General features: G+C 44.6%; 4 protein-coding genes and 1 long non-coding RNA gene across 5 annotated transcripts; 3 read left to right on the top strand and 2 right to left on the bottom strand.

Moving 5' to 3' along the window:
- Positions 1-7,508: 7,508 nt before the first annotated feature.
- tmem17 (transmembrane protein 17) lies at positions 7,509-12,403 on the bottom strand. The gene is made up of 5 exons (XM_084169464.1): positions 10,397-12,403; positions 10,068-10,171; positions 9,857-9,970; positions 8,358-8,501; positions 7,509-7,853 (listed from the first exon to the last, which is right to left on the bottom strand). The coding sequence occupies exons 1-5, from the start codon at positions 10,506-10,508 to the stop codon at positions 7,752-7,754; spliced, it is 576 nt and encodes a 191-aa protein (XP_084025590.1). The 5' UTR covers positions 10,509-12,403; the 3' UTR covers positions 7,509-7,751.
- A 900-nt stretch (positions 12,404-13,303) lies between these two features.
- On the top strand, positions 13,304-24,300 carry LOC311135473 (tripartite motif-containing protein 16-like). The gene is made up of 7 exons (XM_084169446.1): positions 13,304-13,890; positions 14,014-14,729; positions 18,267-18,362; positions 18,655-18,888; positions 18,998-19,157; positions 19,248-19,307; positions 21,194-24,300. The coding sequence occupies exons 2-7, from the start codon at positions 14,145-14,147 to the stop codon at positions 21,727-21,729; spliced, it is 1,671 nt and encodes a 556-aa protein (XP_084025572.1). The 5' UTR covers positions 13,304-13,890; positions 14,014-14,144; the 3' UTR covers positions 21,730-24,300.
- A 979-nt stretch (positions 24,301-25,279) lies between these two features.
- On the top strand, positions 25,280-47,156 carry cfap44 (cilia and flagella associated protein 44; the record flags this gene model as incomplete). Its single annotated transcript, XM_084169441.1, has 34 exons — positions 25,280-25,377; positions 27,189-27,372; positions 27,501-27,663; positions 27,748-27,850; positions 27,978-28,194; positions 28,390-28,504; positions 28,636-28,800; positions 28,942-29,097; positions 29,271-29,318; positions 29,417-29,516; positions 29,631-29,725; positions 31,426-31,635; positions 31,796-31,906; positions 32,025-32,177; positions 32,470-32,697; positions 34,582-34,724; positions 34,870-35,149; positions 35,274-35,329; positions 35,478-35,640; positions 35,814-35,944; positions 36,039-36,241; positions 36,316-36,481; positions 36,587-36,764; positions 36,998-37,239; positions 37,526-37,739; positions 37,951-38,154; positions 38,304-38,499; positions 38,596-38,709; positions 38,842-38,972; positions 39,319-39,435; positions 39,732-39,933; positions 40,101-40,261; positions 40,373-40,507; positions 46,884-47,156. Exons 2-34 carry the CDS (start codon positions 27,269-27,271, stop codon positions 47,154-47,156), a joined length of 5,277 nt encoding a protein of 1,758 aa, XP_084025567.1. The 5' UTR covers positions 25,280-25,377; positions 27,189-27,268.
- Positions 47,157-55,611: 8,455 nt separating this feature from the next.
- Positions 55,612-58,690, top strand: LOC311135483 (PCNA-associated factor-like). The gene is made up of 4 exons (XM_084169466.1): positions 55,612-55,744; positions 56,386-56,469; positions 56,706-56,880; positions 57,365-58,690. Exons 1-4 carry the CDS (start codon positions 55,699-55,701, stop codon positions 57,408-57,410), a joined length of 351 nt encoding a protein of 116 aa, XP_084025592.1. The 5' UTR covers positions 55,612-55,698; the 3' UTR covers positions 57,411-58,690.
- Positions 58,691-58,786: 96 nt separating this feature from the next.
- LOC311135484 lies at positions 58,787-60,214 on the bottom strand. The gene is made up of 2 exons (XR_014613769.1): positions 59,887-60,214; positions 58,787-59,501 (listed from the first exon to the last, which is right to left on the bottom strand). It is a non-coding gene; the product is annotated as an uncharacterized lncRNA (long non-coding RNA).
- Between the last annotated feature and the right edge of the window lie 10,418 nt (positions 60,215-70,632).

The raw sequence follows: 70,632 nt of genomic DNA, 5'->3' as shown, positions 1-70,632 counted from the left end.
ATAATGACAAAGCAAAAACAGGTTTTTTGACTTTTTAGCAAATTTATTTTAAAAAACAGAAATATTTTATTTACATACAGTGAGGGAAAAAAGTATTTGATCCCCTGCTGATTTTGTACGTTTGCCCACTGACAAAGACATGATCAGTCTAAGTAAAAGGCACATGACAGCCCGCTTGAAGTTTGCCAAAAGGCACCTAAAAGACTCAGACCATGAGAAACAAGATTTTCTGGTCTGATTAAACCAAGATTGAACTCTTAGGCCTGAATGCCAAGCATCATGTCTGGAGGAAACCAGACACCGCTCATCACATGGCCAATACCATCCCTACAGTGAAGCATGGTAGTGGCAGCATCATGCGGTGGTGATGTTTTTCAGCGGCAGGGACTGGGAGACTAGTCAGGATCGAGGGAAAGATGAACAGAGCAAAGTAAAGAGAGATCATTGATGAAAACCTGCTCCAGAGCGCTCAGGACCTCAGACTGGGGCGAAGGTTCACCTTCCAACAGGACAACGACCCTATGCACACAGCCAAGACAACGCAGGAGTGGCTTCGGGACAAGTCTCTGAATGTCCTTGAGTGGCCCAGCCAGAGCCTGGACTTGAACCCGATCGAACATCTCTGGAGAGACCTGAAAATAGCTGTGCAGCGATGCTCCCCATCCAACCTGACAGAGATTGAGAGGATCTGCAGAGAAGAATGGGAGAAACTCCCCAAATACAGACTCAAGGCTGTAATCGCTGCCAAAGGTGCTTCAACAAAGTAATCAGTAAAGAAGTGTCTGAATAATTATGTAAATGTTATATATATATATATACATACATACCAGTTTTTCATTTTTTATAAATTAGCAAAAAAAATCTAAAAACCTGTTTTTGCTTTTTTTTGCTTTGTCATTATGGTGTATTGTGTGTAGATTGATGAGGCAAAAATTGAAAAAATATATATATTTTAGAATAAGGCTGTAACGTAACAAAATGTGGAAGAAGTGAAGAGGTCTGAATACTTTCGGAATGCACTATAGAAACGTTGATGTTCTGATCAATACATTGTTTAAGGTAGTGCAAAATATTTCCTATCGATGGCAGCATAAAAGCACAAATGAAATTTTAGAAGATTCGTTTTCTACCTGGATACACTGCAATCTATTCGAAATATTTTGCACTACCTTAAACAAAGTATTGATCAGAACATCAACGTTTCTACAGTGCATTCGGAAAGTTTACTGAGTACTTTGTTGAAGCACCTTTGGTGCTTAGAGGTGAGAAAAACATATTTTTTTTCCTCAGTCACCTCTGGTCGAGAAAAACATATTTTCCTAGATCATTCATTGTCAAATTCATCAACCTGCATCGAGCCGCTCGACCTAAGTAACCAGCTCAACAAGCACACAAACTTGTGCCGGCAGCGACTGCTTTCTCGTGCAAGCGAGGAACATGTTGAGGTAATTTGCGAATCGAGAGTGTTGCATGACGTAATCTCTTGGCGGGCTGTGAAAGATGAACCCTTTGGTCTTTTCTTCTCCAAGGCTGGTCACAAGGCTCGCAGTGTCATGAGATATTAAAATGTATTGAAATGAACCCGTACTAGAGTTGAGGTTAACGCATCTAACTAGTAATTATTTGGCCGGGGATCAAGACCAGCTATAGTTATATACTTTTGCTCTCCCAAAAGAACAGAGGCCTAATACGGTATATATTTAAGCATTAAGCAATACAGTGAGGGACAAAAGTATTTGATCCCCTGCTGATTTTGTATGTTTGCCCACTGACAAAGACATGATCAGTCTATAATTTTAATGGTAGGTTTATTTGAACAGTGAGAGACAGAATGACAACAAAGAAATCCAGAAAAACGCATGTCAAAAATGTTAAAAATTGATTTGCATTTTAATGAGGGAAATAAGTATTTGACCCCTCTGCAAAACATGACTTAGTACTTGGTGGCAAAACCCTTGTTGGCAATCACAGAGGTCAGACATTTCTTGTAGTTGGCCACCAGGTTTGCACACATCTCAGGAGGGATTTTGTTCCACTCCTCTTTGCAGATCTTCTCCAAGTCATTAAGGTTTTGAGGCTGACGTTTGGCAACTCGAATCTTCAGCTCCCTCCACAGATTTTCTATGGGATTAAGGTCTGGAGACTGGCTAGGCCACTCCAGGAACTTAATGTGCTTCTTCTTGAGCCACTCCTTTGTTGCCTTGGCCGTGTGTTTTGGGTCATTGTCATGCTGGAATACCCATCCACGACCCATTTTCAATGCCCTGGCTGAGGGAAGGAGGTTCTCACCCAAGATTTGACGGTACATGGCCCTGTCCATCGTCCCTTTGATGCGGTGAAGTTGTCCTGTCCCCTTAGCAGAAAAACACCCCCAATGCATAATGTTTCCACCTCCATGTTTGACGGTGGGGATGGTGTTCTTGGGGTCATAGGCAGCATTCCTCCTCCTCCAAACACGGCAAGTTGAGTGGATGCCAAAGAGCTCGATTTTGGTCTCATCTGACCACAACACTTTCACCCAGTTCTCCTCTGAATCATTCAGATGTTCATTGGCAAACTTCAGACGGCCCTGTATATGTGCTTTCTTGAGCAGGTGGACCTTGCGGGCGCTGCATGATTTCAGTCCTTCACGGCGTAGTGTGTTACCAATTGTTTTCTTGGTGACTAAGGTCCCAGCTGCCTTGAGATCATTGACAAGTTCCTTCCGTGTAGTTCTGGGCTGATTCCTCACCGTTCTTATGACCATTGCAACTCCACGAGGTGAGATCTTGCATGGAGCCCCAGGCCGAGGGAGATTGACAGGTCTTATGTGTTTCTTCCATTTGCGAATAATCACACCAACTGTTGTCACCTTCTCACCAAGCTGCTTGGCGATGGTCTTGTAGCCCATTCCAGCCTTGTGTAGGTCTACAATCTTGTCCCTGACATCCTTGGAGAGCTCTTTGGTCTTGGCCATGGTGGAGAGTTTGGAATCTGATTGATTGATTGCTTCTGTGGACAGGTGTCTTTTATACAGGTAACAAGCTGAGATTAGGAGCACTCCCTTTAAGAGTGTGCTCCTAATCTCAGCTCGTTACCTGTATAAAAGACACCTGGGAACCAGAAATCTTTCTGATTGAGAGGGGGTCAAATACTTATTACCCTCATTAAAATGCATATCAATTCTTAACATTTTTGACATGCGTTTTTCTGGATTTTTTTGTTGTTATTCTGTCTCTCACTGTTCAAATAAACCTACCATTAAAATTATAGACTGATCATTCTTTGTCAGTGGGGAAAACGTACAAAATCAGCAGAGGATCAAATACTTTTTTCCCTCACTGTATGTTTCTTTGTATTCTATATCTGGCAATGACTCCAGATATACAGTACCAGTCAAAAGTTTGGACACACCTACTCATTCAAGGGTTTTTCTTTATTTTTACTATTTTCTACATTGTAGAATAATAGTGAAGACATCAAAACTATTAAATAACACATATGGAATCATGTAGTAACCAAAAAAGTGTTAAACAAATCAAAATATATGTTATATTTTAGATTCTTCAAAGTAGCCACCCTTTGCCTTGATGACAGCTTTGCACATTTTTGGCATTCTCTCAACCAGCTTCATGAGGTAGTCACATGGAATGCTTTTCCAACAGTCTTGAAGGAGTTCCCACATATGCTGAGCACTTGTTGGCTGCTTTTCCTTCACTCTGCGATCCAACTCATCCCAAACCATCTCAATTGGGTTGAGGTCAGGTGATTGTGGAGGGAGGCCAGTTCATCTGATAGAGCACTCCATCACTCTCCTTCTTGGTCAAATAGCCCTTACACAGCCTGGAGGTGTATTTTGGGTCATTGTCCGGTTGAAAAATGATAGTCCCACTAAGCGCAAACCAGATGGGATGGCGTATCGCTGCAGAATGCTGTGGTAGCCATGCTGGTTAAGTGTGCCTTGAATTCTAAATAAATCACTGGCAGTGTCACCAGCAAAGCACCCCCACACCATCACACCTCCTCCATGCTTCATGGTGGGAACCACACATGCGGAGATAATCCGTTCACCTACTCTGCGTCTCACAAAGACACAGCGGTTGGAACCAAAAATGCCGATTTCTGAGGCTGGTAACTCTAATGAACTTATCCTCTGCAGCAGGGGTAACTCCGGGTCTTCCTTTCCTGTGGCGGTCCTCATAAGAGCCAGTTTCATCATAGCGCTTGATGGTTTTTGCGACTGCACTTGAAGAAACTTTCGAAGTTCTTGAAATGTTCCGGATTGACTTACCTTCATGTCTTAAAGTAATGATGGACTGTCATTTCTCTTTGCTTATTTGAGCTGTTCTTGCCATAATATGGACTTGGTATTTTACCAAATAGGGCTATCTTCTGTATACCAACCCAACTTGTCACAACACAACTGATTGGCTCAAATGCATTAAGAAGGAAAGAAATTCCACAAATTAACAAGGCACACCTGTTAATTGAAATGCATTCCAGGTGACTACCTCATGAAGCTGGTTGAGAGAATGCCAAGAGTGTGCAAAGCTGTCATCAAGGCAAAGGGTGGCTACTTTGAAGAATCTCAAATATAAAATATATTTTCATTTGTTTAACACTTTTTTGGTTACTACATGATTCCATGTGTTATTTCATAGTTTTGATGTCTTCACTATTATTCTACAATGTAGAAAATTGTAAAAATGAAGAAAAACCCTGGAATGAGTAGGTGAGTCCAAACTTTTGACTGGTATTGTATATATCTCTCACCCGCTGTTGTCCTGCCCCAGTTATATCCCCTTTTCCCTCCCTCTCTTCTCTGTAGCCATAACTGTCCATGGGGGGACCAGACAGGGGCTGGAGTACAGAGGCAGGGCCCCGCAGAGAGAGCCGCTGAGGGGGGGAGCAGGCAGGCGTGTGTCTGGTGGAGACGCAGCAGCAGCAGCAGCAGCAGCAGCGAGTGTGAACAACAACCACAGGTACTAAAAGGGTATGCCACCCCTTGGGTTATACCAGTTTTACATTGTTCTTTGTATTAGCAGCTAGTACTTCTAAAAACTACATTCAAAGCTAATTTTGGAATGTGTCTACCGTATTTTCCGCACTATAAGGCGCACCGGATTATAAGGCGCACCTTCAATGAATGGCCTATTTTAGAACTGTTTTCATATATAGGGCGCACCGGATTATAAAGCGCATTGAATAGAAGATACTGAAGTCAAACGTTTGACTGGGGTTGCGTTATGCATCCACTAGATGGAGCTGTGCTAAAGGGAATGTCAACAAAACAGTCAGATAAAGTCAAACTTTATTAAGCGTTCTGACAACTCCGTTCACTCCCATGGTAACGTTGTTCAAACGTTAATGTGCATATTAACAATATCTCCTGCCTTGCTAACTCTTCTCCCAAACGTGGAGGGGAACTTTTCCCTGATTCAGTAAACACGTAGTAAAAGAAACAGTCTGATACCACTAAATCAAACGTTAGTGCATAACTCAACATTGTTCAGTTACGTATAACACGTAAAGCTTTCCCCGTCCACGAATCCCTCGAATTCTTCTTCTTCAGTGTCCGAATTGAACGGAAACTCTGTTTAGTGTTCTTTACTTGGCGCAGGTCATCTTCTTGCTTCCTCCACTTCCGTACCATTGATTCATTAATGTTGAATTCTCTCGCTGCTGCTCTATTCCCATATTCTACTGCGTGACCGACAGCCTTGAGCTTGAACTCTGCGTCGTAAGCGTGTCTCTTGAAAGGTGCCATTTTGGGGTCTTTATACACACACAAGTGGTGTGGGACTGTGAGTAAGCACAGTACCGGTGTTTACTGACTACGGTAGCCGTAATGCTGCAAGCGGTGCGGCTTTGTAGTTTACCAGTCGTACTGAAACATTTCATTTTTATTAAATTGGTTTTATTGGTTTTTCATACTGAAACATTTTGACAGAGCGCCTTGAGCGCCGTGTACAACCAGTATGGATCAACCAATTAACCAATTGATCCATATATAAGGCGCTCCGGATTATAAGGCGCACTGTCGTTTTTTGAGAAAATGAAAGGCTTTTAAGTGCGCCTTATAGTGCGGAAAATACGGTACTCTGAATGGTACTATTCTTCTCCTCAGGTTGGACCAGCAGACCTTGAAAGAGGAGGATGAAGAGGAAATGGGCGTTTTACCACAGATGTCCTCGACCACCCACTCCCAGATAGATCATCGGCCCCCAAAGCGAGACAGTCTACGTAGGCTCCAGAATCTCAGCCAATGGGAGAGGGGTCCGAGGCAGGGACAGGGGCAGATCTGGAGGAGAGGATGGTCGCCAGACTGTCAAGGTCTGCCCCTCCTCGCTCGCAGTAAAGCACCTTTTGAGCTGAGAACCAGGCAGGGACACACATTGGCAAATGTATCAGACAGACTGCTGATATGAACCCTTGAAGATGGATGGAGACTAGAGGGAGTTTCTGCAACTATTTTGACCATGGGACAATAAAGGCCTTTTCACACTGCATTGTTCTTAGCCCCGGGCTAGCTTAGCCCCAGGCTAGACTGGCCCTGGAATAGCTTAGCCTGTGTTGAAGCATTTGTTAACCCTGGGCTAAGCTTTAGCCCTGGGCTAAGGATTCACACTTGTATTCCAAAACCCTGGCTAACGGACAAACACAACATGCGACCAACATTCTCTGACACGCGACCAATGTTATAATCAATTAGACATCTATTAACATTATTTCCTCTTGCTTCTACTAGCCTTGCATTTCCAACAGTGATGGTTTGTATATCTGCCTATCCGACACGGGTCACAATGTTAAACTTTTGAAATTCGATCTTGCCCCTGTACAGAGATTGCTGTGAACGAACGAGACATCAAGTTTTCTGATCCTGGCGAAAACATACAACAATATTATTATCATGGATATATCCAATTAAATGTGAGCTCCTGCAAGTCAAGCACTGCTCTTAGCCCTGGTCTAAGGTGCAGTGTGAATGTGCTTTAACATGTACAGCACATTGCCTTTCAGGTGGATATAGAAATTACATTTATTTTTGTCTTGATTGTGTGCCTTTCTTAGTCTTCACGTCGTTGTAAACCTAATTTAACTTTTTATAATATTTTGTATACATTTTTCATAGTGTCAATTATTTATTTTCCGTTTATCGATTGAAGGCATAATCAGATTGAGTCACTATCTATGCAGTAAATTATTTATGTTAATCAAGAGTCAACTCATTGATCAAAGTATCATGTCCACATCATAAAATAACACCAGTCCAGAAAATACTGTCCCATTAAAGATAGAATAAGTGATATGATGTAGATGCAGAAAGTAAACAGCATAGTGGGAACATTTCCTGAACAACTGTAAACAGCGTGAAGAGAACCTGTGCACATGCGCAGATACTGTGTGTGACGGTGTGAGAGCAAAGTCTTGCATCTCACTCATCTCAATATCTGCGGTGTTGCTCGTAGCAACGTCATATTCAGACCTGATATTATTGTAGCATAAACATTGTGAAACAGATACGTGTCTAAAAACCCAAACCTTTATTGTCTTCACATCAATACAAAAATAAAAATAATCACTCAAGGCACAAACATCAATAAAATACATCTGTGTAAATGGCTGAACATGGTCCACTGATAAAACACAGAGCTGAATTCTAACTTGAGATACACTTAAGCAACTCAAATTTCTCCTTAATGATAATCAACATCAAATGGGAGATTTACACCTGAGTACCTCTATCTCTGCGTGTCAGCTCAGCAGAGCAGTCAGGCTGCCCTCAGGTCCTGAACCCCATCAAACTGTCTGAGGTGGAAGTGGCTCTCTGTGTGTCTGACCATCCCACGCAGAGCCACAAAGCCAGAGAGGGCCTGAGAGAGAAAAGGACTGTGTTAGAACAGACACACAACCGTTTAAAAAAAAAACATTTTCTCCCCAATTTCGTGATATCCAATTGGTAGCTACAGTCTTGTCCCATCGCTGCAACTCCCGTACGGACTTGGGGGAAGCGAAGGTCGAGAGCCATGCGTCCTCTAAAACACAACCCCACTGCTTCTTGACACACTGCTCGCTTAACCCAAGGACATCTCGGCCGGCCAAACCCTCCCCTAACCCGGACGACGCAGGGCCAATTGTGCGCCGCCTCATGGGTCTCCCGGTCGCGGCCGGCTGCGACACAGCCTAGGATCGAAACCGGGTCTGTAGTGACGCCTCAAGACCGCTGCGCCACTCGGGAGACCCCAGACACACAACCTTTATACACGACAGAGAGAATAAACCAGGGTTTCTGGTTTGAACAGGGTTTAAATTACCCCAATGTCGTCAAATTGGACAGTAATCTAGTTACCATGGTAGGAACAGGCATGCAACCTCACCTGTGTGAGTATGAACAGGGCCAGAATGATGTGAACCCCTCTCTCCAGAGGTTGGATCAGAATGGCTTGGTTGAAGAGCTGAAACAGAATCAAAGGAAACTGCAGCAGGAGACTCAGGAGCCAGAAACCAGCCAGCTCAGGAACCTGTCATGAGAGAGAGACCGTAAACAATCACCCAAGACCAGTTCTCTGTGAGGTGTTTTCCAACCATGGGCCAACCCCAGAGGTGGCCTATGGCTTAAAGAGCAACTGCCCATAAAAACCAACTTCTCATTTAGAAAACAGCCTGTGGCATTGATATAGGTCAGAAATATTTATTATACTGTCAAAATGAGTGGCGCAGTGGTCTAAGGCACTGCATCGCACTGCTAGCTGTGCCACTAGAGATCCTGGTTCAAATCCAGGCTCTGTCGTAGCCGGCCGCGACCGGGAGACCCATGGGGCGGCGCGCAATTGGCCCAGCGTCGTCCAGGGTAGGGGAGGGAATGACCGGCAGGGATGTAGCTCAGTTGATAGAGCAATGTATGCACTCACTAACTGTAAGTCGCTCTGGATAAGAGCGTCTGCTAAATGACTAAAATGTAAATGTAAATAAATACGATAATTTTGGCCATAAAGTCAGTCTCGTCTAAAACAGAGTAAATGAAAGTTGGGTTTGTTTCAAACCTGCTCACAGCTGTCAGCACACAAGTAATCGTCAATTTGAAGTGCAGCGACCCAATCGTAATGCCTGTGGTAAATTTGGGTTGACGTTAGATATACCTATGGGGCTACATTTACATTTACATTTTAGTCATTTAGCAGACGCTCTTATCCAGAGCGACTTACAGTTAGCGCATACATTATTTTATCGAACCCACAACCCTGGCGTTGCAAACGCCATGCTCTACCAACTGAGCTACATCCCCTGCCGGCCATTCCCTCCCCTATGGGTCTCCCGGTCGCGGCCGGCTACGACAGAGCCTGGATTCGAACCAGGATCTCTAGGGGCACAGCTAGCACTGCGATGCAGTGCCTTAGACCTAGTTAGGGACCATCTGTAAATTACACAATGTACATGGGATAATATGTTAAAATTCCAATAGCTCCAAATTTCAATGACTTAAAAACCTCAAACCAACTATAAATTGTAGAAATTCATATACAAATATTGAAAGCATTTAATGAGAAAACTAAAAGGTGTGCAACATGAAAATATTGTCTCATTTACATTAGTAATATATTGACGGTCCCCAACTAGCCCCAGAAATAGGCTATCCAAACCAATTTTGCCAGGGTTGCACACCAGTCGGATGAAGCTAATTGGCTTAATCATTTGGATAACTCTTCCCACCTGCAAACACACACGAGACACCCATATCAAACCATACCCTGAAACCAACTCACTTTTGAATTCAGTCATGGCCACTAGAATTTCTTAATGAACCAAATCTAAAATGAGGCCAAATCAGGAAGTACAGTCGCCCTTTAAGAATTAAGGAGACAGTGAAAGTGTGTACCTTCTCTTGCAAATTTCCTGCATAGCCTAGGTAGAGTCTGATAGCCTCTATGAGAGTCATCAGAATGAGAATGGTGATGAGGATGAACTTATAGTAGTCAGGAAGGGCTGGATACTGAAACAAGAAAAAAAAGGCAAAGGGGTTTATTTAGATACTGGTTACATTTAGGTACATAGAGTATGAGTGCATCTAAATTCTAGAGGTGAGTTACCTTGAGGTGCAGCATCACCACCTCGCTGATCCACCACAGTGGGAAAAAACACATGTTGAAGAACAGTGACATCTGGAGAGGCAGGCTGGAGACAACCTCACTGTCTGGGAACGTAAAACAATAGGATTCACGTTATCTTTCCGTATCCTACTTGCTAGTAAGCTAGTTAGTAGATAACCTATACACGACCGGCCCAACAGATGTAAATAATATCTGCCTGGTACCTATGGATAATGGGTTGGTAATGGCTTGTTTAGCTAGCTACAGTACTAGTTGAGACAAGCGCTAGCTAGCGTTTCAGCTACCAATCCATCCAAGTGTCCACTCACTGTGCCCCAAAAACGTGACATCTTCGGGAGATGGTTGAGTATGACTCTGATCAACAAACACAGTTCTGGAAAAGTCTCCTAAACGTCTTCTGATCGGCTCTGGAAGCTCCATGCGAATTGCAAATATGCTCACGTGCTAGCTAGCGAGATAGTGGTTTAGAAAGTCATGCCAGCCAGCAACAAAACACGGTTCCCTTGGTCACATGGGAAATCTCGCGTTCTGCCCAAAATCCCGCGACCCCAATTTTCCTCCTTTCCTCTCCTTCATGGACAGTGGTCATACATTCATATCAGAATGATGACTGATTCAGCAGACCTCCACAATTTCCCAAATCTACTTATCAAGACAGTCCTTTCATTTTCAAATCCAACCTTTTCCCAACTTTCAATTTAGCCTGGTCCCAGATTGGTTTGTACTTTTGCCTAATCAAATTTTTTTTGCCGAGTTCAAAACAACAAGAAAAAGAGTTTCAATCATGACGTCAGTGATCTTCATGGTAGGGAGAAGGGGAGATGGCGGAAGCAGAAGTGTCGTTTGAAACTGAAAGGACGTCGAGTACAGTTAGCGAGAAAGATAACTGGACAACAGTGAAGTCCAAGAATGGAACAAAAAGGGCAAAAAAATATGTGGAAAATGAGTCTGATGAATCGCTGCTTGTTGGAGTACGTTTTTTGGATAAGGATGTTTATTTGGGAAACCCTTTTGAAGTCACGAGGATGGTGAAGAAGGCGTTGGGGAAAGTAGATGCAGTCAAAGTAACCAGGAGTGGTATGGTGTTGATATCGTGTGTATCTAAAGAGCAAAAGGAGTGTGCATTGTGGCTCGCGGAATTATCGATGCATGAAGTGAACAGCTTTGATTTTCGGAGCAGGGCACCGGTAAAATATGTTATCTCTGGCGTCCCTTTGGACATTGATAATCAATATCTTAGGCTAAAAATTCCAGGAGTAGTTAATGCACGTCGCTTGACCCGTATGGAGAATGGGGAAAAGGAGCAACGTTTCTGTATTATTGATGGTTGAGTGTTTACCACCCTATGTAAAGTTGGGATATATATAAGATACGCCGTAAGAACGTTCGTGTAAGAAGTTTGGCCATGTGTAAAGTGTTTGCAGACGGAATGAATATGTTATTGAAGAGTGTGAATGTAAAATGTTGCAACTGTGGTGGGGATCATATTTCCGAATTCCTTGAGTGCCCTGTTAGGGTGAAAGAGGTTGAGGTGTCAAGGATCAGGGCTGTACAGCAAATGTCCTATGTGGAGGCGGTAAAGGGAGTTGAAGGGGCAAGTGTCCACAGTTTTGAAGAAGATATGGCGGTGGATGCACCACAACCAGTTGCTAATGTTATACGTCAATAAAGTCATCTGGATACAGGTGGATTTTGTAGCATTTATAGCCACAGTTATTAATTGTACTGCACAAGTGTCCAAGAAGCTGGACATCATTATATCTGCAGCCGATAAGTTTTTGGGCCTCAAGACTTAACGGCAGAAGCACTGCAATGACTACTGTCGCCAGGAAATGTCCCGCCATCACAGGATCCTTCTGAGCCTGTGTAGGGACCTGATTAAAACAGAAAACCATGCTGATTTACTTTAATTAACATTTTGTTACTGATAGTTTGTATGGAATTTATTTATTTATTTCCTTTTTGGATTCTTATTATCCATCTGTACAGTAGGTGGTGGAATGCACATATAATTGTTGCGAACGCCATTATACCAAAGAAGAAGAAGTGATTTTCAGGACATAAAGTCGGAGCTTTAGAAAGAGGCCAGAGTTCCCGAGTTGGGTGACTGTTCAAATCGATTTTTCCCAGTCGGAGCTCGTTCTTTTTCGGAGTTCCCAGCTGTTTTGAACGTGGCAATAGTCCGCCACGGTGGACATATCATAATACCCATTAAACCTACCGGTCAAACACGGAAATGGTTCCAACCTCTTTCCACCATTAATTTTTCACATACTTAATTTGAAGTGTTTGTAAAATTCACTATGTGTTTGGTGTAAACTTACCTTGGTGTTTTGATAACCATGTAATTTTCTCTCGGACAAGGTGAGTTTTATCAATATATTCGCCTCAATTTACAAAACGCTCATTAGCAACAGAGAAGATCTCAGCAAGACTACAAATTCCTAAAGGAAGCTCCTGCAAGTCATCGCTAGCTGACACTGTCAGCTAACGTTCACCAGCGCGATCTGAGAGACCTGTACCCAATCCATGATGAATCCATGTGCTGTATTGAAATGAATTGAATAAAGTGTTGAACTTCTTCTGTCCCCTTTCTCTGGCTTAGCTAGCCGCTGACTACGATTCAACTAGTTAGCAGAGCAGTATATCAACACTTCATTTTGTATTACTAAGCCAAGATAATTGTTTGTACAGTATGTTGACTTTGGTGTCTATTTCAGACCTTATGGCATTTTTCAGGGATGAAAATAAGAGCATTAAAAGGGGAGAAGACTATACATCTGGCAATGTGGAGAAGTGCAGCTATACTGAGGGGCAATTTACCGGTTTGGTCAGGGCCAGCATGAAGGATAAAGTTTATCCTGTGTTGGTGTAGCTATTAAGCTAAATTTGAGCATTTTAGCAATACAATGTGTTCTATACAGCTGTCAACATTCTACAAGGAAAGAGCCACTTAATCATATAATCATTAACCAGATTACCCCGGATACCAGACTTCGATGAGTGATAACTCAATTCTAGCATGTTGTCATTGATGAGAATGAATCTAAAAATCTATTGATATTCAGAATTGACTTTGTTTAGACATCCAGCCTGTATTGTAGTTGCATAACCAGAAAAAAATATTCAAAGGCACAGTATTTGTTTATTCAGAGTGATACATGGGGTTCACACAGCCGCAGGCTATGCACACTGCGTTCCGCCCACAACAAACTACTGCAACCTGATCGTCTGAACATCAGGAAGTAGCATTAGCCACTCTATTATGGTGGTGGAAAATCTTCCCCTTTTTTTTGTGGTGGCTCACCATTAAAGTTAGTTAAGGAGGAAACCGACGCCCTTGCAGACTGAATGGAGGATGTTTTATGTATGAGCCGGTCACCGGGGGACACAAGTATATAGCCAGCTGTATACGTTTCAGTTGGACGCTGAGTTAGATAGAGGACTCATCATGGATATAACCAGTTTTAGCATGGATATTGCCATCGAGGGCTTCCACCATTTAAAAGTAGTCAACTGGGTGGGGATTCCTAGGAGTTGGGAGCAATCAGCCAATGAATAAGAAAACATTTGACTACTTTAAAATGCCGTTGCCCATGATGGCACCGACGCAATAATGGCACAGACACAAATATTAGTATATATAGACGCAGATGACGACGTAAAAGGAATAATAGCGACCGGTTGGGCTAAACAATTCCATATAAGGAGTTGACAAGAGACCAGAAACAGACTGCCACCTAGGCTCACTTGTCTCCTCAATAAAACATGAAACAAAAACAAATGATGTATGGTCATACTGGTAATGTATTTATTTAAAACATATCTATGGAAAGGCTACAGTTCTTTACCTGGAACTTTGAAATCTCTTTCTGTTAAAATATCAGTAATCTTTTTGTGATTTCTCATTCTGGCCTTTATTCAGGACCAAAATCCCCTTCAGATTCTGAGCACACAAACAGCGCCATAAATGTTGCCACTCCCACCTCTCAATTCAAGGAAAACGAAAGTGATCTCAGATAGCATGCTGCTCAGGCTGTGTCTGCATGCAACAAAATGGCAGAGGCCATTTTAAAAGACCAAGATCTGTTATTTTGTTCAATATGCTTGGATCTACTAAAGGATCCAGTTACTATACATTGTGGGCATAGCTACTGTATGGGTTGTATCAACAGCTGCTGGGATCAGGATGATCTGAAAGGAGTCTACAGCTGTCCCCAGTGCAGACATACCTTCACCCCAAGGCCTGTTCTGAACAGGAGCACTGTCTTGGTTGAAGTGGTGAAGAAACTGAAGAGGACAGGACCCCAAGCTTCTCCTGCTCACTGTTACGCTGGACCTGAAGATGTGGAGTGTGATGTCTGCACTGGGAGAAAACTCAAAGCTGTCAAGTACTGTCTGGTGTGTCTTGTCTCATACTGTGCGACTCATCTCCAGCCTCACTATGACTCGCTTGCCTTTAAGAAGCACAAGCTGGTCGAAGCCTCCACACAACTACAGGAGAAGATCTGCCCTCACCATGACAAACTGCTGGAGGTTTACTGCTGTACTGATCAGCAGTGTATCTGTCTGCTGTGTGTGATGGATGAACATAAAGGCCATGAAACGGTGTCAGCTGCAGCAGAAAGGACTGACAGACAGGTATGGAATGTTCTCTAGATACAAATCACTTTACAAATACTGTACTTTGAATATAACAGAGGGTGTAGATATCATCAAATTAAAATCACCTTAGAAATAGTCTCGCTTTTTGATAGATTTGAAGATTAACAGTTAAGTGCCATTTAAGACCTGAAAAAGTTATGATGTCTAAGGGAATATTGATACAGCAGAAATATATATTCAACCAATTCCTCCCAGTTAGGACTTCCATTTTACAGGGCGCTCCTACAAGCCGCTCCCACATGCTGAATTTAAACATTCTTTAATTTGCTTTTAAGTTGACAACATTAAACTTATTTTTCTGGCGACATGTCTTGACTGCCTTTTGACAAATACAAATATTATCGCTCTTATCCATAATAATCTCATCATGTAGACTAGCCTTCTTCCAGGACTAGCACATGAACGCGGCATAATTATTTGAGGAAAGTCAGCCATTGGAGTCAGCTGGGAACGGTAGAGATGGTTGAGACGTAACGTGGGTTGATCGGAGCTCTGGTATCAATTGTTGATAAACAATTAAACTTTACTTGGTGTGGCAGCGGTTCGGCTGTGCTGTGACTGGGTCAGAGATGGGAGGAGATGGTGATGGAGAAGAAAGAGAAGCAAGTTTGGAGGTTTTTTGTTTGTTAATTATTTTATGATATTTATTATCGCAAGGCAGAACACTTGATAAACAAGTCACATTACATTTGTTGTGGGTTCGATTCCCACGGGGGGCCAGTATGAAAAATGTATGCACTCACTAACTGTAAGTCGCTCTGAGCGTCTACTAAAATGTAAATGTAAAATGTAAAATAATAAACAGAGTAGTAGCAGCAGCGTAAAATGTCGGTGGGTGGGGCAATGCAAATAGTCAAGGTTGAATAAGACTTTAAATGTGATAGGAAAGCATCCAACAGGAAAGTGTGATTATTGCCAGGAAACAGAGACCGTGGAGCATGTATTGCTACAGTGTGGGCAGTATCAGAGGAAAAGAGAGAGGCTGAGATCTAGTATGAGGGAGAAGGGAATACAGGAAATTAATTATAAAAGTATAGTCTCAAATATTTTGTTATCTTTTTTAAGATCATTGGGCCTGGTAGGAAGGATTTCGTTTCTCCCTGTCTCTGGCCCACACTGAAGTACAGTAGGTGGTGGTAATGCACCATATCGTTGGTTGCCAACCACCGATAAACCCCATCGAAGAAGGAGAAGAAGAAGTAGCCTACCTGCAGGAGCTGTTGGCTAGAGCGCATGTACCAAGACTAGAGTACATGTGCCAAGACAAGAGTAGGCACGTTTGCTATTTAGCGCAACAGTTATTGTGACAAAAATATCGGTAGAGTTGAAAATGTGATGGAAACACATTAAACGTTAGATTTTTATTCGGTACACGAAAATGTAAGCGAAAAATTACATTTTGTGTGCACTACGTCATCACGGTCTGATTTTTCTCCGCAACAAGTCAGTTTGGTGGAAACCACTGGAGGGAAAATTTGCATTTTTCTTTATGCGGATTTTAGAATATTCGCATTAAAATCTGTCTATAAACCAGGTTTTCATCCAACCTTAATATGCGAGTGAAGTAGGCCCACATGTCGGATAAAACATGTAATGACAGGCCTTAATAATCTCATGCAGGTTATGTGGTCCTCTAGCTCAGCTGGTAGAGCACGGCACTTGTAACGCCAAGGTAGTGGGTTCGATCCCCGGGACCACCCATACACAAAAATGTATGCACGCATGACTGTAAGTCGCTTTGGATAAAAGCGTCTGCTAAATGGCATATTATTTATATTATTATATATAAACTCAGCAAAAAAAGAAAAGTCTCTTTTTCAGGACCCTGTCTTTCAAAGATAATTTGTAAAACTTAAAATAACTTCACGGATCTTCATTGGAAATGGTTTAAACACTGTTTCCCAAGCTTGTTCAATGAACCATAAACAATGAATGAACATGCACCTGTGGAACGGTCGTTAAGACAATAACAGCTTACAGACAGTAGGCAATTAAGGTCACAGTTATGAAAACTTAGGACACTAAAGAGGCCTTTCTAATGACTCTGAAAAACACCAAAAGAAAGATGCCCAGGGTCCCTGCTCATCTGCGTGAACGTGCCTTAGGCATGCTGCAAGGAGGCATGAGGACTGCAGATGTGGCCAGGGCAATAAATTGCAATGTCCGTACTGTGAGGCGCCTAAGACAGCGCTACAGGGAGACAGGACGGACAGCTGATCGTCCTCACAGTGGCAGACCATGTGTAACAACACCTGCACAGGATCGGTACATCCGAACATCACACCTGCGGGACAGGTACAGGATGCTAACAACAACTGCCCGAGTTACACCAGGAACGCACAATCCCTCCATCAGTGCTCAGACTGTCCGCAATAGGCTGAGAGAGGCTGGACTGAGGGCTTGAAGGCCTGTTGTAAGGCAGGTCCTCACCAGACGTCACCGGCAACAACGTCGCCTATGGGCACAAACCCACCGTCGCTGGACCATACAAGACTGGCAAAAAGTGCTCTTCACTGACGAGTCGCGGTTTTGTCTCACCAGGGGTGATGGTCGGATTCGCGTTTATCGTCGAAGGAATGAGCGTTACACCGAGGCCTGTACTCTGGAGCGGGATCGATTTGGAGGTGGAGGGTCTGTCATGGTCTGGGGCGGTGTGTCACAGCATCATCGGACTGAGCTTTTTGTCATTGCAGGCAATCTCAACGCTGTGCGTTACAGGGAAGACATCCTCCTCCCTCATGTGGTACCCTTCCTGCAGGCTCATCCTGACATGACCCTCCAGCATGACAATGCCACCAGCCATACTGCTCGTTCTGTGCTGCCATGGTCAGCGAAGAGCCCGGATCTCAATCCCATTGAGCACGTCTGGGACCTGTTGGATCGGAGGGTGAGGGCTAGGGCCATTCCCCCTTGGTGGAAGAGTGGGGTAACATCTCACAGCAAGAACTGGCAAATCTGGTGCAGTCCATGAGGAGGAGATGCACTGCAGTACTTAATGCAGCTGGTGGCCACACCAGATACTGACTGTTACTTTTGACCCCCCCTTTGTTCAGGGACACATTATTCAATTTCTGTTAGTCACATGTCTGTGGAACTTGTTCAGTTTATGTCTCAGTTGTTAAATCTTGTTATGTTCATACAAATATTTACACATGTTAAGTTTGCTGAAAATAAACGCAGTTGAGTTTATATGTGCTCTATATAACGCAACATGTTCTTGTGAGAAAACCATAAGTAGAGTTGAAAATGCGATAGAAACCCATTTCACTTTTTATTTTTTATTCGGTACATGGGAATTTAACCGCAAAGGGTATTTTTATGGGCACTGTCATCACGCACAGCCTTTTATCTGCAACAAATCAATTTGATGGAAACATTTCTGGTGGGAAAATTAGCATATTGTTTTTATGCAGATTTTTTTTTATATTCACATGAAAATCTGTCGCCAATTGGATGGAAACCTAGCTACAATCACAAATTAAACTAGTGGAATATGATTTGTCATCTACACAGAAACAGTTGGGGAAAATACAGCAGCAGTACCAGCAGAGAATCCAGGAGATGGAGAAGGAGGTACAGGAGCTTAGGCAGGCTATGAAAACACTCACGGTGAGTTTTGTCTATTTATTCTACTACTCTCTATATCTAACCAATTTGTATGGAGCATCTGCAAATCTTTTGGGGTCTAGTCTTTACCAGCCGAAGCTTGTTCCAGGGCACTTGGCCACTAACATGTCAGTCAGGGCTCTCCTGACCCTGCAGTCAATCAGTGAGGAGCCCAATAAGGAGCAGTGGGCCACATTCCAATCCCACTGAGACCCAGTTGGGAACAAGCTTTCTGGGGTCCTGGTGAGAGGTGAGTGGCTGGTTGAAATACACCCTATTTTCTCTACCTTAACAGCGCTCTGCACAGGTGACAGTGGATGAAAGTGATAGGATCTTTATTGAGCTGATCCGCTCCATTGAGCGAAGGCGTTCTGAGGTGAAGGAGCTGATCAGAGCTCAGGAGAAGATTGCAGTGAGTCGGGTTCAGGGACTCCTGGTGCGGCTAGATCGGGAAGTCGCTGAGATGAAGAGGAGAGATGCTGAGCTCGAGCAGCTATCAAACACAGAGGATCACATCCATTTCCTTCAGGTGACATCAATGCCTTCGTACCTACACTGTACACATAGTTCCTAAGTTGCCATCTAAGTGAAACTGTCTCTAGACTTCTTAGTTATTTTATTGTCTGTTTCCACTGTAGAGTTTCCAGTCACTCGCCGTCCCTCCTGGTTCTGAGGCCCTACCCAGCCCCTCTTTCAATCCACACATTTCTTTTGAACGTGTGAAGAAATTGGTTTCTGGACTGAAAGTGCAACTGGATGATATCTGCAAGGAGGAAATAGTCAAGATGTCTGAAAATGGTAAGGCAAAGAGTAGGCCTATGTTTTTATGAAGATCACACAAGAAATGACTGAGTAGTAGTTACATTTCGTACGTTTGTGTGTCCATAGTGATGAAAGTGCAAATTGTTCGACCTCTGGAGCCCAAGACCAGAGAGGAGTTCTTAGAATGTGAGTCACAGTATGTTTCTCATACTGCCCACATCATGAGCACACGTGCACCTACGCATGCACCTACACACACACACACGCACACACACACACACACACACACACAATGTAAGTATATATATATATATATATATATATATATATATACACTAGCGGTCAAAAGTTTTAGAACACCTACTCATTCAAGGATTTGTCTTTATTTTTACAATTTTCTACATTGTAGAATAATAGTGAAGATGACATAAACTATGAAATAACACATATGGAATCATGTAGTAACCAAAAAAGTGTTAAAAAAATCAAAATATGTTATATTTGAGGTTCTTCAAATAGCCACCCTTTGCCTTGATGATGATGATGATTATTATTATGACAGCTTTGCACACTCTTGGCATTCTCTCAACCAGCTTCATGAGGTAGTCACCTGGAATGCATTTCAATTAACAGGTGTGCCTTGTTAAAAGTACATTTATGGAATTTCTTTCATTCTTAATGCGTTTGAGCCAATCAGTTGTGTTGTGACAAGGTAATGTGGGTATACAGAAGATAGCCCTATTTGGTAAAAGACCAAGTCCATATTATGGCAAGAACACCTCAAATAAGCAAAGAGAAACAACAGTCCATCATTACTTTAAGACATGAAGGTTAGTCAATACGGAACATTTCAAGAACTTAGAAAGTTTCTTCAAGTGCAGTCGCAAAACCATCAAGCACTATGATGAAACTGGCTCTCATGAGGACCGCCACAGGAATGGAAGACCCAGAGTTACCTCTGCTGCAGAGGATAAGTTCATTAGAGTTACCAGCCTCAGAAATTGCAGCCCAAATAAATGCTTCACATAGTTCAAGTAAGAGACACATCTCAACATCAACTGTTCAGAGGAGGCAGTGTGAATCAGGCCTTCATGGTCGAATTGCTGCAAATAAACCACTACTAAAGGACACCAATAATAATAAGAGACTTGCTTGGGCCAAGAAACACGAGCAATGGACATTAGACCGGAGGAAACTTGTCCTTTGGTCTGGAGTCCAAATTGGAGATTTTTGGTTCCAACCGCCGTGTCTTTGTGAGACGCGGTGTGGGTGAACGGATGATCTCCACATGTGTATTTCCCACCGTAAAGCATGGAGGAGGAGGTGTTATGGTGTGGGGTGCTTTGCTGGTGACACTGTCTGTGCTTTGTGAGACGCGGTGTGAGTGAGCGGATGATCTCCACATGTGTATTTCCCACCGTAAAGCATGGAGGAGGAGGTGTTATGGTGTGGGGTGCTTTGCTGGTGACACTGTCTATGATTTATTTAGAATTCAAGGCACACTTAACCAGCATGGCTACCACAGCATTCTTTAGCGATATGCCATCCCATCTGGTTTGGGCTTAGTGGGACTATCATGTGTTTTTCAACAAGACAATGACCCAACACACCTCCAGGCTGTGTAAGGGCTATTTTACCAAGAAGGAGAGTGATTGAGTGCTGCATCAGATGACCTGGCCTCCACAATCCCCCGACCTCAACCAAATTGAGATGGTTTGGGATGAGTTGGACCGCAGAGTGAAGGAAAAGCAGCCAACAAGTGCTCAGCATATGAGGGAACTCCTTCAAGACTGTTGGAAAAGCATTCCAGGTGAAGCTGGTTGAGAGAGTGCCAAGAGTGTGCAAAGCTGTCATCAAGGCAAAGGGTGGCTATTTGAAGAATCTCACATTTGTTTAACACTTTTTTGGTTACTACATGATTCCATATGTGTTATTTTATAGTTTTGATGTCTTCACTATTATTCTACAATGTAGACAATAGTAAAAATAAAGAAAAACCCTTGAAAGAGTAGGTGTTCTAAAACTTTTGACCGGTAGTGTATATATATTATAATTTTTTTCAACTCTCTCAGATCCCTGCCAACTCACAGTGGATCCTAACACAGCATGTGGAACACTGCATCTGTCTGAGAAGAACAGCAAGGTGACATGGAGTGAAGGGGAGACTCAAGCCTATCCTGATCATCCAGACAGATTTACCCACTATGACCAAGTGCTGTGTAGAGAGGGTTTATCTGGAAACTGCTACTGGGAGGCTGAACTTCGAGGCTGGATTGCTGTGGCAGTCTCATATGTGGCTCTTGGGAGGAAAGGAGAGGGTAATGAGTGTAGGTTTGGAGGTAATGATCAGTCTTGGAGTTTAGAATGCTCTCCCACCAGTTGTTCTTTCCTTCATGATAATGTTAAGACTAAAATACGATCCCGTTGCACCTCCAGAGTAGGAGTGTACCTGGACTACAAGGCAGGAACTCTGTCCTTCTACAGCGTTTCTAAAAAAGTGACCCTCCTCCACAGAGTGCATAAAACATTCACTGAACCCCTCTATCCTGGGTTTGGGGTTGGTTTGGAATCATCTGTCAGGATATTGCGTCCCATGCAGTCAACGTGATTTTCCTGTGTTATATATACATTTACACACTATGAGGTTAGAATAATACTGTGAAATTGTGAACATTTTTAGTGGAAGAGTTGTTTGAAAAGACCTGAAATTTCAGCCTGTTTTGGTGGAATAGAGTTTTGGCCTGCCTGGTGTCATTTGGCCGGCAGCACTTACACTAAAAGGGCATCATCATAATTTTCACAATTTCAGAGTATTATTCCAACCTCATAGTGTGGAAATATATACACTTAGTGCACAAAACATTAGGAACAACTTCCTAATATTGAGTTGCACTCCCCTTTGCCCTCAGAACAGCTTCAATTCATTGGGGCATTGACTCTACAAGGTGTCGAAAGCGTTCCACAGGGATGCTGAACCATGTTGACTCCAATGCTTCCCACAGTTGTGTCAAGTTGGCTGGATGTCCTTTGGGTGGTGGACCATTCTTGATACACGCATTAAACTGTTGAGCATGAAAAACCCAGCAGTGTTGCATCTCTTGACACACTCAAACCTGGGCGCCTGGCACCTACTACCATACCCCGTTCAAAGGCACATTTCACCTTTTGAATGGCACATATACACAATCCATGTCTCAATTGTCTCAAGGCTTAAAAATCATAGCGACAAATTTAGCGACTTTTTCTGGTGTTATTGGAGACTTTTGGAGACTGACGTGAAAGCACGTATCGTTCTTACTTTTCTCAACGAGCAGCGGGTGCTGCCGTGGGCCCCACCCTGGGCCCCACCCCCGTCCCAAAGCACTCATAGGCGGCCCAGTCCTCGTGCAGCAGTCCCTCCCAGCTGCAGTCAGAGCAGGAGATGTTCACCTCTCCGCGTCCAGACTGCAAATGAATCGTGCATGCGGGAAGCCGCCGCTGGCTGATCCCGCTCTGGCTTACATTCAGGGCGGGATGTAAATGTAGGGTGTTTTTACTCACTTTTTGTCTCTCCCACAACGTTATTCCTCTCTCCTACAGCATCCATCACAATTACATGCACATGGCCAATTATGCAAATGATGTGATGACGTCATTTAGCGACTTTTAGGTCAGCCAATAGCTACTTTCCTTACTGAGGAGTTGGCAACACTGGGCCGAGCCGATTACCTCATTTCAAGATGGCTGCTACCTACATTCCGGTTAGCGTTGTGAAGCATAAACTAAATAAACACAGAATACGTTGACACACACCGAAAGCCGGGACTCCACAGATCATGAGGATATCTTATTTGTCTGCCTGTGACCTACCGTTATTGATTACCAGCCCCGAGAGTCAAAATGTTTATTTTACACAACGTTTTCACCAAACAGCAAACATCTTACAAGGTAAGCTTCAATTTGGTCTGTGTTTAAGCTATAGCTACATTGGGGGGTATCACATGTATCCTTAGGTTGGTAGGAACAAATCTAGCCTATTGCCAATGTTATCTGATGATGTATGACTTAATGGCAACATCGAATGTCCACCGAGTGACTATCTTTGCGCATCAAAAATATGATGTCTGCTTACGCACTGTAGGCATCCATATCCCCTGTATGTACCCCGACACCACCACAATGTTTGAGAGAGTTTGGTGTTGTTGAAATTTAGTTTTTATAGTGAACAATAACTTTTAGGCACACCCAGTGTGCAAAAACAGTGCGATTACCACATTTGGACACTTCGGAGAGGATGAAAGGACACTTGAATGTACCCTGGATACCCCATAACACCATCACAAAGTTTGCGTGAGGTTGATATGGTAGAAATTGTGTTTTTATACTGAACAAATAGCATTTAGGGATTGTAAATATGTAATAGCACTGGAATTATCTAATTTACAGACATATGCCACTTTGGAGAGGTTTAGGGACACTTGGAAATGTCCCGTGACCACACCTGACACCACTTACTAAAACATCTGCCCATTTCTAGTTGTTAGGTCCATCAATCCCATTTTATTTTTCTGATATTGTTCACATGTTGTGGAAGCCATCTGATGTGTTTCCAGCTCTAGTCATCAATAATTCACTCATAGCTTGTCAATGAAAGATGACTTTCAAAATAAAAAAAGTTATTTTGTGTGTGCTTGATCTTGTGTATTCTTCAACTATGTAACTCCTATATATCTTCTGATCATGTCCTCATAATCTCCCTGATGTCTTCTTTCCAAATATACCATGTTTTTGCATGTCAGAATCATGAAATTACACATGAATAGCAGTTACGTCTATTTAGGCGGAAATCTACATTTTTGCCATTACATTTAAGAGTTAACCTGTCTCCTCCCCTTCATCTACACTGATTGAAGTGGATTTAACAAGTGACATCAATAAGGGATCATTGCTTTCACCTGGATTCACCTGGCAGTTTGTCATGGAAAGAGCAGGTGCTCATAATCTTTTGTGCACTCAGTGTATTAAACACAGGAAAATCAAATTTGACTGCACAGGGCCTTTAATAGACCAATAAGAAAGAGAGTTCCAAACCTCTGCCAATAACAGCTAGTTTTCAGTTTTCCCCTCCCCACTCAGACCACTCCTAGACAGTCCTAGAAAAATTATTGCTTGAGACATTGCTCTTTGCCAAGAAGCTATTTTTGTTTATTTCTGACCATTTTAATTTAAAACAATCACAATAAAAGTTACACAGAAATGATTTGATATTGAGATAAAAACAGCTGCATTGGACCTTTAAGTTTTGTTCTTAATACGTTTTTTATTTTACTTTTTTGTTCATTATGATTATTCTCTCAATGTAGTATATACATCTATAGTCCTGTCAAACGTGTAAGCCTAATGCTACTTATTAATCAAAACTTTCTCTTTTATGACTTAATTACTGTAAAATGTGATCTTTAAAAACTAAATGAAATGGAACAAAAACAATGGACCAAAAACAAAGTGATTTTTTGAATGTAAGACTATCTGATTTATTTATTAACATATTCTGAGTAAACTTCATACCTGAACGTGTCCCAAAGCTTCAGTGGGAGTGGGTGACTACATAACCAGCATGCTTTGCGATTACAAAGTCCCATGGTTGCCCGGCAACGAGTCAACGCCAAACAAAGATGGACTCTTCTGAGAAACAGACAGATGAAGACAATTTACAAGGTAATATATATAAGTTCACAGCTTAACTAATTATACATTTAGACTACGGTCACTGAATTTTGAAATTAATAGGTACAATCAAAGACACATTTAGTTATTTACCCAATCATAACGACGATGGAAAGTACTAGCTGGGGTCAAAGGAATGAGCAATTCTAGCTAGCTAGCTTGTTTGCTAGCTGCAGTTTACGTTAGGGTGACATTCAATTATTGTAGCTCATTCATTTAAATGAAGTGTATATGCATATTTGCATTATATGTTACAAACTGTCAATAGAAATAAAACTCCTGTCGACATAAGACATTTGGTCTGCAAACTGTCAATAAACTTCAGCCTCTTCTTGGAAGTGTTTAACAAGGCCTATTTGCCTTTTTGATGCACTGAATCTTTCTGATAATTTCCTTATAACAGGTGACCCCACAGGAAAGCAGGAACCTTCTGGGGAAACGGAAAGTGAAAATGTTCAGCCACCTCCAGAGAACAACACAACTTCCCCATCAGCAGGTGCACAGGAAGCACATACACAAGCAGAGGACCCTTCACAAGACAAAGCTCAGGGTAGTAGTGCTCTTTTTATGACCTTTCTGTCTAGAGTCCACACATACAGTGGGGAAAAAAAGTATTTAGTCAGCCACCAATTGTGCAAGTTCTCACACTTAAAAAGATGAGAGAGGCCTGTAATTTTCATCATAGGTACACGTCAACTATGACAGACAAAATCACATTGTAGGATTTTTAATGAATTTATTTGCAAATTATGGTGGAAAATAATTATTTGGTCAATAACAAAAGTTTCTCAATACTTTGTTATATACCCTTTGTTGGCAATGACACAGGTCAAACGTTTTCTGTAAGTCTTCACAAGGTTTTCACACACTGTTGCTGGTATTTTGGCCCATTCCTCCATGCAGATCTCCTCTAGAGCAGTGATGTTTTGGGGCTGTCGCTGGGCAACACGGACTTTCAACTCCCTCCAAAGATTTTCTATGGGGTTGAGATCTGGAGACTGGCTAGGCCACTCCAGGACCTTGAAATGCTTCTTACGAAGCCACTCCTTCGTTGCCCGGGCGGTGTGTTTGGGATCATTGTCATGCTGAAAGACCCAGCCACGTTTCATCTTCAATGCCCTTGCTGATGGAAGGAGGTTTTCACTCAAAATCTCACGATACATGGCCCCATTCATTCTTTCCTTTACACGGATCAGTCGTCCTGGTCCCTTTGCAGAAAAACAGCCTCAAAGCATGATGTTTCCACCCCCATGCTTCACAGTAGGTATGGTGTTCTTTGGATGCAACTCAGCATTCTTTGTCCTCCAAACACAACGAGTTGAGTTTTTACCAAAAAGTTATATTTTGGTTTCATCTGACAATATGACATTCTCCCAATCCTCTTCTGGATCATCCAAATTCACTCTAGCAATCTTCAGACGGGCCTGGACATGTACTGGCTTAAGCAGGGGGACATGTCTGGCACTGCAGGATTTGAGTCCCTGGCGGCGTAGTGTGTTACTGATGGTAGGCTTTGTTACTTTGGTCCCAGCTCTCTGCAGGTCATTCACTAGGTCCCCCCGTGTGGTTCTGGGATTTTTGCTCACCGTTCTTGTGATCATTTTGACCCCACGGGGTGAGATCTTGCGTGGAGCCCCAGATCGAGGGAGATTATCAGTGGACTTGTATGTCTTCCATTTCCTAATAATTGCTCCCACAGTTGATTTCTTCAAACCAAGCTGCTTACCTATTGCAGATTCAGTCTTCCCAGCCTGGTGCAGGTCTACAATTTTGTTTCTGGTGTCCTTTGACAGCTCTTTAGTCTTGGCCATAGTGGAGTTTGGAGTGTGACTGTTTGAGGTTGTGGACAGGTGTCTTTTATACTGATAACAAGTTCAAACAGGTGCCATTAATACAGGTAACGAGTGGAGGACAGAGGAGCCTCTTAAAGAAAAAGTTACAGGTCTGTGAGAGCCATAAATCTTGCTTGTTTGTAGGTGACCAAATACTTATTTTCCACCATAATTTGCAAATAAATTCATTAAAAATCCTACAATGTGATTTTCTGGATTTTTTTCCCTCAATTTGTCTGTCATAGTTGACGTGTACCTATAATGAAAATTACAGGCCTCTCTCATCTTTTTAAGTGGGAGAACTTGCACAATTGTTGGCTGACTAAATACTTTTTCCCCCACTGTAGGTAGCTCCCTCATGAGAGAGCTGGGTCATGTACAGTAGGTAGAAACCATTTAGAAACAGGGAGGTAACTACCGGAACTTGTACAATAAGAACACAGATTTTTTTTTCATGGCAAAATGTTTCACTATGGTGTGCCTACATCTCGACCATGGCCTGATGAGTGACAGCAATCTTTCTTTTCAGCTCATGCAGCCTCTGAGCAGGTGCAGCAGCAGCCAGGTGGGAGTAGTGATGCTGTGGAGGAAGAGGAGGAGCGAACGGGGATGAAGAAACTCCCTGAGGACATGTACTACAACTATGATGAGCTGTACTCCAGACCAGTCATCACTGCAGACTCGGAGATCCCAGAGAACCTGCTGCACCTTACGTATCTTTTAACACTGTGTATGCCATGTGCCAGAGTTTCTGCGTAGAAGTCTACACAACCCAGTCATGTTCATGATATTATGTTTGTGTATTGCGTTGCTTTTGCGTTGCACCTTAACATTCTTCCAGTCACTCTTTTGGGTATGACTGTGGGCGCAGAGCCAACCTGCAGCTGCTGGATGAGCGAACGCTGGCCTTCGTGGCTGGAAACCTGCTCATATTCCTGGACGTCCGGACCAAGGAGCAACGCTACCTCCGCTCCTGCAGTGGGGGAGGCATCGGCGCCGTCATGGTACACACACACACAAACACTGGCCCTGGATAACCTTGATACACCCTCATTTATAACCCCATCTGTAACTGTGTTTCTCTGCAGGCCCACCCCAGTAATAGGTATTTTGCTGTGGCAGAGAAGGGAGACCAGCCCAACATCGTCATCTATGAGTATCCCTCATTACGACCCTACCGCATTCTCAGAGGTATGGAAACTGTACAACATGCACACAGGCACGCACACCCATTATGGTGTTGAATTTTTTTTTTCAAACAATGTATAAAGAATATGATCAATGATCAAGACATTTGGTTTGAATCCCTGCCCATTAGGTGGGACAGGGCAGGCATATAGCTTTGTGGACTTTAACCGTGAGGGCACCCTGCTGGCCAGTGTGGGTAGTGCTCCGGACTACATGCTGACCTTGTGGGAATGGAGACATGAACAGGTGATGCTGCGCTGCAAGGCCTTCTCACAGGACGTCTACAGGGTCACCTTCTCACCTGACAATCCTGGGCTACTCACCACCTCCGGATCAGGACACATCAAGTTAGTAGCAATCAATTGATCAAAATGTATTCGTACTAGCACTTTTATACATTTGTCACAAAGTGCTTTATAGAAAGCTGGGTGGAGAGAAAACAGATTTCAAAATGAAATATTGACAACAAATACAAAAATTGTGTATTATGTGTACAGTGTCATACACCATGTGAGTTGATCTCTTTTCAATCATTCTTCCAGGTTTTGGAAAATGGCCAGCACTTTTACTGGTCTCAAACTGCAAGGGCTTCTGGGAAGGTTTGGGAAGACTGCCCTCACAGATATCGAGGGTTATGTGGAGCTGCCCGATGGGAAGGTCTGTCCACTGCTTTTATCATTCAATTCCTGCTATTCATACATCATTGAAATTGACCCGAACCCAAAGCAATATTCTATTTTCTCTTGTTCTATGTTGTCCTGATGACATCCCTTCTGTCTGGGTGCCAGGTAGTGTCGGGGTCTGAGTGGGGAAACATGCTGCTGTGGGACGGGGGCCTGATTAAGGTGGAGATATGCCGTAAGGGGGGCAGGACGTGCCACGCTGGCACCATCCAGCAGTTTGCTTTGGATGAGGGGGAGCTCATGACCATCGGCACCGACGGAGCCATTAGGGTAACCTTTCAGATACTATACAGTCCTCTCAGCCTCAGTCTAAGTGGTCTCTGCTAACCCTAAAATGCAGGCCTGAACAACTGATCTGGGGACAGTTTAGTTGTTTGCTCGCTGTGTAATATCTTTCTCCACACCGTGCAGGGCTGGGACTTTGAGAGCATTGACACGGCAGACTGTAACGATGACAGGGGTCTGTTTGAGATTGAGCCCATGAACGAGATGGTAATCGGACGCAACGTCAGCCTGTCCTCCATGGTCAAAAGCTGCCTGCCAGACTCCTTCATCTGGTTCGCCCAGGTCAGAGGGCAGGGGTCAAGGGTCATACAACAACACTTACCCTAAAGTCCTACAACCATCATTTTCAAGGGTCATACAACAACACTTACCCTAAAGTCCTACAACCATCATCAAGTTTGGGAAACAATACTTTTTTTTAAATTAAATAGCGTGTCAAATGTATCTCTTCTCAGGATTCCAATGGAGGCATCTGGAAACTGGATCTTTCATTTTCCAACATTGTGAGTTGCACTTTCCATCAGCACAGTGTTTGAGTGTGTGTGTGGGACTGTCTGTATTGGGTCTTGTATTAAATGACTCCATTATATTGTGTGTGCAGACCCAGGACCCAGAGTGTCTGTTCTCCTTCCATGCTGGAGTGATCCAGGGAATGGATGTGTCCAGCACCAGCCATCTGATGGCCACCACCGCTTTAGACCGTGAGAGACACCTATCACTGTACACTACTTCACACACAGCCCAGATTATAGAAACGCATCATTTTTTTTGTCAATTTGTTCCAAACACACTCTCTTTCTTCCTCTCTTTCTCAGGCTCAGTCAGGATTTTTGACTTCCTTGCGAAGAAAGAACTAACAACCAGCCGCTACAAACAAGGTGGAACAACACTGACCTGGGCGCCACGCCTGGTATGTATGTGAGACTTGACTACAGTGCATTCGGAAAGTATTCAGACCCCTTGACTTTTTCCACTTTGTTACGTTACAGCCTTATTCTAAAATTGATTAAATAAAAAATCATCAATCTACACACAATACCCCATAATGACAAATTGAAAACAGTTTTTTAGAAATAACAAATACCTTATTTACATAAGTATTCAGACCCTTTGCTATGAGATTCGAAATTGAGCTCAGGTGCATCCTGTTTCCATTGATCATCCTTGAGATGTTTCAACAACTTAATTGGAGTCCACCTGTGGTACATTCAATTGATTGGACATGATTTGGAAAGGCACACACCTGTCTATATAAGGTCCCACAGTTGACAGTGCATGTCAGAGCAAAAACCAAGCCATGAGGTCGAACGAATTGTCAGTACAGCTGGATTATGTCGAGGCACAGATCTGGGGAAAGGTACCAAAACATTTCTACAGCATTGAAGGTCCCCAAGAACACAGTGGCCTCCATTCTTAAATGGAAGAAGTTTGGAACCACCAAGACACTTCCTAGAGCTGGCCGCCCAGCCAAACTGAGCAATCGGGGGAGAAGGGCCTTGGTCAGGGAGGTGACCAATAACCTGATGGTCACTATGACAGAGCTCCAGAGTTCCTCTGTGGAGATGGGAGAACCTTCCAGAAGGACAACCATCTCTGCAGCACTCCACCAATCAGGCCTTTATGGTAGAGTGGCCAGATGGAAGCCACTCCTCAGTAAAAGGCACTTGATGAATGCCAAGCGTCACGTCTGGAGGAAACCTGTCACCATCCCTACGGTGAAGCAGCGGCAGGCACTGGGAGACTAGTCAGGATCGAGGGAAAGATGAACGGAGCAAAGTACAGAGAGATCCTTGATGAAAACCTGCTCCAGACCGCTCAGGACCTCAGACTGGGGCGAAGGTTTACCTTCCAACAGGACAGCGACCCTAAGCACACAGCCAAGACAACGCAGGAGTGGCTTCGGGACAAGTCTCTGAATGTCCTTGAGTGGCCCAGCCAGAGCCTGGACTTGAACCCGATCTAACATTTCTGGAGAGACCTGAAAATAGCTGTGCAGCGACGCTCCCCATCCAACCTGACAGAGCTTGAGAGGATCTGCAGAGAAGAATGGGAGAAACTCCCCAAATACAGGTGTGCCAAGCTTGTAGTGTCATACCCAAGACTCAAGGCTGTAATCACTGCCAAAGGTGCTTCAACAAAGTACTGAGTAAAGGGTCTGAATACTTATGTAAATGTAGGATTTCCACAGGTGGACTCCAATCAAGTTGTAGAAATATCTTAAGGATGATCAATGGAAACAGGATGTACCCAAGCTCAATTTCAAGTCTCATAGCAAAGGGTCTGAATATTTATGTAAATAAGGTATTTCTGTTTTTTATTTGTAATACATTTGCACACATTTCTAAAAACCTGTTTTTGCTTTGTCATTATGGGGTATTGTGTGTAGATTGATAAGGGGAAAAAAGTATTTAATCCATTTTAGAATAAGGCTGAAATGTAACAAAATGTGGAAAAAGTCAAGGGGTCTGAATACTTTCCGAATGCACTGTATATGGTAACATAATCATTTATGTAGTGCCTTGTTGTCTTTAGGTCTCAACGTGCTTTGCTTATCTGTGTAGGTTACTGTGCGTTGAGATTGTTCTGTGTGGCCCTTGCCTGTGTGTATAGGTGAACCCTAGCGGAGGGCTGGTGGTGGTGGGCTTTGAGGACGGGGTGGTCCGTCTGCTGGAGCTCTACAACCCCCAGAGTTTACGGGTGGTTGCCGGGCGCAGTCGCTATGGACACGCCGAGCTCCGTCTCAAACAGGCCTTCAAACCCCACAATGCACCTGTGACGGCCATTGCATACGAACGCAACGGAGAGATCCTAGCTACTGGGGTAGGGAGGGCCGCAGACTATTAGCCAATGTGAAATCAATCATTAGCTCCTTTCTGTAGACACTCCCCTTGTAGACCTAAAGCAAACTGGATGGGTATAATAACAAATATCAATAATCCTCTCCCCTCCACCATCCCTCCTTCCCTCTTTCCCTCTCTAGAGTATGGACTGCACTGTGTTCTTCTTCACTGTGGGGGACAGGTACGACCCCATCGGCTTTGTCACAGTACCAGGACCTGTACAGGGGCTGGAGTGGTCGCCCCAGTCACATGTAAGTCTGATCCCAGATCAGTCAGAAATGTACGCAAGGCAATGGCACATGAGGTTAATAAGTTAGAACCCTTCTTCTGTGTGTATGTGTGTGTGTATATATGTGCGTGTGTGTTCAGGACAACAACACCCTGCTGGTCCTGTGTAAGAGTGGTCATGTAGTGGAGGTCCAGTCTCCAGACCCGGAGGCCCAGAACCATGGCACCACCTACCACATCTCTGGCCTTCCCACAAGACACTTCACCTTCAGCAGCATCAAGTCACACATCAAGGTCTGGCCCTCACTGTCTGAGATCAACTGTACTGTAAACACGTTTCATTTTATATATTTATCCAGGATAGTCCACTCAGTAACACGTTGCAGGGAGTCATGGGTTCCATGGAATCAATAAAACATACACATCACATAAAAGCTGTCTAGATACAAAACACAGTTTACACAGAAGCATGCCTAATAGGAAACGTACAAAAGCACGCTCACATTATATCTGTTATCTGCTTTGTGTACAGCTCTTTTGGTTCAACTCCGGCATGGGTGTGTAATTGTGAGTGTGTGTATTTCAGCGGGAGGAGGAGATTGCGCGCAGGCAGGCTCTGAAGGAGAAGAGGCAGAAGGAGAGAGAGGCGCAGCTGAAGAAAGCCAAGGAGGAGGGCCTTGAGCCCACTGAGGAGGAGCTGCAGGAGGTAGAGGAGGAGGAAAAGGAAGAGCTGCCCCCTCTTTACACCCCCGACCCCCCCAGCCCCCTCTGCTGTGGCTTCTACTCTCAACCCGGGGCCTTCTGGCTCTCCATGGTACACACACGCGCACACACACACACACACACACACACACACACACACACATTAACCGGGGCCATCTCTCTCTCGCTCTCTCCCTCTACATTTCACATTTACATTTTGGTAATTTAGCAGATCCTCTTATCCAGAGGGACTTACAGTTAGTGCATTCATCTTAAGATAGCTAGGTGGGACAACCACATACCGTGCCTTCAGATCCCTTGACTTTTTCCACATTTTGTTACGTTACAGCCGTATTCAAAAATTGATTCAATTGTTTTTTTCCCTCATCAATCTACACACAGTACTCCATAATGACAAAGCAAAAACAGGTTTTTAGAAATGTTTGCCCCCCAAAAAAAGGAAATATTACATTTACATAAGTATTCAGACCCTTTACTCAGTACTTTGTTGAAGCACCTTTGGCAGCAATTACAGCATCGAGTCTTCTTGGGTATGAAGCTACAAGCTTGGCGCACTTGTATTTGGGGAGTTTCTCCCATTCTTCTCTGCAGATCCTCTCAAGCTCTGTCAGGTTCGATGGGGAGCATCGCTGCACAGCTATTTTCAGCTCTCTCCAGAGATGTTTGATCGGGTTCAAGTCTGGGCTCTGGCTGGGCCCCTCAAGGACATTCAGAGACTTGTCCCGAAGCCACTCCTGCGTTGTCTTGGCTGTGTGCTTAGGGTTGTTGTCCTGTTGGAAGGTGAACCTTCGCCCCAGTCTGAGGTCCTGAGCACTCTGGAGCAGGTTTTCATCAAGGATCTCTCTGCAATTTGCTCTGTTCATCTTTGCCTCGATCCTGACTAGTCTCCCAGTCCCTTCAGTTGAAAAACATCCCCACAGCATGATGCTGCCACCACCATGCTTCACCGTAGGGATGGTGCCAGGTTTCCTCCAGACGTGACGCTTGGCATTCAGGACAATCTTGGTTTCATCAGACCGGAGAATCTTGTTTCTCATGGTCTGAGAGTCTTTAGGTGCCTTTTTGGCAAACTCCAAGCGGGCTGTCATGTGCCTTTTACTGAGGAGTGGCTTCCGTCTGGCCACTCTACCATAAAGGCCTAATTGGTGGAGTGCTGCAGAGATGGTTGTCCTTCTGGAAGGTTCTCCCATCTCCTCAGAGGAACTCTAGAGTTCTGTCAGAGTGACCATCGGGTTCTTGGTCAGCTCCCTGACCAAGGTTGTTCTCCCCCGATTGCTCAGTTTGGCGAGGCGGCCATCTCTAGGAAGGAGGTCTTGGTGGTTCCAAACTTCTTTCATTTAAGAATGATGGAGGCCACTGTGTTCTTGGGGACCTTCAATGCTGCAGAAATGTTTTGGTACCCTTCCCCAGATCTGTGCCTCGACATAATCCTGTCTCGGAGCTCTACGGACAATTCCTTCGACCTCATGGCTTGGTTTTTGCTCTGACATGCACTGTCATCTGTGGGACCTTATATAGACAGGTGTGTGCCTTTCCAATCAATTGAATTTACCACAGGTGGACTCCAATCAAGTTGTAGAAACATCTCAAGGATGATCAATGCTGTGGGATTATTTAGGATACTCTTTGAAGAGGTAGGGTTTCAGATGTTTTCGGAAGACGGGCAGGGACTCTGCTGTCCTAGCTTCAGGGGGAAGCTGGTTCCATCATTGGAGTGCCAGAACAGAAAATAGCTTTGAGTGGGAGCTGCCCTCCCGTAGGGGTAGGAGGGCCAAGAGACCAGTGATGGCAGAATGGAGTACTCAGGTTGGGGTGTAGGGTTTGAGCATAGCCTGAAGGTAGGAACAGGCAGGTCCTCTTGCTGCTCCGTAGGCAAGGACCATGGTCTTGTAGTGGATACATCTTCGACTGGAAGCCAGTGGAGTGTGCGGATTAGCAGGGTGAACACCAGGCTCTCTCTCTCGCTCTCTCTCAGGGAGGCTATGACTCGGGGTTCCTGTACCACTGTAAGTTTTCCGAGCAGCAGGGTGAGGACCCGTTGCAGCGCCAGGATGAGCCGTTCACCTTCCTGCCTGTCCAGAATACAGACGAGGACCCCATCCGCACCATCACCTTCAGGTTAGGGGACTACACAACTGATGGCTGTAAACATTTTCATTATCAGTGTGTCTGTGTTGTGTAATGTTGTAACTGCTGAGGTTTGTAGATGTTCTGTTTATGTGTGTATATGTTGACCGGTTGTTGTGGTCTCTCTCTGTCCCAGCTCCAGCAGGCAGCTGTTGCTGTGTGGCATGCAGTCAGGCAGTGTCCGGGCCTACCCTCTGCAGCCATCTGACTTCCACCTCACCTCCATGCAGGCCTTCTGGGCTCTCAGCGTCCATGACAACCAGTATGGACAGCTGCGCCAGCTGCGCTGTAGCTTTGACGACCAGTTTGTCCTGACGACGGGGGAGGACGGCAACATCTTCTCCTTTAGCCTGCTGCCCCAGGAGGACCTGCAGAAAGCCCTGCAGCGCAGCAAGGCCAAAGTCCCCTCACCACGGGTCAGTGGGGGGCAGGGAGGGAGGGAAGAATAGAGGGATGGAGGAAGCGAATGGGACAATAAACACATGCATAACACAAGTGAGTGCCAGTTCAGTGGTTGACTGTGTGTTGTTGGTGAAACAGGTTGGCGTTGAGATGGAGGGTGTGGCCCAGGATATCGAAGACCCGTCGGCATACAGGTGAGGGAGATACCTAGAGAGACAAACAAACAAAGACACACCTGGCTAAAGGCAAACCAGCCCCTCTCTCTCTCCCCCTCTGTCACACACCCCTCTCTCTTTCTTCCCCTCCTCTATTTCTCTCTCTCCCCCACTTCCCTCTCTGTAGCATTGAGACGGCTAAGCAGAAGTTGGAAATGGACCGTATGCGTCGGGAGGCTGAGATGAGGAAGGTGGAGAGACGTAAGAAGCTGGCCGAGCTGCAGAGCCAGTTCAAACAGCTACTGGAGAAGAACCAGGGTCTGCCCGAACACGTCCGCTTGCACCGCACGGTACACACACAAACAAACCCATACACCCCTACACCCTAAATCCACACCTTTGTCCCTCAGTGTTTATGTATCATAACCAACCAAAAGGCACTTGAATGTTTCTGTGATTAACCTAATAAATTGTAGCATATTTCTGGCCACAGCCCAAGAGAATCTAGTGTGTGTGTGTGTAGGAGCTGGAGTTGGACCGGCGGTTCCGTGAGGAGACCGAGAGGATGACGGCCCAGAGGGTGCGAGAGGCCAGGAAGGAGCTGGCCTGGGAGGAGGAACGCCACCGCATTGGACTCAAGAAACTACAGGAGAGGTACTCAACCAGAAACCACTCAACCTGCACTCTCACCTGGTAGTGCACTTAGGGAATGGGGTGACATTTCAGATTTGCCCACTGGCTCTTCCAGGTTCTGGGATTCTCTGGAGTCGGACACCGTTACTGTGGTAGCGTTCCAGAGCGACCACAGGATCTCCACCTATCGTCTGCTGGCAATGTCCCAGAGGTTCCACGAGCTGAAACAGAGGGAAAGGGTGTGGGGCCCGGGGGCAGGGGGGCAGGAACGTTGGAGGAACAAAGCTGAGGTCGGCAAAGACAGCTCCAACATCACAGGTGAGAGAGAGAGAGAGAGAGAGAGAGAGAGAGAGATAGAGATAGAGAGAAATAATGTGTGTGTCTCTGGCCAGCGGACCAGGAGGACCTGGGTGGGGAGGCTGTTATGGCGCCCCATGTGGTGCGTCCAGGGGGCAGCAAGCTGGCTGGCCGCCAGGCAGAGAAACTCCGCAAGGCTACGGAGAAGGCAGAGCGAGCCCGGGCTAAGATAGAGAAGAGGAGGAAAGAGTGGGCTGAACTGTGAGTCTGTTATCATATGGCCTCTGTTGAAGTTTCTTAGTCTCCATTTCAGAATCACTGTCCTCATTCTTCCCTACATGACTGTATCTCTATGTGACTGATTAGGTACGCAGCAAAGCCCAATGAGAACTGTGAGGATCCGGAAGATGTGCGAGCTATCCGATTGGCTACGGAGAAGATGGGCGACTTCAAGCTGAAGACGGCCAAAGACTTTACGGTCCCAGAACACCTGAGGATGAACGCAGAGAAGAAGAGAGCTCAGCTGGTCCACCTAGAGGAGAAGGTACTAGGTTACATCTCACACTTTACACTTCCTCTCAATCTTTACCATTCAAAACCAAATGTACTGTATGTAATACACTAATAGACCTGGTGACCTCTGTACCTGACCCCCGCCCAAACTAATATATTAGATAAGACCAAATAACAGAATGTGGTTGGGAGGTTGCCTGGTGTTAGCACAATGATGATGTTAGTGGATAATCCTATTTTTGTTTGTCCCTCTGTGTCTGTCAGATCCATGAGAGGAAGACCCAGATGAACAGTCGCATCATGGCCCTAAGGGACACTAAGGTGAGACTTGTGTCCCGCCTACGCTCCCAAGCCCAGCAGCTACAGGCTGTCCAGGAGTGCCTGGCGCCTCATTTCTGCAGCCCGGCCCCCACCCTGCCCTCCCTGCTGCCCGAGGAGACCCCTGAGAGGAAGCTACGCTACACCCGCACCACCCTGCAGCGCTACGGGGCCCTGAGGGCTCAGAGGTAGGTCTGGCCTGGGACTGGGAATGGAGCAGAGCTTACTGTAGGTTCATAATAACTCATCAATGATAGATCATTGATAAAAAACAGTTATCACGTTCCTAAGTCTAAAGGTCAGTCTGATCCAAATGATTTTTTTGTCCCACAAAAAAACTAAATATTCGAAATATTATAGAGACATAAACATACAGTAACTAACTACTATCACGTTGCATTGAACATGCGCACCCCCCCCCAACCCCCCCTAATAATTCAGCGATAACGATTATTGTGCCAATCCTACCCACAGGGCCTGTACCCATGGCCAGGAACCAGAGGGGGGCCTGACTCTGCTGGAACAGCTGGAGGCAGAGATAGAAGGAGAGGAGGAGACCCCCTACCATACACCTGCAGATAGGAGAGAGAGGGAGGTGGAGGAAGCTGGGGTGACAGAGCTGGAGGAGGAGATGAGGGAGGTGGAGGAGATCAGGCTTCTGTATGAAGAGGACTCTCTGCTGGAACAGGTCAGCCTTTCCCATAGTTTATTTTCCAGGTGGGGTGCAAAGGCCCCCAATGCAACATCCAGGCTCTCTGGCATCAAATTGTCAACTGAAACCAAGCTAACCTCACTCTTCCCCTCACTCTTCCCCTCTCCCTTATTTCTCTCTCTCCCTCCCTCACTCCCATTCCCCTTCCTCTTCCCTTTACCCCATTCTTCTCACCCTCTCCTCTCAGATGTCGTCGTCAGTGTGGCAGTTTGATGCGGAGCTGTGCCTGCTGCGTCATGAGAAGCTGTGGCTGGACATCCAGATGAAACTGGCTGACCTGCGCCACGTCACCCTGTTCCAGGAGCTGCTGCTGCTCAAAGAGTTTGAGAAGAGAGAGAACTCCCTGCAGGAGAGACTCAATGCCTGCGTGGAGGAAGAGGAAGACCTCAGGGTACCTGGGAGGGAAGGAAGGGGTGTATGTATGTATGTGTGTGTGTGTGTGTGTGTGTATGCTAAGGCAGGTGTTTCAGGTTTGTGTGTGTGTCTCTGTATTCCACATGACCATCATCCCATCTCTCTCCTCTTCCCTGCTCCTCCCAGTCTAAGCTGGAGGAGTGTAAGCAGGCACTGGAGCTGAAGCGGAGGGACATCTCCAAGCTCCAGGAGAGAGAGAGGGCCATAGCTGCCACCTTCCAGGGCTCTCTAGGGGAGAACAACAAGTTTGCTGACTTCCTCACCAGGGTCTTCAAGAAGAAGATCAAACGCGTCAAGAAGAAAGAGAAGGTCGGCAATGACGGTAAGTGAAGTCCTGGACCCCTCTGAAAGTGTGATTGTGTGTGTTGAGTGTATGGTTTATCAGTGCCCAGCTCATCCTGTTGTTGTTTTCTACCAGAGGAGCAGGAGGACAGTGATGAAGAATCTGATGAAGAGTCTGACTGGGATGATGATGAGGATGACAGTGGCTCAGAGAGCGGTGGTCCTCTGGATGACAGCGTCTGCCCCCCAAGTCAGTCGCTACCATTCACCTTACAGTATTCTCAGTTATACACCACATTGTGCTCCCTTATTTAGCCACAGATATGCACTCTAACTGTGTCTGTCTGTCTGTCTACCTGTCTGTGTGTGTGTGTTCCCCCAGACTGTGACTCGGAGCTGTTTGAGAACACGGTGCAGCTGCGTGAGCGTCGTCTGGACCTCGAGGAGCTGCTGGTGGAGGAGAAGAAGATTGCAGACAACCTGAGGAAGGAGTGTGACTCCCTCGTCAAGAAGGTGCACATTCTCTGACCCCTTTCCTATCTTCCACTCCCTTAACCTCCTCCCATCCTCTCTCCTCTTACATTTTCTTCCATTTCTTCTGTCTCTATTTCTCCTCTCTTTATCTCCATACATTCCGTTTTCCCGTCAACCACTCCATCTTGTCATTATCCACTCTTCCCCCTTTGTCTTCTCCACTCCTCTTTTCTCATCTCATCCTCCACTCCCAAAGCTTTTCTTGTTAACCACTCATCATGATCTTTCTCAACACCTCCTTATCAGTGTATCTCTGTCTTCTTTTCTATCTTTCTTGACATTCATTTAACCTTCATCCAGTCTGTATTGTGACTGTATGTTGTAGGAAAAAGTGGTTCATGGCAGTCTGAAGGCAGCAGAGGGAGACCTGGAGCTGTTCAACAGAGAGAAACAACAGAAGCTCAATGAGCTGGATGTGGTGGTTCCCCTCAGACTGCACCAGGTGAGGAGAGGAGAGAAGTCTATCTCGCTTTCTGGGTCTTTCTCAATTGTCTTGCCTCAATTCCTGGCATCCTTTCCCCCTGTCCTTTCCTCGCCTCCTCAAAACATCAAAGAGAAGTGAGGAGAGGATTTGAGGGAACACGTTTGTAAGAAACGTGACTGTCCTTGTTCACTCGTACATCATCACATGTCATCATGCCTTTAGTTATTAGTGATCGATATAAGTAATAAAACTAAGTCAACAACCCATATTAGAAAATACAGAATTAATGGTTTCTCCCTCCCTCTGTGTACCAGATAGAGTTTATGAGCAATGGGGTGGTGCCGTGCAGCCTGGCCCCAGCTCTGGTGCTGAACACAGTGGCGTTGGGAGGACTACAGGAGAGGATTAAAGAACTGCAGGTGGAGAAGAGTGAACAGAGAGACCTCTACAGACAGGCCAGGCAGCAGCATGTCCAGCTCATCCACGACCGCAACGACATGGAGGCCAAGATACAGAGTAGGCTGAGGGGGACTGGGGGCACAAAACTGCGGAGAACATTTGAAAACAGATCGTTCTAAATACCAGGCACGGCACTTAAGTTAAAAATAAGATACTGCAGATCACGATTGCATCCTGTGCATCGCATACATTCTCTGTTTACGGTAAACCCTGTGTGTGTGTAGGTCTGGAGGCGCGCTGTGAGCAGCTGATGCTGATGAAGTTTGGGAAAGTGGTGGACCTGGAGGCCTTACAGACTCTGTCTGGAAACAGAAACCTGGAGGAGATGAGGCAGGAGAGCAGAGTCCGAGAGGCTGCTTACACACAGGAGCTCAGACAGTGGGAGGTATGGCAGAGTGTGTGTGTAAGGTGTTTGTTTATGATACACCTTCGTATGTGTGTGTTTAAGGTGTTTGTTTATGATACACACGTGTGTGTGTGTGTGTGTGTGTGTCAGGTGAAAGTGACAGAGGCCCGTCATGCGGTGACAGAGGTGACAAGGCATCACACCGAGCGTCTCCTCAGTATGAACAGCCTGCTGAGCCAGAAGAAAGAAATGGAGGACAAACTCAACACCAGGCAGAGCAAGATGGTACTGTACGTGTGTGTGTTTTCATAATTTATGTGAAAGTGCTTTTATGATAGTGTGTATGCACGATATGACATGTCTGGACTCCCGAGTGGCGCAGTTTTTTTTAAATTTTATTTCACCTTTATTTAACCAGGTAAGCCAGTTGAGAACAGGTTCTCATTTACAACTGCGACCTGGCCAAGATAAAGCATAGTAGTGCAATAAAACAACAACACAGAGTTACATATGGGGTAAAAGACATAAAGTCAGAAATACAACAGAAAATATATATACAGTGTGTGCAAATGTAGCAAGTTATGGAGGTAAGGCAATAAATAGGCTATAGTGCAGAATAATTACAATAGTATTAACACTGGAATGCTAGATGTGCAAGAGATTATGTGCAAATAGAGATACTGGGGTGCAAATGAGCAAAATAAATAATATAGGGATGAGGTAGTTGGGTGGGCTAATTTCAGATGGGCTGTGTACAGGTGCAGTGAACGGTAAGGTGCTCTGACAACTGATGCTTAAAGTTATTGAGGGAGATGAGAGTCTCCAGCTTCAGAGATTTTTGCAATTCGTTCCAGTCATTGGCAGCAGAGAACTGGAAGGAATGGCGGCCAAAGGAGGTGTTGGCTTTGGGAATGACCAGTGAGATATACCTGCTGGAGCGCAGACTACGGGTGGGTGCTGCTATGGTGACCAATGAGCTAAGATAAGGCGGGGATTTGCCTAGCAGTGATTTATAGATGGCCTGGAGCCAGTGGGTTTGACGACGAACATGTAGTGAGGACCAGCCAACAAGAGCGTACAGGTCACAGTGGTGGGTAGTGTATGGGGCTTTGGAGACAAAACGGATGGCACTGTGATAGACTACATCCAATTTGCTGAGTAGAGTGTTGGAGGCTATTTTGTAAATGACATCGCCGAAGTCAAGGATCGGTAGGATAGTCAGTTTTACGAGGGCATGTTTGGCAGCATGAGTGAAGGAGGCTTTGTTGCGAAATAGGAAGCCGATTCTAGATTTAACTTTGGATTGGAGATTCTTTATGTGAGTCTGGAAGTTGAGTTTACAGTCTAACCAGACACCTAGGTATTTGTAGTTGTCCACATACTCTAGGTCAGACCCGTCGAGAGTGGTGATTCTAGTCGGGTGGGCGGGTGCCAGCAGCGTTCGATTGAAAAGCATGCATTTAGTTTTACTAGTGTTTAAGAGCAGTTGGAGGCTACTGAAGGATTGTTGTATGGCATTGAAGCTCGTTTGGAGGTTTGTTAACACAGTGTCCAATGAAGGGCCAGATGTATACAAAATGGTGTCGTCTGCGTAGAGGTGGATCTGAGAGTCACCAGCAGCAAGAGCGACATCATTGATATACACGGAGAAAAGTGTCGGCCCAAGAATTGAACCCTGTGGCACCCCCATAGAGACTGCCATAGGTCCAGACAACAGGCCCTCCGATTTGACACACTGAACTCTATCTGAGAAGTAGTTGGTGAACCAGGCGAGGCAGTCATTTGAGAAACCAAGGCTATTTAGTCTGCCAATAAGAATGCGGTGGTTGACAGAGTCGAAAGCCTTGGCCAGGTCGATGAAGACGGCTGCACAGTACTGTCTATTATCAATCGCGGTTATAATATCGTTTAGGACCTTGAGCGTGGCTGAAGTGCACCCGTGACCAGCTCGGAAACCGGATTGCATAGCGGAGAAGGTACGGTGGTATTCGAAATGGTCAATTATCTGTTTGTTAACTTGGCTTTCGAATACTTTCGAAAGGCAGGGCAGGATGGATATAGGTCTGTAGCAATTTGGATCTAGAGTGTCACCCCCTTTGAAGAGGGGGATGACCGCGGCAGCTTTCCAATCTCTGGGGATCTCAGACGTTATGAAAGAGAGGTTGAACAGACTAGTAATAGGGGTAGCGACAATTTCGGCGGCTAGTTTTAGAAAGAAAGGGTCCAGATTGTCTAGCCCAGCTGATTTGTAGGGGTCCAGATTTTGCAGCGCTTTCAAAACATCAGCTGTCTGAATTTGTGTGAAGGAGAAGCGGGGGGGGCATGGGCAAGTTGCAGCAGAGGGTGCAGAGTTGGTGGCCGGGTTAGTGGTAGCCAGATGGAAAGCATGGCCAGCTGTAGCAAAATGCTTGTTGAAATTCTCGATTATTGTAGATTTATCGGTGGTGATAGTGTTTCCTAGCCTCAGTGCAGTGGGCAGCTGGGAGGAAGTGCTCTTATTCTCCATGGACTTTACAGTGTCCCAAAACTTTTTGGAGTTAGTGCTACAGGATGCAAATTTCTGTTTGAAAAAGTTAGCCTTTGCTTTCCTGACTGCTTGTGTATATTGGTTCCTAACTTCCCTGAAAAGTTGCATATCGCGGGGGCTATTTGATGCTAATGCTGTACGCCACAGGATGTTTTTGTGCTGGTCAAGGGCAGTCAAGTCTGAGGAGAACCAGGGGCTATATCGGTTCTTAGTTCTGTATTTTTTGAATGGGGCATGTTTATTTAAGATTGAGAGGAAATTACTTTTAAGGAACAACCAGGCATCCTCTACTGACGGAATGAGATCTATATCCATCCAGGATACCTGGGCCAGGTCAATTAGGAAGGCCTCCTCGCTAAAGTGTTTTAGGGAGCGTTTGACAGTGATGAGGGGTGGTCGTTTGACCGCGGACCCGTTACGGACGCAGGCAATAAGGCAGTGATCGCTGAGATCCTGGTTGAAGACAGCTGAGGTGTATTTAGAGGGTATGTTAGTCAGGATGATATCTATGAGGGTACCCATGTTTACGGATTTAGGGTTGTACCTGGTAGGTTCGTTGATAATTTGCGTGAGGTTGAGGGCATCTAGCTTGGCTTGTAGGATGGCTGGGGTATTAAGCATATCCCAATTTAGGTCACCAAGCAGTACAAACTCTGAGGATAAATGGGGGGCAATCAATTCACATATGGTGTCCAGGGCACAGCTGGGGGCTGAGGGGGGTCTGTAGCAAGCGGCAACAGTGAGAGACTTATTTCTGGAAAGGTGGATTTTTAGAAGTAGAAGCTCAAACTGTTTGGGCACAGACCTGGATAGTATGATAGAGCTCTGCAGGCTATCTCTACAGTAGATTGCAACTCCACCCCCTTTGGCAGTTCTATCTAGACGGAAAATGTTATAGTTGGGGATGGAAATTTCAGAATTTTTGGTGGCCTTCCTGAGCCAGGATTCAGACACTGCTAGAACATCAGGGTTGGCAGAGTGTGCTAACGCAGTGAATAACTCAAACTTAGGAAGTAGACTTCTGATATTTATGTGCAAGAAACCAAGACTTTTGCGATTACAGAAGTCATCAAATGATAGCGCCTGGGGAGTAGGAGTGATACTGAGGACTGCAGGGCCTGGGTTAGCCTCTACATCACCAGAGGAACAGAGGAGGACTAGAATAAGGATACGGCTAAAGGCTTTAAGAACTGGTCTTCTAGTGCGTTGGGTACATAGAATAAAGGGGGCAGATTTCCGGGTGTTATAGAAAAGATTCAGGGCATTATGTACAGACAAGGATATGGAAGGATATGAGTAAAGTGGAGGTAACCCTAAGCGTTGGGTAACAATGAAAGAGATAGCATCGCTAGAGTCATCAATTGAGTCGGTCTCCGCGTGTATAGGGGGAGGTGCAAAGGAGCTATCTAATACAGGTTTAGCTAGGCTGGGGGGTCTACAGTGATATAGTACAATTAGAAATAACCGAAACAACAATAAACTAACCATGTTTGGGCTGAGGCTAAACATAAACAGGATGTAGTACCGTAAAAAGGAACAGTCCAGCAGATATCAGCTGTATAGCTGAGTTATCATAAGGTCCGGTGGTGAAGCACTAGTAAGAGGCCACGGCTAGCGGGCCAGGGCTAGCAGATGGATGGAATCTTCGTGGTTAACGTCGTAACCACATCAGACGATTTCGTCCGCAGACCAGTCGTGTAGGATCGGCGGGACTCCGTGTCAACACTAGGTGGTCCCGTCCGGTTGACAGAGAGGTAGATAGCCGGGAGATGGGCGATGGGCCTAGCTCAGGATGATTTGATTAGCCAGACCACAGCGTCCGTTTTGTTGTAGCTGGCTGGTGGTAGCTAGCTGGTAGCGATGAAATCCGGAGTTAAAGGTCCAGTGATTCAGTGATTCCGGCGGAAAAACTGATATGTTCTGGGTCGATAACGCGCTGTGCAGACTGGCCGAATATCCGGTGATCAATGTCCAGTGATTAAAATTAATCCCGCAGAAAAAAATCCAATGTCCTGGGTAAAACACCGCTAGCTGTGGCTAATAGCAAATAGCAAGTAGCTAGTTAGCTGGCTAGCTAGTTTCAACTGGAGATTCTAGATTCTAGATAAAGGTAAGTCAAGGTAAGTCAATAATAGAATCCGTTCCACATTGAGTGAGGCGGGTTGCAGGAAAGTATATCTTGTAGAAGGATGAAAAGTCTGATAGGGAAATATGTACGAAAAATAGGGTATTTACAGGCTATTTACAGACAGACGATAAAAACACAACTGCACTACTACGCCATCTTGGAAATAATGGTCTAAGGCACTGCATTGCAGTGCTAGCTGTGCCACTAGAGATCCAGGCTCTGTCGTAGCCGGCCGTGACCGGGAGACCCATGGGGCGGCGCACAATTGGCTAAGCGTCGTCCAGGGTAGGGGAGGGAATGGCTGGCAGGGATGTAGCTCAGTTGGTAGAGCATGGCGTTTGCAACGCCAGGGTTGTGGGTTCGATTCCCACAGGGGGACAGTATAAAAAAAATAAAAAAAATAATGTATGCACTCACTAACTGTAAGTCGCTCTGGATAAGGGCGTCTGCTAAATGACTAAAATGTAATGTAAATGTAAATGTTTATATGCAGTAAATAACAGCGTGCCTCTGTGTGTGTGAGTGACCTTCTGTGCATAGGCAGGGCCTATAGCTAAGCTTCCCCTAAAGTAAATTTAATTAAATTGCCAAAATAGGCTCCTACACCAGAAAGCATGATTTGGCCACAGTGGATCATCAGCTTCCTTAAAAAAATAATCTGTGGATTGTTTTAAGTCGCATAGCCTACAGTCGGAAGAGACACAATACATTATTTATCATTCATTTCTATTGGGCACAAAATAATCTGAAACACAATCAAAACAAACAAAAATGCTTGATGTAGTCATTGCGTGCAATGAATATGGGACCAAATACGTAACTTTTTACTACTTTAATACACATAAGTGAATTTGTCCCAATACTTTTGGTCCCTTAAAAATGGGGAGGACTATGTACAAAAAGTGCTGTAATTTCTAAGTAGTTCACCAGATATGGATGAAAATATCCTAAAATGTAATCTGACAGTCTGCACTTTAACCTCATAGTCATGTATCATTTCAAATACAAAGTGCTGGAGTACAGAACCAAAACAACAAAGAATGTCACTGTCCCAGTACTTTTGGAGCTCACTGTAATACAGAACAATAATAGACAAGAACAACTCAAGGACAGAGCTACATACAGGTTAGAGTGACGTCATTGTATTTGTGTCTCCCATTCTCGTAGGCCTATTATATGGATCAGACAACGTCATTTTTATTGATGTGTTTGTCAGTGTCAGCAGAGTAGGCTAACCAGTAATTTTTGTTGTATTAAAAAAGATTCTGCTAATGTCTCCAGTCATAAAAAGTGTAGTAGAATTGCATGAAATGTGTTTATAAAAAGGGCAAATTTTTCCCCGTGCAAAGAAAGGAGGAGAAACGTATCTGATATAGCCTAGGCCTATACTCTACGCCAGGGTTCCCCAACTGGCGGCCCGTGGGACGAATTTGGCCCACAGGTGATTTTATTTGGCCCTCCAAGTGATTTTATTGTTGGACATAAGACTGTAAAAACAACAGCAAATCAGCTCCAAGTGGTTTTAATTTTGGAAATCTGTTCCAAAGTATTCCCACGCATAGAGAGATATACTGTATGTGATCGTATATACAGTTCTAAGCAAGGTTTGAAATGATTATGTTTTAGTCAAATATTATCTGTTTGGGCTTCTTGCGGTCAATTTGCAGTCTACAACTCACTTGTAATTATGTTCCGGCCCCCTGACCATCCATACGCTCAATAAAAAATAAAAAGAATTGGCTGAATCTAGTTGATGATCCCTGCTCTACGCCACTACGCGCTTAGCCATGCATTGAACAGTATTTTTTTTAGAACAGTGATTGAGTTATATTATTAGCCTAAATTATGACTATCCAATCTACTCATCACATTAGGAATAGTAGGCCATCTTACATAAGTCTGCAAATGCGATGATGCATGGAATGCTATATTATAAAGGTGCATTTTTTTATGATGAATATTTGCTTCCCCAAACTTGAAACTCACGTGCCGTGTGGGTGTGTCAGGGTGCCCAGTTCCAGGGCCGTCGGCATGCTGAGGAGGACGAGAGGCGGAGGCTGTACCAGCTGGTCCAGAGTCAAGCCCAGGAAGCCAACGCCCTCCGCCAGGAGATCAACATCCTATCTAAAAAGGGGGGTCACATCCTGCCCCCCAGCCAGGCCCTGCTGCCCCCCCTGCCCGCCGCCCCAGCCCGCTCCACCCATACCAACCCAGAGAGGCTCAGACACTTCAAACTGGGAGGGGGGCATCCATCCACCAGCAGCCAGGGGGTGGAATAGAGCCTAAACACTCACATAGATAATACACACACATATTATACAAAGATAACACATTCACACATTAATATTAATGTGTGCAGACACACACATACAGTTAAAGTCGGAAGTTTACATACACCTTAGCCAAATACATTTAAACTCAGATTTTCACAATTCCTGACATTTAATCCTAGTAAGAATTCCCTGTCAAAGGTCAGTTAGGATCACCACTTTATATTAAGAATGTGAAATGTCAGAATAATAGTAGAGACACTGATTTTTTTCAACTTTGATTTCTTTCATCACATTCCCAGTGGGTCAGAAGTTTACATACACTCAATTAGTATTTGGTAGCGTTGCCTTTAAATTGTTTAACTTGGGTCAAACGTTTCGGATAGCCTTCCACAAGCTTCCCACAATAGGTTGGGTGAATTTTGGCCCATTCCTCCTGACAGAGCTGGTGTAACTGAGTCAGGTTTGTAGGCCTCCTTGCTCGCACACGCTTTTTCAGTTCTGCCCACAAATGTTCTATATGATTGAGGTCAGGGCTTTGTGTTGGCCACTCCAATACCTTGACTTTGTTGTCCTTAAGCCATTTTGCCACAACTTTGGAAGTATGCTTGGGGTCATTGTCCATTTGGAAGACCCATTTGCGACCAAGCTTTAACTTCCTGACTGATGTCTTGAGATGTTGCTTCAATATATCCACATAATTTTCCTTCCTCATCATGCCATCTAGTTTGTGAAGTGCACCAGTCCCTCCTGCAGCAAAGCACCCCCACAGCATGATGCTGCCACCCCCATGCTTCACGGTTGGGATGGTGTTCTTCGGCTTGCAAGCGTCCCCCTTTTTCCTCCAAACATAACGATGGTCATTGTTGCCAAACAGTTCTATTTTTGTTTCATCAGACCAGAGGACATTTCTCCAAAAAGTACGATCTTTGTCCCCATGTGCAGTTGCAAACCGTAGTCTGGCTTTTTTATGGCGGTTTTGGAGCAGTGGCTTCTTCCCTTTTGAGCGCCCTTTCAGGTTGTCGATATAGGACTCGTTTTACTGTGGATATAGATACTTTTGAACCCGTTTCCTCCAGCATCTTCACAAGGTCCTTTGCTGTTGTTCTGGGATTGATTTGCACTTTTCGCACCAAAGTACGTTCATCTCTAGGAGACAGAACGCGTCTCCTTCCTGAGAGGTATGACGGCTGCGTGGTCCCATGGTGTTTATACTTGCGTACTATTGTTTGTACAGATGGACGTGTTACCTTCAGGCGTTTGGAAATTGCTCCCAAGGATGAACCAGACTTATGGAGGTCTACAATTTTTTTTCTGAGGTCTTGGCTGATTTCTTTTGATTTTCCCATGATGTCAAGCAAAGAGGCACTGAGTTTGAAGGTAGTCCTTGAAATACATTCACAGGTACACCTACAATTGACTCAAATGATGTCAATTAGCCTATCAGAAGCTTCTAAAGCCATGACATCATTTTCTGGAATTTTCCAAGCTGTTTAAAGGCACAGTCAACTTAGTGTATGTAAACTTCTGACCCACTGGAATTGTGATACAGTGAATTATAAGTGAAATAATCTGTCTGTAAACAATTGTTGGAAAAATGCACAAAGTAGATGTCCTAACCGACTTGCCAAAACTTAAGTTTGTTAACAAGAAATTTGTGGAGTGGTTGAAAAACGAATTTTAATGACTCCAACCTAAGTGTACGTAAACTTCCGACTTCAACTGTACCTCTCATACTGTATTTTTGCACACCTGCCCCACACTGCTTCCCCCTCTTCCTCACACACACTTATGCCTAGCTGTAAACAAGACCTTTCAGAGAATAAACTTGTTCGATTTGATTGACTTAATGTTTTTCTTTTGTGGTATATAGCTCCTTATGCCATTCTGCTCTGGGGGTGTTGGGAAGGGCAATGAACAATAAATGATCTATTCTATTCTATCATGGTGAAGATTTCGACCAACTAGCACAGAGCTATGGATTTGTCTCTACTCAGACCATGCAAAATTAACCCTCGAAGTACCGGTGTGGTGATACTGATGATTTGTCACCACAGATGCTTTGTTTTACATTTCAAGTTAGGATAATTAACGTGGCAGGTTAGAATTAACGCAGCAGGTTTGGTAAATTAACGTAGCAGGTTACGGAGAATGAGGTTAAGGTTAGGAAAAGGGTTAGAGCTAGGCTATACAACTGTTGTCCCCGACATGACCACTAGATGGAGCTGTAGGCGTACTTCATCTAGCCACAACAGTAGAAATGTAAACAAACTATCTGTGGCAACAAATCATTAGTCACATAACACAAGTGGGTCATTCCTACCATGCGGTGCCTTTTATGTCCCCATGAAATATCACTTCTTATTTACTGTAAAATGTGCATTCCAAAAGGCTTTAAATATAAGGTCAGGTGTCCATTACCTTAAAAACAAAAAAAAAAGTATTGTATTTTTTTGTTTATGACATTTTACGATATAGCCATTTTGACTTTGTGGCTGTGGTAACTAGTGACAACCTATACTGAACAAAAATATAAACGCAACATGCAACAATTAACGATTTTACTGAGTTACAGTTCATATAAGGAAATCAGTCAATTTAAATAAATAAATTAGGACTCAAGCAATGGATTGCACATGACTGAGAATACAGATATGCATCTGTTGGTCACAAAATAAGTAGGGGCGTGGATCAGAAAACCAGTCAGTATCTGGCTTGACCCCCATTTGTCTCATGCAGCGCGACACACCTCACATGGAGTTGATCAGGCTGTTGATTGTGACCTGTGGAATGTTGTCCCACTCCTCTTCAAAAGCTGAGTGAAGTTGCTGGATATTGGGCGTGAACTGGAACACGCTGTCTTACATGTCAATCAGAGCATCCCAAACATGCTCAATGGGTGACATGTCTAGTGAGTATGCAGCCCATTGAAGAACTGGGACATTTTCAGCTTCCAGGAATTGTGTACCGATCCTTGTGACATGGGGCCTTGCATTATCATGCTGAAACATGAGGTGATGGCGGCGGATGAATGGCACGACAATGGGCTTTAGGATCTCGTCACGGTATCTCTTTGCATTCAAATTGCCATTGCGATAAAATGCTATTGTGTTTGTCTGTAGCTTATGCCTACCCATACCATAACCCCACCGCCACAATGGGGAACTGTTCACAATGTTGACATCAGCAAACCGCTTGCCCACATGAGGTTGTGGGTCGGTTGGACATACTGCCAAATTCTCTAAAATGACGTTGGAGGCGGTTTATGGTAAAGAAATTAACATTCAATTCTCTGGCAACAGCTCTGGTGGACATTCCTGCAATCAGCATGCCAATTGCATGCTCCCTCAAAACTTGAGACATTTGTGGCATTGTGTTTTGTGACAAAACTGCACATTTTAGTGGCCTTTTATTGTCCCCCGCACAAGGTGCACCTGTGTAATGATCATGCCGTTTAATCAGCTTCTTGATATGCCACACCTGTCAGGTGGATGGATTATCTTGGCAAATAAGAAATGCTCACTAACAGGGATGTAAACAATTTTGTGCACAACATTTGAGAGAAAGAAGCCTTTTGTGTGTATGGGAAATTTCGGGGATCTTTTATTTCCGCTCATGAAACATGGGATCAATACTTTACATGTTATGTTTATATTTTTGTTCAGTGTAGTAGGGTACTAGGGGGTAACTACCCCCCCCCCCCCCCCCCCCTAGTACCCTACTACACTGTTATGTGGATGAAGATCATGCTTAGGTGGATAAACTATAAATGGAAATAAATGGCTACAGTGTACACTTTTTTAGTTATCTCATGAAATGTTGGTTTTAGAAAAGAGACGCTTTTTTTAAAGTACCGGGATAACTGTTACCCCAGTAGAAGAATATGGCATAGGGTTTTAAAATCCATTTAGTCCGTTTCATTTAGAAATTCTTCAGTAAGTAATACTTAAAAGCTAAGTCTAGTTGTCTTATATTAATTATTTTAATAAAATATGGGGGGGGGGGGGGGATAAATGGTGTTGCACATGTCACCATTAATATCCGCACTATGAGGAGATTTGATGTAAAGTCACTATTTTTAACTCACCTGCACATTAACTTTCTTTGTTCTTTCTTTGTTGTTCCTTTTCCATACAATCCATTATGTACAATTGCACTAAATATTATTTGAATAATGCAAGATTTTAAATCCCAGCACTTTAAAATGATATTCAGGAGCAAAAGGTTTTCAATAGTTGTTTATAATTCATTTTAAAAAATATTTATTGGAATATAATATTGGAATGGAATATAACTAATAACATTAAAATACCATTGGAATATAACATTTAATAACAACTTCACTCAGTGTAACATTGATGTGGTAACTCTTATCAAATCAAATGTTATTTGCCACATGTGCCGAATACAACAGGTGTAGACATTACAGTATGAATAATAAAAAAATAATGTATGCACTCACTCTGGATGTAAGTCGCTCTGGATAAGAGCGTCTGCTAAATGACTCAAATGTAAAATGTAAATACTTACTTACAAGCCCTTAACCAACAATGCTACTTTTTTATAAAAAAGAAAAGCAAATAACTAAAGAGCAGCAGTAAAATAAAATAACAGTAGGGAGACTATATACAGGGGGGTACCGGTCCACAATCATCTCCTTTTGTCTTGATCACGTTGAGGGAGAGGTTGTTATCCTGGCACCACAGGGCCAGGTCTCTGACCTCCTCCCTATCGTCTGTCTCATCGTTGTCGTGATCAGGCCTACCACTGTTGTGTCGTCGGCAAACTTAATGATGGTGTTGGAGTCGTGCCTGGCCATGCAGTCATGGGTGAACAGGGAATACAGGAGGGGACTGAGCACGCACCGCTGAGGGGCCCCCGTGTTGAGGATCAGCGTGGCAGATGTGTTGTTACCTACCCTTACCAACTGGGGGCGGCCCGTCAGGAAGTCCAGGATCCAGTTGCAGAGGGAGGTGTTTAGTCCCAGGATCCTTAGCTTAGTGATGAGCTTTGAGGGCAATATGGTGTTGAACGCTGAGCTGTAGTCAATGAATAGCATTCTCACGTAGGTGTTCCTCTTGTCCAGCTGGGAAAGGGCAGTGTGGAGTGCAATAGAGATTGCATCATCTGTGGATCTGTTGGGGCGGTATGCAAATTGGAGTGGGTCTAGGGTTTCTGGGATAATGGTGTTGATGTGGGCCATGACCAGCCTTTCAAAGCACTTCATGGCTACAGACGTGAGTGCCACGGGTCGATAGTCATTTAGGCAGGTTATCTTAGTGGTGGTCTGCGTGAAACATGTTGGTATTACAGACTCAGTCAGGGACATGTTGAAAATGTCAGTGAAGACACTTGCCAGTTGGTCAGCACATGCTCGGAGTACATGTCCTGGTAATCCGTCTGGCCCTGCGGCCTTGTGAATGTTGACCTGCTTAAAAGTCTTACTCACATCGGCTACGGAGAGCGTGATCACATAGTAATCCGGAACAGCTGGTGCTCTCATGCATGCTTCAGTGTTGCTTGCCTCGAAGCGAGCATAGAAGTGATTTAGCTTGTCTGGTAGGCTTGTGTCACTGGGCAGCTCGCAGCTGTGCGTCCCTTTGTAGTCTGTAATAGTTTTCAAGCCCTGCCACATCCGACGAGCGTCAGAGCCGGTGTAGTACGATTCAATCTTAGTCCTGTATTGACTCTTTGCCTGTTCGATGGTTCGTCGGAGGGCATAGCGGGATTTCTTATAAGCGTCCGGGTTAGAGTCCCGCTCCTTGAAAGCGGCAGCTCTACCCTTTAGCTCAGTGCGGATGTTGCCTGTAATCCATGGCCTCTGGTTGGGGTATGTACGTACTGTCACTGTGGGGACAACGTCATCGATGCACTTATTGATGAAGCCAGTGACTGATGTGGTGTACTCAATGCCATCGGAAGAATCCCAAAACATATTCCAGTCTGTGGTAGCAAAACAGTTCTGTAGCTTAGCACCTGCATCCTCTGACCACTTCCGTATTGAGCGAGTCACTGGTACCTCCTGCTTTAGTTTTTGCTTATAAAGCAGGAATCAGGAGGATAGAGATGGTCAGATTTGCCAAATGGAGGGCAAGGGAGAGCTTTGTATGCGTCTCTGTGTGTGGAGTAAAGGTGGTCTAGAGTTTTTTTTCCTCTGGTTGCACATTTAACATTCTGGTAGAAATTAGGTAGAACAGATTTAAGTTTCCCTGCATTAAAGTCCCCGGCATCTGGATGAGCATTTTCTTGTTTGCTTATGGCCTTATACAGCTTGTTGAGTGCAGTCTTAGTGCCAGCATCGGTTTGTGGTGATAAATAGACAGCTACGAAAAATATATATGAAAACTCTCTTGGTAAATAGTGTGGTCTACAGCTTATCATGAGATACTCTACCTCTGGCGAGCAAGACCTAGAGACTTCCTTAGTATTAGATTTTATACACTAGCTGTTGTTTACAAATATACACAGACCGCCCCCCTTGTCTTACCGGAGTCAGCCGTTCTATCCTGCCGATGTAGCGTATATCCCGTCAGCTGTATGTTGTCCATTTCGTCGTTCAGCCACGACTCGGTGAAACATAAGATATTACAGTTTTTAATGTCCCGTTGGTAGGATAACCTTAATCTTAGGTTGTCTCATTTATTTTCAAATGATTGAACATTGGCTAATAGGATTGATGGAAGAGGCAGTTTACTTGCTCGCCGTCGGATCCTTACAAGGCACCCCGACCTACGTCCACGATATCTCTGTCTCTTTCTCATGCGAATGACGGGGATTTGGGCCTTGTCGGGTGTCTGTAGGATATCCTTCGCATCCGACTTGTTGAAGAAAAAAATATTTGTCCAATACGAGGTGAGCAATCACTGTCCTGATATCCAGAAGCTCTATTGCACCATTTTTATGTAACCTTTATTTAACTAGGCAAGTCAGTTAAGAACAAATTATGATTTACAATGACGGCCTACACCGGCCAAACCCGGACGACGCTGGGCCAATTGTGCGCCGCCCTATGGGACTCCCAATCACAGCCGGTTGTGATACAGCCTGGAATCGAACCAGGGAGTCTGTAGTGACGCCTCAAGCACTGAGATGCAGTGCCTTAGAACGCTGCGCCACTCGGGAGCCCAAATTGCACAATTCTAATTTGTACATAGGTCACAAATAAAGCTATCCCCAATCAAATTGGAGCACAACTCATCAGCCCACCTCCTGCACTGCTCACACCTAATCCAGTCCCCATCTGTGACTTAAAACAGAGGGAGAGATGCCAATTGAAAAACTCTCTCTTAAAAACGTAGCTAGCGATCCAGCAATATGACATAAAATGCTGTGTAAAATAGCTAAAAGGCTATAAAGTAACAACTGTAAAGCTATCAGTCACTAGTGGAAACATTTACAACTGCAATTAAGTTACGTTATCTTTTTAATGTATTTTACCTCAGACGATCTGGTAGTATGGTTGCTAGCTAGCACTCCTAGCAGCTTATGCTAACTAGCTAGCTGGCTAGCATTTCCTGCTAGTGAAGTTGCTAGCTAGCAAGTTAGCATAAACTATTGGTAACTGGGCTAGTCATTGTCTAAATGACAGGTAGAAAGGCAGTTGGCCCCAACACACTCATCCAACATATTACTACTTTACTCAAAAAGGGGGTGGGGCAGTTACCCCCTAGAACCTGGTTGGGAACCACTGCATTAGTCGATTAGTGGGGTGTGTGTGTTAAGCTGCCAGAGGCGAAGCCAAAGATAGTACAGTAAGAAGATATGCTAAAACTGCTTCTCCAATATAAATCCCCGATCACACCTGTAGGCGATGTCATGGCGAAGTTGGCTAGCGAAGCTCATGCGCAGAAACATGTCATCGGGTCTAAGCAAAACATTTTTTAACTATCTGTGGTCTAAGGATCGTCTCGCGCCAAACTGCGCATATGCAGTCCGTCAAATACGGCACTCTTTCAATATAAAGTATCTGTTGACGAAAATTAAAACGTGTCACTTTCACGAGGTTGGAGTAATAACATGTTCAACTACTTAAGACATTGTCTCGATTCTAGGTTGTGCCTTTAGATTTCGAGAAAATCAACAACTAACGAAGACATTTTTGTGGTCCCGTGTAGCTCAGTTGGTAGAGCATGGCGCTTGCAACGCCAGGGTTGTGGGTTCGATTGCCACGGGTGGCCAGTATGAAGAAAAAAAATGTATGCACTAACTGTAAGTCGCTCTGGTTAAGAGCGTCTGCTAAATGTGTAAAATGTAAATGTAAAATGTTTGCTTCTCTCATTGACTTCACAAACCCCGGCCTGGTCTGCTTGCTCTGTTTCGTAAGTGTTCCCGGAAGTCTTGCGATGTTGCGCCTCTGGGTTTAGAAACTCTGCGAGGCTTTCGTGAAGGGGAGGGAAATAGTTACTAACCAATGACGTCAGAGGAGCCAAAACACACACACACTCGTGATTTAAACCTAGGCGGGAAAGCAGAATGAACATTGGGCTTTCGTGGAGTCGCCAGTGAAGGTCCACGTCCCGTTTGTATCAGGTTTATTGGTGAAAATTAGAACATGGTGAGGACGAAGGCAGACAGTGTCCCCGGAACTTACAGAAAAGGTAATGTTCTGCAATCAAAACCTGATGAATATGTAATTAGCTTGCTGGTTATTCTGAGTGCGAAACTGGAATCGCTAACGTTAACTACTTAATTACCGTAGTCAACTGAAGTTTTGCGAACATAATTGCCACTCCTACATTTATTCTATCTTTAATTAACTTGATGTTCGATTTCAGTGATTTTGCTAACTTCATTGACCGGGTTAGATGCCGGTCTCCCGCCATTTCAATAGAATCGTGACCACAGATTGCACGCATCCCAGCCGGATGTTGCATTATCTAGCTAGCTATGTTCTCACGTCTCATCATTTGTGCAGGATTGGATTGTTACCCTAAACTTCACCTGCATCAATAAGTTAAACGTTTTTGATCGTTACTGTACAACTAAAGATTGGATAAAGAATTGACGTAACATGTCTTTATTAGCGTCTTTGGTTCGCTAACGTTGGCAAACTATTGGAAATCATTATCTTCAATCTGGCGGCAATTTCGCCGCCCAAACTAAGGAAGCCAGCAATACATATGGCGGTGTCGATTACTTTGCAAAACATTGCCAGATCAGATTAAACTCTGCATTGCAATATAGCTAATACTTTGCTTGTTAAAATTACTTGTTAGCTAACTCATTTATACATTTTCAGCTGTGGCTGCATCTGCACCCAGGAAGTCATTGGGTGCCTCGAGTTCTACTAATGCATCAAGCAGCTCTCAAGCAGGCACACCTGGTGAGTCAACATTTCATTCACCCTAAAAAAGTAACGTTGACTAGCTAATAACCCCATATTTCAATGTAGTCTTTGGTAGATGACAAACAACTATTGTAAGTCGCTCTGGCTAAGAGCGTCTGCTAAATGAAGTAAATGTATTGCCTCCAGATGAGTTTCTTGCTCATATTTTCATCAGTGGTGAGGACTTATGGCAAATGTCTAAATTGTGATGTAATGCTGGCATTGTTTTGCAGCAAAGAGTAAATTTGCTGGTGGTAATCCTGTGTGTCCTCGGCCCACCCCAACTTGGCAGAAGGGAATTGGGGATTTCTTTGGTGGGCCCAGCAGGAAGCCTGAGAAGGAGAACCACCTCCCCCAGTCAGTTGATGAAGAGGCTGGAGTCAGTGGAGTGTCCAAGTCATCCAGGAAGTATGTTCATTCTATTAAGCTTCGTTTTTAGGACTAGTCTAAAAGTGGCCCCAAAATGCGTACCACTTGAGTGCTTGCAGAAGTTATACTCAAAATTTATTTAATCTGTTCCAAAAACGTTGCCAATACAAAGAACACGTTCTGATTGTTAAATGCAACGTTTTGGGAACAGATCCGGAAGTTTTTATTTATTTATTTTTTTACATACCTGTGCCTAGTGGAGGTATTTGCCAAAGCAGAATCAATGGGTTACAAGTACAGTCCTGCTGTTTCTGGAAATGTATTGAACCAAGTTTGGATGTACATCTAGCAAACTGTTTGTAAGCATGTATGCAAGTTCAGGTGATGAACCAGGTTTCACATTTTCAGGATGCATCTGTACGATTTTCAGTGCACTGCAGAGCCAGTTAAAATGTAATTATGGGCAAAACAGCATTGATGCCATATTTGCTGTCCTAACTAATGTCAATCACTCGCCTTTCAGATCCAGACCACTGCCTGCTGAAGATGAAGATGAGGATGGTGAATGAGTTTAGCCAATGGTGCCCCAATTGAAAACCATTGCCTCTAATACTTGAATGGGCTGGGTATATCTTTGTATATAATTGATTAATTCATGTTTTGTACAGACGTTTAATAAACTTTTTTTTAATAAGCATGATTCCATAATGTTTTGTCACAACCTGGGCGATATTTGATTGTCCGCTCTCGTTTGAGGCCCACATCAAGTGTGACCGAAGTCTAATCTTTCAATCTACAGAACATTGCCAGAGTTCGACCTATGCTGTCACAATCTGCAGGTGAGAGACTCATCCACGCCTTTTTCATCCAGTCTGGCCTATTGTAATGCCTTGTTTGTTGGCGCATCTGCCAAGTGCCTAAGAAGGCTACAATATGTCCAGAACTGTGCAGCACGTGTCCTCACCCACACCCCCTGTGAGCGCACAAAATCTGTGCTGTTCAACCTCCAATGGCTCTCCATATGCTCACGCATTGACTTTAAAATCCCGGTTCACACCTACCAAGCTGTCCACAACTCTGGACCCCAGTACCTGTCTGACCTCTTCCTACCCCACACATGCCCTTTACTCCTCCAGGTCCAGCTGCCTTCAGACTAAACTATGGGTGACATGGCTTTCAGTTGTACGGCTCCTCTGCTGTGGAGTGCACCTCTAGTCATTGTCAGGGCTGTAGAGTCTCTGGCCTTGTTTAAGGCACAGCTACAGACGTGTTCATTCTGTTCTCCTGTCCACTGTATCTGATGACACCTGTGCCTTGATTGTTGTCTGCATACAGTGTTCTGTGTTGGATTGTTTTTAATTTTATTCTGTGCCTGGGGTGAGAAGCGCTTAAATTCAATTACTCTTCCTGTTTCCAATATTTTCTGTAGGGTCTCAAACAAAATAGCAGTTTGATATCCTGTGCATCTGGGTTCCACATCAATTCTGTTATAGAAATGGCTTGATGGTAACCGTAGCATTTGCATCAGTGGATTCCCTGCAGGCCCAGCAACTTCTGAACTCATGCCCTGATTTGTTAATATTCCTTTTATGGGTAATCGCTACATACCAGTAGATGGCACTAGATCGTTATTGTCAAACTGTTGGCGATTCTGCCATAGACTTTTTAGTTTATGGTAATGAGGCCAGTCTGAGCACTACTTGATGTTTAGTGTTCCATGATTAGGCTACCTGTATTTTTGTCCCATATGAGGAACTATAGGGATACATAAAAGACCTCTATGCCCTTGGATAACTGTGTCCCTAGAATTAAGGCGTCAGCATGCTTCAGTTCGGCAGTCGGCTAGAATAAGTGTACACAAACACTTGACTGTCAAATGGAATTTGTGTGAATTTCCAGGGATCTACTAAATTTGGTGTACCTAGCACATTGTCAACACTTGATGTACAAATAGAACGCATTGTATTGAGATTAAATGCCAACAGCTTTTTCAGCACACAAATAAACATTTTCTTGCTTCTAAAAGGAAACCCCAATACAAAAGTGTCTGCTATGACCAGACATGTAAACAACAGAAGGGTCAAGAGTGTAGATACATATTTATGAGCAACACAAGTTTATCCATTAAATCAGCTATAGGTGCCAGGACCCTGTGGAGAGGATGAGAAGAAGGGGGAAATTAGGCATGTCTGGAGAGCAGTGTGCAGGGTGAGGAGAGGAAGAAAAAGGACAACAAGTGAAAAGGGTATCAAAGTAAAGTCTGAAATTATTTTTTCTTTACTTCTGGGACAAGCTGGTGGCTTGGTGCATGAAGGTCTCCAGATCTTGATAAGTCTTCAATCATTTGCAATGCCTTTAAGTGATGTGTCAAGGACTGAGTCTGCAGCTCTTTCCTCACAACCCGGTTACTGCTGCTGCTCTGTGGCATCTGAGGAGCAAGCCAGTGGAGTAGGTCTTGGAGGTTGGCTCAGGATAGAGCTTCCCAGGTCCTGCATGGAGATAGTTTCTAATTCTACACTGCACCTTAGTGCGGGAGATGGGCTGGGGGCCGATCACCAGTCAGTACTGGGGGCAGAGGTAGTGCTTGGGGCCGGTGAACAGGCAGTGCTGGGGCGTAGAGAACAAAACCAGGCTCTGTCTCCATTCACTGGCGTTTGTGCCTGAAATAAAAGTTGAGTGCTATTTAGTACACATATCCAAAACATTAATGAACATCAAATCATTAACCGAGACTTCAATAGACTATTATGTTGCAAACGTTTGAGTTCAGTAGGCCTGCCGTAGTTACTCAACTGTGCTCAAACGTTTGCAGCATTATGACTATTTGGACCTTACTACCAAACTTTGACGTTACCAATATGGGAAGCTTATGATTTTCTTTCTATGACATGATGTTTGATCAAGTTGTAAAGATCTTTAGTTTAGTTGGTTGGCTGGCTTGCTTGCTTGCTTTCCCTGCATGAGTATGCAGCTTGCCGCTGGCTAACTATTGTTAGCAAAACATAGGTACTCTTTTCGTCGAATACAATAGAAAATACAACATACCCCATCCTTTGGTGAAGACGGCATGTTGCTTTAAGTCTTCACATGCTGAACAAGACAGCAGCAACATTTCTGAATTAGCGCTTCCACCGGCATCTCCACTGCGCCCTTGTTTCTTTGCCTTGACGAACTTGTCGTGAACCCTACCCCTACTTTTTCCAACGAGTGGTTGGGTCCGACCCCAACGTCTCCGCAATCTCCCTCCATTAATTGGAATTTGCATGCTGGTCTTTCTATAATGCATGGCTAGAATCGTACTGGTGAAAGTACTTTTGTACATCCTCGGTCAATCGATGCTCGATGTTGTCGTTCGCCATGTTGAATCCACACTGAATTTCGGCCAGAATCTACAAGAAGCAGAAACTCGCGTCACTCCTACAGTTGACCAATCACGGACGAAGAGGCGTATATTTCGGCTTCCGATAAAAAACAGTCGTATGCCGAACAGCCACAAAACAGAACTCCAAAAAGAACAAAAACCGGCACAAAATGTCATAATATATGCACGAACTGTTTCGGATGGGAAGCATGCGGCCGCCTTTAGTTTAAATGCTTGACCAGTGCTACATGTTTTTGTCCATACCAAGAGATTTTCAACCAATATCCGCAGGAAAGCTACTGGTGGAACCAACTCATTCACCAAAAGTGCCAAGTGTGAGTGACAAAGGGTGTGTTTGTAAAATCAAACTGGAGTGCGCTCCTAAATTTTACATTTTCATTTTAGTCATTTAGCAGACGCTCTTATCCAGAGCGACTTACAGTTAGTGAGTGCATACATTTTCATAGACATCAATCAATCAATAAAACAATACATCAATCAAACAATACATAAACCAGTCCATACATCAACCAATGCATCAATCAATCAACCAGTCAATAGATCAACCAGTCAATACATAGATCAACCAGTCAATACATAAATCAACCAATACATCAACCAGTCAATACATCAACCAGTCAATACATCAATCAACCAATACATCAACCAAACCATACATTAATCAACCAATACATCAATCAATCAACCAATACATCAACCAGTCAATACATCAATCCATACATCAATCAATCCATAATCACAGCATCAGGTATCATCAACTGGCCCCCAGTAGTGTAGTTCTACCATAACCAGGATGCATGAGTGGAGGATGCGGGGTAGTGTAGTTCTACCTTAACCAGGATGTATGAGTGGAGGATGTTCCGTAGTGTAGTTGTACACTATATATACGAAAGTATGTGGACACTCCTTCAAATTAGTGGATTTGGCTATTTCAGCCACACCTGTTGCTGACAGGTGTATAAAATCGAGCACAGCCATGCAATCTCCATAGACAAACATTGGCAGTAGAATGGCCTTACTGAAGAGCTCAGTGACTTTCAACGTGGCACATTCATAGGATGCCACCTTTCCAACAAGTCAGTTCGTAAAATGTCTGCCCTGCTAGAGCTGCCCTGGTCAACTGTAAGTGCTGTTATTGTGAAGTGGAAACATCTACGAGCAACAACGGCTCAGCCGTGAAGTAGTAGGCCACACAAGCTCACAGAACTGGACCGCTGAAGCATGTAGCGCATAAAAACTGTCTGTCTTCGGTTGCAACACTCACTACCGAGTTCCAAACGGCCTCTGGAAGCAACAGCACAAGAAGTTGGGAGCTTCATGAAATGGGTTTCCATGGCCGAGCAGCCACACACAAGCCTAAGATCACCATACGCAATGCCAAGCGTCGGCTGGAGTGGTGTAAAGCTCGCCGCCATTGGACTCTGGAGCAGTGGAAACGCGTTCTCTGGAATGATGTATCACGCTTCACCATCTGGCAGTCTGACGGACTAATCTGGGTTTGGCGGATGCTAGAAGAACGCTACCTGCCCGAATGCATAGTGCCAACTGTAAAGTTTGGTGGAGGAGGACGAATGGTCTCAGGCTGTTTTTCATGGTTCGGGCTAGGCCCCTGGAGGATGCTGGGTAGTGTAGTTCTACCATAACCAGGATGTATGAATGGAGAATGCTGGGTAGCGTAGTGGTATAGCAGTAGAGGATGCTGGGTAGTGTAGTGGTATAGCAGCAGAGGATGCTGGGTAGTGTAGTGGTATAACAGTAGAGGATGCTGGTGGTGTAGTTCTACCTTAACCAGGATGTATGAGTGGAGGATCATGAGGTTGGTGTTCATCTCAGCAGGGATTCTGATCTTCTGTGTCTGCAGCTCAGTGTACATACTGAACAGCACGTCATGGGCGTTACGGTAGTTTCCTGCAGACTGTTCCTGTAATTCAGAGCATTATCAGATTGTCCATTCGTTCAGAGCGCACCTGGATGCTCTGGCCGAGGAGTAACACATATGGAATCATGTAGAAACCAAAAAAGTGTTAAACAAATCAAAATATATTTTAGATTCTTCAAAGTAGCCACCCTTTGCCTTGATGACAGCTTTGCACACTCTTGGCATTCTCTCAACCAGCTTCACCTGGAATGCTTTTCCAACAGTCTTGAAGGAGTTCCCACATGCTGAGCACTTGTTGGCTGCTTTTCCTTCACTCTGCGGTCCAACTCATCCCAAACCATCTCAATTGGGTTGAGGTCGGGTGATTGTGGAGGCCAGGTCATCTGATGCAGCACTCCATCACCCTCCTTGTTGGTCAAATAGCCCTTACACAGCCTAGGGGTGTGTTGGGTCATTGTCCTGTTGAAAAACAAATGATAGTCCCACTAAGCCCAAAACCAGATGGGATGGCGTATCGCTGCAGAATGCTGTGGTAGCCATGCTGGTTAAGTGTGCCTTCATGGTGGGACTATCATGCTTCATGGTGGGAACCACACATGCGGAGTCTTCTTCTTATTGGTGTCCTTTAGTAGTGGTTTCTTTGCAGCAATTCGACCATGAAGGCCTGATTCACGCAGTCTCCTCTGAACAGTTGATGTTGAGATGTGTCTGTTACTTGAACTCTGTGAAGCATATATTTGGGCTACAATCTGAGTTGCAGTTAACTCTAATGAACATATCCTCTGCAGCAGAGGTAACTCTGGGTCTTCCTTTCCTGTGGCGGTCCTCATGAGAGCCAGTTTCATCATAGCGTTTGATGGTTTTTGCGACTGCACTTGAAGAAACTTTCAAAGTTGACATTTTCAGGATTGACTGACCTTCATGTCTTAAAGTAATGATGGACTGCGTTTCTCTTTGCTTATTTGAGCTGTACTTGCCATAATATGGACTTGGTCTTTTACCACATAGGGCTATGTTCTGTATACCACCCCTACCGCGTCACAACACAACTGATTTGCTCAAACGCATTAAGAAGGAAAGAAATTCCACAAATGAACTGTTAACAAGGTACACCTGTTAATTGAAATGCATTCCAGGTGGCTACCTCATGACGCTGGTTTAGAGAATGCCAAGAGTGTGCAAAGCTGTCATCAAGGCAAAGGGTGGCTACTTTGAAGAATCTCAAATATAAAATATAATTTGATTTGTTTAACACTTTTTTGGTTACTACATGATTCCATATGTATTATTTCATAGTTTTGATGTCTTCACTATTATTCTACAATGTAGAAAATAGTAAAAATAAAGAAAAACCCTTGAATGAGTAGGTGTGTCCAAACTTTTGACTGCTGTATATATTTTTTCACGTACGCTTCTATAACTCTCATCCCCTTGGAACGAGCCCAACCAAAACAATACTCATTTCCAAAACTGCAAAATGTGGAGTCAAAATAAATTGTGAGCCAGGGCTACACACTGGCTAAACGCAAAACTTATTGACTGTCCACCCTTGAGAGACAATCAGCAACCAAGTTGTCCTGACATTTACATTTTAGTAATTTAGCAGACGCGTTTTTCCAGTGAGTGAGTGCATACATTTTTCATACTGGCCCCCCGTGGGAATCGAACCCACAACCCTGGCGTTGCAAGCACCATGCTCTACCAACTGAGCTACAGGAGGCCCTTACCACAGACATGTCTGATTTAAAGAGGAAACTTCTGAAATATCCGTAGTAACTTTCCTCTCGTGATTTTCCTCAGTGGAATTTGTTTGATTGGGTCAGAGTCCAACGTTAATGTCATGCTCTAGTACATTTGTCTGAGTTGGCACATCTGAGAATAAATCCTGATATTCTAAATGCAGTGCAACAATGTAGCCTTTTTCCTCCGGAGACAAGTGTGCCAAAAAGACATATCTGAGTTACTCAACCGTCCAACTGGCACAGGGTGTATTGGGCTTTCCTCATACTCTTGAGGAAGACTATAGTCAATGGTGACATCCGTGTCCACAGGCAGAACATCACTTCCAGTTTCCACCGACTTCGCCGCCCAATCGTAGCGGGTGAAGAGTGGTTTCAACATGTTGACATGACACAGCCAGGTTTTTTTTCCCTGCACTCCGGTGTGGTGATGTAATTCAGATTACCAATTTTTTGCACTGTAGGGTAAGGGCCTGAAAAGCGACCTTGCAACAGTGACCCCAGGATGGGCAACAAAACCAGGACTGTGTCTCCCACATCGAAAGTGCGGTTTCAGGCCTTTCGATCGTACCAAACTTTCATTTATGTTTGCGCCTTCTCCAGATTCTCACTGCAAACAGCACAAGAGGGACCCCTTCATCCCAGTCTCTCAAACTCAAGAGAAACTGGTTACCACTCTTATCTTTGGGCAAAGGACCAACACAGTCCACCAGAATCCTGCTGAAAGGTTTGTCAAAGGCAGGAATAGGCTGCAAAGGGGCAACCGGTACAGCTTGGTTCGGTTTAACCGTCCGCTGGAAAACGCGACAGGATTTACAGCAAGCCACAACATCCTGTTTCAGACCAGGACAGAAGAAGTTTCACAAGATACGGTCATACGTCTTGTTGACCCCAAGATGGCTTGCCATACTACCATTGTGAGCCAACCTCAGTATCTCTTGTGGAAGTGTAACTGGAACGACAATTTGAGATACACTGGGCCAATCGTCTTGCCCAGAAATGGCGCAAGAATGCCATTTCCTCATCAGAATGCCATCTCTGTCAAAGTAACCCACACAATTTCATCAAACTCCTCGTCTGGATGTATCTCAGCAAAAAGAGGGGAGAGGGAAACATCTTTACTTTAGACATCGAAGTATCAACTGTAAGGACCCTCACTTCCTTCAGTGGTCCTACAAACTTGCTCACCTTTGGGGTTTTCAAAGGAGAAGTCAACTCAGGAGGTTTAGCGAAATCAGGATCACCCATAAACGTCACGGACAGATCAACCATGGTGGGATTGCTGACATCCTCCTCAACATTAGACTTGCTCCCGCTGACTTTCTTATACATAGCATATTTATTTCACCTTTATTTAACCAGGTAAGCCAGTTGAGAACAAGTTCTCATTTACAACTGCGACCTGGCCAAGATAAAGCAAAGCAGTGCGATAAAAACAACAACACAGAGTTACATATGGGGTAAAAAAACATAAAGTCAAAAAATACAACAGAAAATATATATACAGTGTGTGCAAATGTAGCAAGTTATGGAGGTAAGGCAATAAATAGGCTATAGTGCAAAATAATTACAATTAGTATTAACACTGGAATGCTAGATGTGCAAGAGATTAATGTGCAAATAGAGATACTGGTGTGCAAAAGAGCAAAATAAATAACAATATAGGGATGAGGTAGTTGGGTGGGCTAATTTCAGAAAGGCTGTGTACAGGTGCAGTGATTGGTAAGCTGCTCTGACAACTGACGCTTAAAGTTAGTGAGGGAGATAAGAGTCTCCAGCTTCAGAGATTTTTGCAATTCGTTCCAGTCATTGGCAGCAGAGAACTGGAAGGAATGGCAGCCAAAGGAGGTGTTGGCTTTGGGAATGACCAGTGAGATATACCTGCTGGAGCGCAGACTACGGGTGGGTGCTGCTATGGTGACCAATGAGCTAAGATAAGGCGGGGATTTGCCTAGCAGTGATTTATAGATGGCCTGGAGCCAGTGGGTTTGACGACGAACATGTAGTGAGGACCAGCCAACAAGAGCGTACAGGTCACAGTGGTGGGTAGTGTATGGGGCTTTGGAGACAAAACGGATGGCACTGTGATAGACTACATCCAATTTGCTGAGTAGAGTGTTGGAGGCTATTTTGTAAATTACATCGCCGAAGTCAAGGATCGGTAGGATAGTCAGTTTTACGAGGGCATGTTTGGCAGCATGAGTGAAGGAGGCTTTGTTGCGAAATAGGAAGCCGATTCTAGATTTAACTTTGGATTGGAGATTCTTAATGTGAGTCTGGAAGGAGAGTTTACAGTCTAACCAGACACCTAGGTATTTGTAGTTGTCCACATACTCTAGGTCAGACCCGTCGAGAGTGGTGATTCTAGTCGGGTGGGCGGGTGCCAGCAGCGTTCGATTGAAGAGCATGCATTTAGTTTTACTAGTGTTTAAGAGCAGTTGGAGGCTACTGAAGGAGTGTTGTATGGCATTGAAGCTCGTGGAGGTTTGTTAACACAGTGTCCAATGAAGGGCCAGATGTATACAAAATGGTGTCGTCTGCGTAGAGGTGGATCTGAGAGTCACCAGCAGCAAGAGCGACATCATTGATATACACGGAGAAAAGAGTCGGCCCAATAATTGAACCCTGTGGCACCCCCATAGAGACTGCCAGAGGTCGAGACAACAGGCCCTCCGATTTGACACACTGAACTCTATCTGAGAAGTATTTGGTGAACCAGGCGAGGCAGTCATTTGAGAAACCAAGGCTATTTAGTCTGCCAATAAGAATGCGGTGGTTGACAGAGTCGAAAGCCTTGGCCAGGTCGATGAAGACGGCTGCACAGTACTGTCTATTATCGATCGCGGTTATTATATCGTTTAGGACCTTGAGCGTGGCTGAAGTGCTCCCATGACCAGCTCGGAAACCGGATTGCATTGCGGAGAAGGTACGGTGGGATTCGAAATGGTCGGTGATCTGTTTGTTAACTTGGCTTTCAAATACTTTCGAAAGGCAGGGCAGGATGGATATAGGTCTGTAACAGTTTGGATCTAGAGTGTCACCCCCTTTGAAGAGGGGGATGACCGCGGCAGCTTTCCAATCTCTGGGGATCTCAGACGTTACGAAAGAGAGGTTGAACAGACTAGTAATAGGGGTTGCGACAATTTCGGCAGCTAGTTTTAGAAAGAAAGGGTCCAGATTGTCTAGCCCAGCTGATTTGTAGGGGTCCAGATTTTGCAGCTCTTTCAGAACATCAGCTGTCTGAATTTGTGTGAAGGAGAAGCGGGGGGGGCATGGGCAAGTTGCAGCGGAGGGTGCAGAGTTGGTGGGCGGGGTAGTGGTAGCCAGGTGGAAAGCATGGCCAGCCGTAGCAAAATGCTTGTTGAAATTCTCGATTATTGTAGATTTATCGGTGGTGATAGTGTTTCCTAGCCTCAGTGTAGTGGGCAGCTGGGAGGAAGTGCTCTTATTCTCCATGGACTTTACAGTGTCCCAAAACTTTTTGGAGTTAGTGCTACAGGATGCAAATTTCTGTTTGAAAAAGTTAGCCTTTGCTTTCCTGACTGCTTGTGTATATTGGTTCCTAACTTCCCTGAAAAGTTGCATATCGCGGGGGCTATTTGATGCTAATGCAGTACGCCACAGGATGTTTTTGTGCTGGTCAAGGGCAGTCAAGTCTGAGGAGAACCAGGGGCTATATCTGTTCTTAGTTCTGTATTTTTTTGAATGGGGCATGTTTATTTAAGATTGAGAGGAAATTACTTTTAAAGAACAACCAGGCATCCTCTACTGACGGAATGAGATCTATATCCATCCAGGATGCCTGAGCCAGGTCAATTAGGAAGGCCTGCTCGCTAAAGTGTTTTAGGGAGCGTTTGACAGTGATGAGGGGTGGTCGTTTGACCGCGGACCCGTTACGGACGCAGGCAATAAGGCAGTGATCGCTGAGATCCTGGTTGAAGACAGCGGAGGTGTATTTAGAGGGTAAGTTAGTCAGGATGATATCTATGAGGGTGCCCATGTTTACGGATTTAGGGTTGTACCTGGTAGGTTCGTTGATAATTTGCGTGAGATTGAGGGCATCTAGTTTGGATTGTAGGATGGCCGGGGTATTAAGCATATCCCAATTTAGGTCACCAAGCAGTACGAACTCTGAGGATAAATGGGGGGCAATCAATTCACATATGGTGTCCAGGGCACAGCTGGGGGCTGAGGGGGGTCTGTAGCAAGCGGCAACAGTGAGAGACTTATTTCTGGGAAGGTGGATTTTTAGAAGTAGAAGCTCAAACTGTTTGGGCACAGACCTGGATAGTATGATAGAGGTCTGCAGGCTATCTCTACAGTAGATTGCAACTCCACCCCCTTTGGCAGTTCTATCTAGACGGAAAATGTTATAGTTGGGGATGGAAATTTCAGAATTTTTGGTGGCCTTCCTAAGCCAGGATTCAGACACTGCTAGAACATCAGGGTTGGCGGAGTGTGCTAACGCAGTGAATAACTCAAACTTAGGAAGTAGACTTCTGATATTTACATGCAGGAAACCAAGGATTTTGCGATTACAGAAGTCAGCAAATGATAGCGCCTGGGGAGTAGGAGTGATACTGAGGGCTGCAGGGCCTGGGTTAGCCTCTACATCACCGGAGGAACAGAGGAGGACTAGAATAAGGATACGGCTAAAGGCTTTAAGAACTGGTCTTCTAGTGCGTTGGGTACATAGAATAAAGGGGGCAGATTTCCGGCCGTTGTAGAAAAGATTCAGGGCATTATGTACAGACAACGATATGGAAGGATATGAGTAAAGTGGAGGTAAACCTAAGCGTTGGGTAACAATGAAAGAGATAGCATCACTGGAGGCACCAATTGAGTCGGTCTCCGAGTGTATGGGGGGTGGGACAAAGGAGCTATCTAAGGCAGGTTTAGCTGGGCTGGGGGATCTACAGTGAGATAGTACAATTAGAAATAACCTAAACAACAATAAGCTAACCATATTGAGATGGGAGAGAGGCATAAAGCAATCACAGGTGTAATTTGAGAGAGCTAAGACAACAGCTGGTAATGACAACACAGTTTGGGCTGAGGCTAAACATAAACAGGATGCGGTACCGTAAAAAGGAACAGTCCAGCAGACATCAGCTGTATAGCTGAGTTATCATAAGGTCCAGTGAACAGCAATAGGATGGTTCGGAGGTAGTTTGGGGGCTGCTAAAGCACTAGCGAGCAAGAGGCCACGGCTAGTGTGTGCTAGCGGGCCGGGGCTAGCAGATGGAATCTTCGTGGTCGACGTCGTAACGGAAGCCTGTTGTAATCACATCAGACGATTTCGTCGGCAGACCAGTCGTGTAGGATCGGCAGGGCTCCGTGTCAACACTAGGTGGTCCCGTCCGGTTGACAGAGAGGTAGATAGCCGGGAGATGGGCCTAGCTCAGGATGATTAGCCAGACCACAACGTCCATTTTGTTGCAGCTAGCTGGTAGCGATGAATCCGGAGTTAAAGGTCCAGTGATTCAGTGATTCCGGCAGAAAAACTGATATGTTCTGGGTCGATAACGCGCTGTGCAGACAGTGCAGACTGGCCGAATAATAGTCCAGACTAGAGCTGGCTGGTGGGTGGTGCAGGCCACGGACAATGGTGAAAAACCGCTAACGGTAGCTGATAGCAAGCAGCTAGTTAGCTGGCTACTCCCGTCCGGTAGACATAGAGGTAGATATGAGCCTGGCTCTAGGCTAGCTCGAGGCTAACTGGTGCTTGCATCGGGGGCAGTGGTGATTAGCCAGACAGCAACATCCATTCGGTTGCGGCTAGCTAGTTGCGATCCGGTGATTAATGTCCAGTGATTCAATTATTCCCGCAGAAAAATCCAATGTTCTGGGTGAAATACCGCTAACTGTGGCTAATAGCAAGTAGCTAGTTAGCTGGCTAGCTAGTTTCAACTGGAGATTCTAGATAAAAGGTAAGTCAATAGTAGAATCCGTTCCACATTGAGTGAGGCGGGTTGCAGGAAAGTATATTTTGTAGAAGGATGAAAAGTCTGATAGGGAAATATGTACGAAAAATACAAAAAAAACTGGCTATTTACAGACACACAACAAAAACAGGACTGCACTACTACGCCATCTTGGATCAAGCATGTGTAACGGCACACACTGGGAACACTCTAGAATACTTTTCTGATAACCCATCAGGTTCTTCTACTCTGGGTTCCTTTCAAACAACAGGATTTGGTACGACCTTCCCTCCAGCCAAATCGTTTCCCAAAATGAATGAGACCCCGTTCACCGTTAGGCTAGGCCTCACGGCAACGGAACCAGAAATAAGATCAGACTCGAGTTCCACATCATACAAAGGAATTTCCATGCAACCCATCTCCATGCCTTGTACGAACACACTGTAACCAGTTGCTGAAGTGTCAAAGGCAAAACACCCTCCAAAATGAAGGACTGGGCTGCCCCAGTGTCTCGCAGTATCTTCACTGGCTGCTTAACAGCATCGCCACTCTGCAGAGACACAAACCCATCTGAAGCAAAGGGTTCATACACATCTGATCCAAAATCTTGTTTGCCCAAACAGAGACTTAATGGGCTGGAGTGCTACCACTAGAAGAAACAGCTTTTCTCTCTCTCATTTTTCTGTTTCAACTAAGGACACTGAGAGACAATGTCTCCTTTCTCACCGCAGTAATGACAAACTGGTGGATACGTAAAACCAGTTTTCTGCCAATCTTTATCTTTGGGCACTGTAGAAATGGACTGAGACCTCGCAGTAGGAGGTGCCTTCTCTGGATTGCTTTTTGCGTATGGATAACTACTGGGTG

The sequence above is a fragment of the Coregonus lavaretus genome (assembly GCF_964263955.1).
Source record: "Coregonus lavaretus genome assembly, chromosome: 9".
Classification (NCBI taxonomy): Eukaryota; Metazoa; Chordata; class Actinopteri; order Salmoniformes; family Salmonidae; genus Coregonus; species Coregonus lavaretus.
This window is presented reverse-complemented; position numbering and strand designations above follow the sequence as displayed.

What these genes read in the sequence shown, in the direction of transcription:
- tmem17 (XM_084169464.1), bottom strand. Translation starts at nt 10,508, where the DNA reads ATGGAGCTTCCAGAGCCGATCAGAAGACGTTTAGGAGACTTTTCCAGA. An exon ending in TGGTGATGCTGCACCTCAAG is followed by an intron (nt 9,971 to 10,067) that starts GTAACTCACCTC and finishes TTCTTGTTTCAG; the next exon opens with TATCCAGCCCTTCCTGACTA. An exon ending in CCCTGTTCATACTCACACAG is followed by an intron (nt 7,854 to 8,357) that starts GTGAGGTTGCAT and finishes TTTCTCTCTCAG; the next exon opens with GCCCTCTCTGGCTTTGTGGC.
- LOC311135483 (XM_084169466.1), top strand. Translation starts at nt 55,699, where the DNA reads ATGGTGAGGACGAAGGCAGACAGTGTCCCCGGAACTTACAGAAAAG. An exon ending in CCCCGGAACTTACAGAAAAG is followed by an intron (nt 55,745 to 56,385) that starts GTAATGTTCTGC and finishes ATACATTTTCAG; the next exon opens with CTGTGGCTGCATCTGCACCC. An exon ending in GTGTCCAAGTCATCCAGGAA is followed by an intron (nt 56,881 to 57,364) that starts GTATGTTCATTC and finishes CTCGCCTTTCAG; the next exon opens with ATCCAGACCACTGCCTGCTG.
- LOC311135473 (XM_084169446.1), top strand. Translation starts at nt 14,145, where the DNA reads ATGGCAGAGGCCATTTTAAAAGACCAAGATCTGTTATTTTGTTCAATA. An exon ending in AGGCTATGAAAACACTCACG is followed by an intron (nt 18,363 to 18,654) that starts GTGAGTTTTGTC and finishes CTACCTTAACAG; the next exon opens with CGCTCTGCACAGGTGACAGT. An exon ending in CAGAGAGGAGTTCTTAGAAT is followed by an intron (nt 19,308 to 21,193) that starts GTGAGTCACAGT and finishes CAACTCTCTCAG; the next exon opens with ATCCCTGCCAACTCACAGTG.